General features: G+C 39.4%; 1 pseudogene; it reads left to right on the plus strand.

Annotated features, from left to right (window-relative positions):
* Positions 1 to 17,261: 17,261 nt before the first annotated feature.
* Positions 17,262 to 34,810, plus strand: LOC128584373 (purine nucleoside phosphorylase-like; annotated as a pseudogene).
* The last annotated feature ends 37,279 nt before the right edge of the window (positions 34,811 to 72,089 follow it).

Here is a 72,089-nt window from a genome sequence, read left to right on the forward strand (position 1 = left end):
CAGCAGTCCTGTGAAAAACAGGAAGCATAACGGGCAGAGATGTGACATCTAACATAGTAAGCATGGGCTGGGCGTGGTGGCTCCCGCCTATAATCCTAGCCCTCTGGAAGGCCGATAGGGTGGATTGCTGGAGTTCAGGAGTTCAAGACTAACCTGAGCGAGAGCAAGACCTCCCCTCCCTCTCTATTAAAAACAGAAAAACTACCTGGGCATAGTGGCTCATGCCTGTAATCCTAGCACTCTGGGAGGCTGAGGCAGGTAGATTGCTTGAGCTCAGGAGTTCCAGACCAGCCTGAGCAAGAGCAAGACCCTGTCTCTACTAAAAATAGAAAAACTAGCCAGGCATTGTGGTGATTGCCTGTAGTCCCCACTGCTGGGGAGGCTGAGGCAAGAGGTTAACGTCAGCCCAAGAGTTTTAGGTTGCTGTGAGCTATGATGCCACAGCACTCTACTCAGGGTGACACAGTGAGACTCTGTCTAAAAAAAAAGAAGTTAGCATGGCTCAAGTGATATCAAAAGATAGCCCCTAGATGTGCAACAGTGCCCTAATTAAGGGTGAAAATGATGAAGAGTTATCTTTTAAAATGCAGGCTTGATGATTATTACCTCTTCTTAAAACTCCATTCTCTGCAGTAAATATTACGACCAAACATGTTAACTAAAATGCTATTGAATGTTATTTTTTAATCTCCAACTCCTTAATGTTGCCTTAGATGTGTTAGGAGATGTGACACTTACAAAAGCTGTCCTTTTCCAACACCACCCTTTGCTTCTTGGATGGTGCAATGCCCACTTGTTTTCTTAGACCCTGTTTTCATTCCGCACAATGCTTACTTTAAAAATCAAACGTTATGGGCATAAGTAAAATGTAAAGCGCTCATTATCTTTCCCACACGGACAATTGTTAATAATTTATTGTGTATTTTTCTTGACTTCTATGTATATATTAAACAATTCTATTATTATACTTAAATACAATGATATTATATATGGTTATGCATGTATAAATGCATAATATGTATATATCTTAGCAATTTTCTGTTTTATTCTACCTAATATGATATTAATATGTAAAGCTTTTTCTCATTTATTTAAAAAACTGTTATAGTGATATACTATGCATTATTTAAACAATCCCTTTTAATATTCCTTAGATATTCTGAATGTATTTCAATTATAAACAAAATATACTTGAATGTGTCTGTTGTACAAATATGGGCATACCTTTCTTACTGAGTTTTTGTTAATCACTCATTCAACAACCGTTAATTAAGCACTTATTACTCATTAGAATCTGCTCAAATCTCACATGTGCTGTGAAGCCTAAAACTCCCAACTCTCTAGACTAGGACAAAATTACTGCCATCTATCTACCTCTCACCTCCCTGTCTGTACATTTTTATTTGTGTCTCTGCATTCTTTTGGATTGTGAGCCTTATAGAGGCTATACCAGTTGTCTCAAATTTCAAAAACTACAATAAAGGCACATCTTTAGATTATAAATTAGAAGATTGAATACTGTTTCCCAGCAAACTCTATAACATAGTTAGAACATTTCAGAGAAAGACAAAGTCTTGATGAGTCAGAATGGATTGCAGAAAACCAGGCCAGGCCAGATTATCCACATTTTCTTAGAAGGTTTTTTAATATATACAAAGATACATCAGGGAATGTTGTAGAGAAAAACTGTCTAGATTTTTCTCATAGAGGAAAAAGGTTTTCAACAATAGTGCCACTAGGTAAATTTACAATTGGTTTTAACAATTGTGGTTAAAGAGTAGAGATTGATACATCAAAATCAACCTAGGGGAACATAGAGCCTTTATAGAAAGCCATATAGAGATAAACCCCAGGATCTGGGTTTTTTCTATCCAGTGTAAGTAGAAAAGTTTTTCTAAATGCTAATAAGCAAGTCAACAACAGAATAATAAAGCTGCTGGGTTCTTTGCTTTTTGTAGAGTAGAGCTTCATTTACTAGCTGTGTCCCTGGGACATGCTGGTAGGCTATGACAAGAAGGGGTGGATTATATAGCTGCTTCATTTTAGGCGACTTTTAATTTTCTCCTTTCCTCTGAATTGATTAGACAAAGCTAAGAAATTCAGATACTTCAATATAGAAAAAATTCACCTGTAATAGCCTGGGGTTATCTCCTATGTCGGCTGCATTATTTTTAAAACTTTGACTGTTAAGATCATTGTAAACTCACATGCAGTTGTAAGGAATAATACAGAGATGGACGGTATCTTTGTCACACAATTTCCTCCAATGCTAACATATTGCATAGCTATAGTACAACATCAAAATCAGGAAATTAATATTGATAGGATCAATTAACCTTATTAATTATCAGTTTTCTATGAACTAATTAGTATATGTAATAGTTCTAGTAATTCGTTCTGTGCAATTTGATCACATCTGTAGATTCATGCGGTCACTGTAACAGTCAACACACAAAATGTTTCCATCACAAGGACCACTGGCTCATCCTTTGACAGCCATATGCACCCCTCTACCCTCTCTTCCCATCCCTTGCATAACCCCTGGCAACCCATTAATCTGTTTTTCATCTCTATAATTCTATCATTTTAAGAACGCTATATGAATGGAAACATACAATAATATGTAAACTTAAATTTCTTTTACAATTCTTTTGAGCTCCCTCCAGGTTATGTAAATCAATAGTTCATTCTTTTTCATAGTTAATTGTACTCCATTGTATGCAGGTAGCATAGTTTGTTTTACCAGTGAAAGATACTTGAGTTGTGAATATCTGTCTCTCAGTGAAAGATACTTGAGTTGTGTCTAGTTTTCGGCAATTACTAACAGTTGGGTGTGGGGTTTTGCATGAACCTAGGTTTTCATAGCTTTGGGCTAAATGCCTAGAATAATAATCACTGATTGGTTCATATGGTAAGTGCATGTTTATTTCATTTAAAGAACTATCCTTTTTTCCAGAGTGTTTTTAATAGATTCCATGTCTCCATATTTCCACTAGCACTTGGTTCTGTCATTTCTTTTTGGATGTGAAATGATAGCTCATTGTGGTTTTACTTTGCATTTCCTTAGTGGATATTGACATTAAGCTTTTTTTCTCACATGTTTTTTAGCTTATCTGCACATCCCCTTTCATGAGATGTCTCGTCATGTCTTTTGCCCATTTTCAAAGTTGGATTTTTTTATTGGTGGTGGTGTTGAGTTTTGAGAGCTCTTTATATATTGTAGATATGAGTCCTTTGTCATATTTGTGGTTCATGAATATTTTATCCCAGTTCATGACTTTTCTTTCATCTTCTTTACAGGGATTTTCACTGAGCAAAATATTTAAAATTTGATAAGGTCCCATTCATCAGTTTTTCCTTTTAACTTTTTATCCTGTTTTCAACATGTATGTCTTACTTTTCTTTTAAAACATAAAGTTATTATTTTAGAATAGTTTTAGATTTAAATAACAGTTTCAGGATGGAGAGTTTCTGTGTATTATTTATCCAGTTTCTCATATTACCATCTTACATTACGATGCAGATTAGTCACTGCTAAAACAACAATATTGGTACATTACTATGAACCAAACATCACACTCTATTTTTTTCACTCTTTTTCTTAATTTCCTTTTTCTGTTCCAGAACCTAAATTAGGAAACCATATAGGGTTTAATTATTGGGTTTTCTTCACCTTGCCTGTTTCTGACAATCTTGCCAATTTTGAGGTGAGTAGTCAGATATTTTGTGGGCTGTCCTTCAAGTTGCCTTTGTTTTATGTGTTTCCCCTGATAAAAATGGGTTATGGGTGTTAAGACAAAGACCACAGAGGCAAAGTGTCATTCTCATTACATTGTAACTAAGTTTCCTGCTGTCAATCTCACTTGACCACCTGGACAAGGGAGCATCTGCCACTTTCTTCCTTGCAAAGCCCTCATCGTCCTTTTTCCATGCTCTGCTTTTTGGAAGCAAGTCACTAAACTTACCTTTTTAGGGCAATTCTTTTGTCTAGAAGATTTGTCTCTTTCCCTCCATCTATTTATTCGATCATTCATTTATTCCAGTGGTTCTCAACCTTCCTAATGCCGTGGCCCTTTAATACAGTTCCTGTGGGTCACAACCCACAGGTTGAGAACCATTGATTTATTCCTATCCATATGCATTTATGGATATTTATAACTTTGCATCACAGTCTAATGTTATGTTGTTTTGTTGCTCAAAATGTTCCAGCTTTGGCCAGTAGGAACTCTTTCAGATTGATTCTTGGGGCCCTTTGACTGACTTCTATCATTGTTTTTTGGGCACATCTTTCCTTTAGGATGCTTTGAGTCACTCCAGGCTCATCTCGCATATTCCATGCTATGGTGCTAGAGTCAGTCAGCCATTTCTCCAAAGGAGACCTGTTTCCTTTTATTGGAGGATGGCATTAGAAATCAATCTCTGTGTTAATAGGAGTTTACCTTTTGAATAAGATCCACAACATTTTTCAGACTCATAGATAACATGGTGTTATGTGAAATAAGAGCAAAGAAGTAGGTCCTTTCCCATAAATACCACCTTGTTAGGTTCCGAAGACTTGTGCATCAAAACTTGCCTTTTGTCTTGAGTTTGCTGTAGAGTGACTGACCTTCCTGTTTCATGGTGACTGAGGAGGTTCCTATTTCAAGGGACTTGCAGCATAATGCCAAGAATGATGTGATGTCTGATGTGATGGTTAGAACTGGGCAGCTATTTTGAAACCATGAAGTATGCCATTATAACAGGGAAGGAAAAGGAACATGTGGTAAGGAGCAGACAAATGGAGGTATCGGAGGTAACATTGGGTCTTTTATGACTTCAGGGAGCCAGTTCTCAAGTTGTGCTACTTTGGAACATTTTGTCATGTGAAATAATTATTTGTCATTGTGTAAGTCATTTTGTGTTTCTGTTGCTTACAATATAAGGCATTCTGACTGTCACTAATGATATGTAGGCTCAGGATAAGTATGCCCTTTTGAGATTCAGCATTCATGCAATATTGATATTAAAACTATTAATATCAATACTTGTGGTTTCAAAGTCTTTTTGTGACATAGCTTCTCTTTGAAGAAGAGGACTTTGGATCAATGTTTGTAAAAATTAATTCGTTGATTTGTTTAGTCTCCTATCTCTTCATTTATTTTTTAACAACTACTGTGCATTAACCCCTATGTTAGGCTCTAGGAGCACAGGTATGATTTATTGGCAATCTCCTGCCTGGAGGCTCACACTTCAGTGAAGGAGACAAGGATGCAAAAACTAGAGTGACACTTGTGATAGGACAAACAAAGTGACATAGGCTTCCAGAGAAAAAAGTAAACAAGGCCTAAGGGTTGGAAAGGAAAAATAATTGTGAAGGGATTAGAATTGGTAAAAGGAAAGAGAAAAAATGAAAAAAACAAAAACAAAAACAAAAAACAAGCTGACAAGGGCATTCTAGGCTGAAGGAAATACAGGAGCAAAGTGTGAAGATATAAAGTCAATCTTTGTTGGAGAAGGGCACCTAGCAAGGGGCAGCTGGAGTACAGTGTGGGGTGAGCACAGTAGCAGAGGTGGCTGGCACTATTAGAGGGAGTCTGGATTGTGGGTAGCTTTGAATGCCAGGATTAGGATTTTGGATGCTAATCATGCTATTGACCTCTTAACAAATAAACATTATGGGACTTTTAAAAGAGTTTATCTTGTTCTTCCAAAATGTTTACATTTGGCTATTTAAACGTGGAACACCATGCATATTTTATTGACTCAGAAAAAGCATTGTTTAAGCATATGAGATTAGAAAATATTTTCTCTTTTTTAGGACAATAATTTGCCATCCAAACTCACAATTAGTTTACACAACCATTGATTCTTTAGATTTGAGGTACAATTTCTTCTTTTTTTTAGACAGAATCTTTTTCATCCAGAGTACCATGGCATCACAGCTCACAGCAACCTCAAACTCTTGTGCTCAAGTGATCCTCTTGCCTCGGTTTTTCATTTTTAGTAAAGACAGGGTCTCACTCTTGTTCATGCTGGTCTGGAACTCCTGAGCTCAAGTAATCCACATGCATTGGCCTCCTAGAGTGCTAGGTTTACAGGCTTGAGCCACTGTGCCTGGCCTAAGGTACAATTTCTTATCTAAATTCTATTTAGTGATGATATCATTACCTTTAAGAAATGATACATGAGATTACATTAATTATAAAGCTCTTCAAACAGAACATCTGGGGATACTTTCAAACCAGATGGAGAACACATTTCTTTCTTTTTTTTTTTTTTTTTGTGGTTTTTGGCCAGGGCTGGGTTTGAACCCGCCACCTATGGCATATGGGACCGGCACCCTACTCCTTGAGCCACAGGCGCCGCCCTGGAGAACACATTTCTTAATAGATATGGTACCTAGGGCAAAACTTTGAAAGCTTCATAGAAATTGTTTTGTTCTATGAATCTTTATCCTCTTGTAACACCACTGTTGGTTTAACTTCTTTTTTATTGGGTAATAAAACCAAAAGGAATGGTTCAGTTGGATTTTAAACAAAAATAGCATATGCTTTGACTAACAGGGAGCAATTTGTGACATTTTCTTTTCTAGTTAGTGGGTTAGGGAGGTCCAAATGATCATAAATTCAGTGTGTGGAAATGCTTTTGGACTGAGTAGGAGTCAAATAATGTGTGTCAATGTCCACAGCATACAGTACAGTGACACACATGCTGTGATCCTAGTTTCTACATCTTTGTAACTAAGGACATGTATCCTCTCTGTCACTGAAATCCCAGTCACCTGCTGCACTCTTCTTTGGTATATGAAGTCTCCAGCACATACAATAACGTTAGATGTTGAGTTGGTGTCAACTTGTGTGAAAGGCAATGCCAATGAGTACTTGCACATAATTATACAATCAAACAGATTTGAGAATATTTGAAACAGGCTATTTTAAATTTGGTTTCTCCAGAAACCAAATTATTTCTCTGGCAATTAGATTTAATCACTCAGATTCACATCAGACAAATACATTTTAGAAATAGGAATCCCAAAGCACCTTGGCCCTCATCTCTGAGCTTGGTAACCATTCCCGTGTTTGGTCAGGGACTAAAACTATGTAGCTTGGAGATCAGAGTCAATGCTTGTAATTGGGCTCAGATGCCTTTTGGAAACCACATTCAATTTCAGAATTTAAAGCCAATGACAAGCTCTGGGCAGTACAAATAAAATTCAGGGCCAGAGAGTAAAGTTGGTATCATAGAATTAGAAAGAAGACATGGCAAACACTAAATTTGTTAGAAAACACAAGTTTGGGGAGGTAATGACAAAGGAAGGGATCAAAAATTCTGTCTTATATAGCAATTCAAACCCAGGCAGAATACAAGCCAATCACAGATTTATTTTTCTGAATATGATTTTTAATACTAATCCAAGCACTGGCAGATGAAATGACTCAAGGAGGCTGAAATCTATCTCTGTTCCATAACTGGAGCAGAATCAGAAACATTTTCTTTTTTTACTACTTTCCTGCTATGGACAATTTCAGAGGGAACTGAGGGAACATGGGAGAATGTTGGGTTTTTGAGGACAGATCAGGTTTGAACAAGGGTTCTGTGATCTCAGCTGCCATCCTCTTTTAGTGAAAATGAGACTAATAGTAGCTTTAATAAAGAAATTAGCAAAGCTGTGAAAATGAAATGAACTAATGTTTGTAGAATTTCTGGTATAGGACATAACATAATAAAATGACAACTAAAGCTACTAATAAGTGCAGCATTCTGTAACTTTATAATTACAAGGAGGTCGAGGAAGCAGCAAAGACCTATCAGAAGAGATTGAGCAAATGTTTGTCCGCCTAGTGTTGGGATATTTGGAGCACTTTTTCAGGGGCGCAGTAAATGTCCCTCCTCAAAATCTCTACCTGGAATTGAAAAAATTGTGGACATTTCTTTACATAGAGTCTCGAGCCTCTGGAAAGAAATCCTTTTCTTACATGTGTTCAACTGAGAATGGTAATCAAAGAGACTGGGTCTGCAGAAGATAGACACGAAGGAATGATCTGGAATGTGGCAGACCATGGAGTAGTGGGCAAAGAGTTGGGGAAACGTGGAAAAGCAGGGGGCTGATCAGATGAGCACAGATGGGCGCCAAAAGCACTCTTCCAAGAAGAAGCAAGGATTGACAGCCATCACTTATTCACATTGGAAGAAACAGGAAAGCAAGTACAGTGACCTATCTGTTGTTTATCTCATTTCAGGTGATAGGGAACAAGTGGTTCTATGTACAAGGATTCATGTGGAAGTACTGTTGGTCCACAGTACCCCACAGATCGAAATATCTGAGGAAGGAAGACTTTGGCCAGTCTCTCTCTTGATACTTCATGGTGTTTGCTAATTCAAAGGGAAAGTTCTGCCTGAATTCCTACAGGATTGCAAAACAAGTTTCATGTTCTGGCCTTGCTCACTCATCATTCCCAACATTTTTAACAGCCTCACTTTAACTACAGGAATCTTACAGAGAAAGATCTGCATAAAGAGGATCTGTGTTTCTACCCTTTCCTCCACCAAAGGGACTTATAATTAAGAGCAGATTGCTGAGATAAGATGACTGAACCCCATGCTCAAAGACTTCTCCCCCTCTGCTGATAGGTGTGCTTCCTCCTTTAACTCCAACCATCCTCTATGCTTTGTCCTTGTTGATCTCTGAGATCTGCTATCTTCATAATAATCAAAAGTAGGAGAATAGCAGTTTTATTTTCAGCTGAATTATACTAGAGCTGTAGGTTTTCAATTTGCTGGTTGGAGATATGAAGACAAAATTGATTTAAGGCATCTATTTTCCATTTGAATTCAGATTTTTATCCATAGTTTTGCAAGGCAGCATCACAGTCCAAAATACTTGAACTGTATTGAACATGTATGTTTGAGAAATTCATAGCAAGCATACAACTTTTGTCAACAGAAAATAACCCAAACTCTGTGAATAATTTAAGGAGGTTTATTCTGAGGCAACTCTGTGTGACTAGGGCCAGAGAGCCATACCCAAGGAGGCTTTTGCAAGTTCTCTTACTGTGGCTGGGTTACAGTTTGGTTTTATACATTTCAGGGAGACGGAAATTATAGGTAAAGTCATAAATTGATACATGCAAGGTCTACATTGGTTTGGCAAAAAGACAGGACATCTCAAAGTGGGGCATTATGGGTTATAGGTGGGTTAAAGATTCTTTCATTTGTAATTGGTTAAAGAGATGAAGCTTTATCTAAAGGCTTGGAATGTTTTAAGTTAAGGTAAGAAAGTCTGTTAATCAGAGATAAGCCATTAACCATATATTGGACATATACCCAGACTCAAGTGATCTTTTAAATAAATTGATGACCCGCAGGTGTAGTTTCAACTTTGACCTTGCATAGCCTTAGGCCTGTTAATGAGTCACAAATGATATCCCCAAGAAGAGAGGGGAGCATGAAGAGGCATGTCTAACCTCCCTTCTCATGGCCAGCAACTCAGCTTTAGGGTGTTTCTGGGGTCCCCTGGGCTAAGAGGGTGCTTAAAATTTTATTTCAGTTAACATTCTTTTGTTTGATTACATGTTTTGTTTTTCAGAGGACTCAGTGGATTCACACTATAGGAAGTATGAACACCATTAATTTTTCTTTTTTCATTTACTGCAAAGTAGTAGGAGGTGGTTAACTCCCACCTTAGAATTCAGAAACAGGATCAGTATGACAAAGTCATTTGCAATTTCTCAAAGAGAGTAGATATTTATTACAAGTATTTGTTTTTCCTTTTTTTTAAATTTTTTATTGTTGGGGATTCATTGAGGGTACAATAAGCCAGGTTACACTGATTGCATTTGTTAGGTAAAGTCCCTCTTGCAATCATGTCTTGCCCCCAGAAGGTGTGGCACACACCAAGGCCCCACCCCTTATGCAGCTAAAAAAGGATTTCTTTCTTGGTAGAAATTAATACAGACATCTCAAAACTGTCATAAACACCAGCAGCACTTTTTATTTGAGTTTATAATAATCTCAAATTATGATGATGTTAATTTTCTTTGAAACTGACATGATTTGACACTTGTGCAACTGCTGACTTCAGCAAATTGGTAACCATTTCCAATATTAAAAATAGATATTTAAAATCACCAATTAAGGCATTAAAAGTTACATGAAGTAAAACTTTCTGAGGGTTCTTCTGAAATCCTTTAAAAATTAAATTTTTATAGGCACCTAATTTTTAACACTTGACTAAAGCAATTTAGAAAATTATAAATAAAATTCTTTTCCAGCTGTAGCTATGAACAAGATTGGTTCTGAGAGTCAAAAACTGATGGAGATATAAATCTTTGCAAAGTGGAGGTTGGAATAAGAACCATAGTATCTCAGTGTTAGCAGCCCAGTCATAAACAAGACCCCTCCCTGTGTAACAGGCTCTCTTGTGCTATAGCTCTGTTGGTACATCTGGGTGGAGGATTTTGAACATTGTGAAGGGTATCCTATTCCTGTTTCCAGCCTCAACGTTCAATTTACAACTTTTGTGTTAAACATATGCCCCTGCCCTGGGACATTAACCATTACCCTCTTCCCTAGTAACAGCAATGTTCTCCAAAATTTATGTTGGGGCCACATATTGGTGGTTATCTTCTTAGGATCTCACTGCATAGATGTGTTAGTTAACTTGTTTTAGACATTGAAGGCTAAATGGTACCATTTCCATTATGCCATTTTAAGTTATTGACTGAGCCACAGTTCCTAGTTTGCAGACATGGAGTGCAATTTACAGGCCAATTAATACCTTAGGAAGTTGTACCCATTGTCATCACACCAGCAATTGCCTATTATGCTCTTCCTTTGTGACAGTATTAGAGTCAAAACTCATCCAGACACTAATCATGCCTGCCAAATGGATGGTTAGATAGGAGGTCAGACTGAATCAATTTGTTCAGTTTCCCATCTGGTGTCTGATTCAGTCTGTGGAGCTGTTGGGAACAGAGGAGGTCTACAGATGATTGATACTAAAACATGACCATAAGTATGTGTTTTCTAGCAGAAGATGTCAATGTGAACAGTGACATTGCCTGTGGCTCCTCTCCATGTTTGTGAAGAGGCCTGATGTAAATGCCTGTAGTCTAACAATCCCTGACAGCAATGATTATCAAACATTGACACGTGTTGGTAAAGGAGATGGTAGCTTTAAGACTAGACACACATAATTATGAAAGGGTTTACAAACTGTCCTGACTGGAGATAGAGATTCTGGAATAAGCTAGAAGGCTCTCTAGTGATCTTTAAACTGAAATTGTCAAAATTAAGAGATGGCAAATGCTCCTTCCATTGAAACACACCCCGTCATGGCAGAACCATGGATATAGCGACTGTCTCTGGCCCTGAATTACGCTGTCTGCAGCCCAGAGACACCTTGAAACCTCTATAAATATTAGAACTGTGCTTCTGCTGATTGAAGCCCACTCACCATTCTGCAGGAGATTCCTTTACTGTCTGACCCACTGGGAATTTACCTATGCTTATTTTATTGAGTGAGGAGATGAATGGATTCATAAGTGAAGGTTTTCATAAAAGCATCAATGTAATTAACTGGGTAATTTTGGTAAAGAGGCTTTGAGGTCAATAAGAACGAGAAAAAATGCTCAATATCATTACTCATTAAGGAGATGCAGATTTGAACATAACATGATACCATCTCACACCTGTTAGGATGGCCTTCATCAAAACAAAACAAAGAAAACAACAGGTGGTAGCAAGGATATGGAGAAATTAGAACTCTTGTGCTTTGTGGTGGGAATGCAACATGGTACAATCATTGTGGAAAATAGTGTGGTAGTTACTTAAACAATTAAGCACAGAATTACCATATTATTTAGAAATTGCACTTCTGGGTATTTACCCCAAAGAATTGAAACCAGAAACTGGAAGAGGTCATTGTATACTCATGTCGAGAGCAATATGATCTACAGTAGCCAAAAGGTGAAAGCACTCCAATGCCCACTGATGGAGGGGTGAACAAAATGTGATATAGACATATGAGGGAATGTTGCTCAGCCTTAATAAGGAATGAAATCTTGGTACATGCAACAACTCAGATGAACCTTGAAAACATTGTTATGTGAAATAATCCAGACAGAAAAGGCAAAAGATTGTATGATTCATAGAGACAGAAAGTAGAATACCATACAGAGGTGGCCGGGGCTGAAAGGAGTGGGGAGCTCGTAGTTGCTGTTTACTGAATATAGAGTTTCTGTTGGAAAAGAAGAAAACATCCAGAGACAGATGTTGTAACGGTTGTCTTACACTATAAATATACTTGATGCCATGGAGTTGTGCTTTCAAAAAATGGTTAAAATGGTAAATTCTTTAAAAGTAGCTTTGGGGCTCATTCAGAACCTTAGAATGAACCTTTAAGTTAATGAATCTAGATTTGGCTTTGATTCTTTGATTGACTTTGTCTTTGGGGCCTCTTTCTTGGACAGGTCACTTCCAAGGTACTAGGGAAAGGCTCTAGTTATGTATTCACCAAGTCACGTATTTTTCAAAGTTTGCAAAAACAAGCTATTGCATCTCAGATGATAAGGCCATTATCAACTGGCTTACGGACTTGGCTTTCTCTCATGTCAAATGCCACTGGCGGTAAGGCAGCAGGCTATTTGGGGGTGCATATAAGGAGAAGCTGCGTAAGTAATATATATATATATATTTATATTTATATTTTAATTTTTATCTTTTATTAGAGATAGGGTCTTGCTCTGTCCCCCTGGAGTGCAGTGGCATCATCCTAGTTCAAGGCAGCCTTGAACTGCTGGCCTTAAGCAATTTTCCCACCTCCTGTTGGGAAAACTTAGCCTCTTGAATAGCTGTACTACTGGCTATGACACCATGCTTGGCTAATTTTTTAATTTTTTGTAGACACAGGGTCTTGCTATGTTGGCTAGACTGGTCTTGAACTCCTATTCTTAAGCAATCTCCCTGCTTTGGCCTCCCAAAATGCTAAGATTTCAGGTGTGAGCCACTGTGCCTGTATTTAATTTAGTTCTAGGGAGATATGTGTATGTGTTTTTGCAGTCAGTTTTGTGTATTGTTCAACTTTCGCTAGCCCAGGCACTTTGAGGAACACTCCCTGGCTGACTCACCTCACCAGGTGTAGCAACAAAGAGGTTCTCAGCCAGAGGTTGTGTGGCAAAAGGATCCCATGGTGTCTGGCATGAAAAGCATCTGAGAGGAGGAGAAACACCAGCCATTTACAATTCAAAGGGAATCTGAGATGACTCACTGAATGAGAACACTGGAAAAGCCCTGAAAGCTTAGCCCTCACATTAAAAAGAAATTAGAGAGACAGTTTCCTAAATTTGAAAACAATTCTAGAAATTTACATGACATGAAGATGAAAGAAATTTTTCTGAACTATCGCTGATAAAAATAAATTTGATTAATCAAGCTAAGAAAAATATATAGAATTTAGTTCTCATAGAAAATACCATAAATCTATGCTGATAGAAAGCAGAAGTCAGGAAATATTCAAATAAAAAATTGAGGGGGAAAGTATTACCTAAGTTGACTGGCAGTTAACACATGACAACTTGTTGTTTTACTGGATTTGGTGATGTCTTGGTGTTTACTTTTAAAAGTTGTAATTTATTTTCTTATTTATTTAGTTAGTTAGTTAATTATTTTTTGAGACATAGACTCACTCTGTCACCCTGGGTAAAATGCTGTGGGTTCATACTTCACAACTACCTGGAACTCTTGGACTCAAAAGATTCTCTTGCCTCTGCTTCCCAAGCACCTGGAACTACAGGCGCCCACCACGATGCTCCACTAATTTTTCTGTTTTAGTAGAGACTGGGTCTCACTCTTGCTCAGGCTGGTCTCAAACTCCTGAGCTCAAGGGATCCTCCTGACTGGGCCTCCCAGAATACTAGGATTACAGATGTGAGCCACTACGCACGTCCTGTATTTTTCTATTTTAAATAAATATTCACTTTAATATCTACTTTTGTGTTTATGACTTTGTATTACAGAGTAGGAAAAAAATGTAAAAAGACTTTAGGCCTATGAAACCTGGATATACTCTAGTTTGAGACTTAGGGTAATTCTCTGGGCTTTAGTTTCCAGAGGGTTAGAAGTAGGTAATTGCACTATCAAAAAGGCTTACTATGAGTATAGAATTAGGTAGCATAAATGAGTTTCTGGCACATAGTAGGGTTCGAGAAATGCTCATGTCTCTCCTCTCATTGGAATGCTGCTAGTATAAATTCATGATCTTAACTTTGACCTTAATATTTCTTTACCTGGTTACTTATCTTTTATCTCTGCAAGTGTGCTCTGAGTTCATTACACTCCCACCTCGCTCCTGCCTCTGGCCTTTCTGTCCTCTAATTCATCTTTGTCTGCTGCTACAGTGATTTTTCAGAAAGTCAGACCAGATCTAAGTTAAAAATCTGACTTGCTTAAAAATCTTTAATGGCTCCCTTTAACCAAAGATAAAGTTGATATGTCTCAACTGGAAGTCCTTAATTTAGGACTCAGCTGAGGAACTGGGGAGGCTTCCCAGAGGACAGGGCTCTCAAGGCACAAGTCAGTGAGAACTGTCAAGGCTGTTAGGGGGCTGGGGCCAGGGAAGGAAGGTGCTTCCAGCTGGTGTGAAGACACAGATCCCTTTAGGGGAGCCACTTGTAGTTGGCTCTGGCAGGTGTAGGAATCTAACACCAAGGAGTGGGAAATGTGTGGCTGGGAGAGATAGCCAAGGAGCTTTCCATGACAGGCCTTAATCACCTTGCTAAGGACTTTGAAGGTCATCTTGAAGACTGGGAGGGGCTGGAAAGGATTACTTTTGCCTCTATCTTTGATGATTAAGATTATGTCAGCTTGGCTGGGCCATGGTACCTAGACATTTACTCAAGCACTATTCTAGATGTTTCTGTGAAGGTGTTTTGGGGGAGCTGGAACTAAGACTTAAAGTAGTAGACTTTGAGTAAAGCAGGTGACCCTCATGAGTTGGGCGGGTCAGTTCAAGGCCTTGAGAAGTAGACTGAGGTCTCCCGAACATGCAGGAATTCTGCCATCAGACCCCGGTGAAGCTCTTCTCTGGGCCTCTAGCCTGGGGATTGCCCTGCAAATTTTGGACATGTCACCCCCACAATAGAGTGAGTGAGTTACTTAAAATACATCTCTCTCATCTCTCTCTCTCTCTACACACACACACACACACACACACACACACACATGCATGCATGCACATACACACATTCTGCTGGCTCTGTTTCTCTGGAGCACCCCAACTAATATACTACCATGGCCCAATTCAAATATTGCACTGTTTGTAAAATCCTCCAGCTCTAAGTTAGCCATTCTCTACCCAGCCACTCCTGCAACATTCTCTGCATAACAATGCTCAAGACTCAGCCTAGGACTCATGTTTATTTACATCAGTATCTCCTGCAACATGGTGAGTAACTTGGGGACCAAGTCTCATCCATCACTGCAGACCCTGTGACAAACAGTAGCTGGTACTGAAAAAGATGCACGCTCAATAAATATTAATTGATGAATGAAAACAAAAAGAATGGATGAAGGCTCATGTGCAGTGGTAATTTCCATGGAGACTATAATGTTTGGCACTTTGCCGGCAATCAAAGAATGGCCGTGATAACAATGCCAGTACCGTAGGCAACTACTTACCATAACACTATGTGCCAGATGCTATTCTGGGCTCTAAAAATAAGATACAACCCAAAGAGCTCACAAATTTATTTTTATTAAATTAAGGGGCTCTGTGGAAGATTTCTAGAACCATCCTGGCTGGAGTTCCCTCCTCCACTATGAAACCACTACAGTAAAACCTCAAGTTCTCTTTAGAACCACGTCAGAGCCAGACAGGTCACTAGCTGGAGGAGAAAGGGAATATGGTCCAAGGAGCAGAGATCGTAGAGCCATCTCGGGGTCTGGAAGGTCAACATGTCAACTCTGGTTTGTAGGCATCCTCACCCAAAGGGGCTTGTGACCCTTGAGCTCTTGTTTGCGAGACCCCGAGTTTCCTGGGAACTGTGCTTGGTGTGCTCCGCTTTGAAAGGATCAGGTGGCTAATCAAGCCCCAAGCAGGCCTTGGGGACAGGCTCAGAGAAATATAATAGGCTGAGAGAAAACAGGGTAATAAATCACACATTTTTGACACTGTACCCATGAGAGAGACAACTAAAGCGTGTTTGTAATTTATTTTCCTCTTGGAAAAAAAGTTACTTCTTGCAGTGTGAACACCAGATCTCTAAAAATAAGTTACTAGCTTATTTGTCACTGCAGATACAGGCACATCAACATCAAGAGAAAATCCGAGTCTCCCGGGATGGTAGCTTCAAATGGAAGACAATGGAAGTCAGAACCAAGACTAATGGCTCTTTATTGGGCTTTTGGCTGAGCAGATCCAAAGACAGACAAAGTCAGAAGAAAGTAATTTTAGGTTTCTGGCTCCTACTCCTCTCAAAGCCCTTCTGCACATCCTAAGTCCACCTATAACCCCTGCGCCAATGGCTGGAAGCCATTCTGCATAATTTCCCTCCTTGACTTTCTTCACCTGTCCTTGGTCAGATTTCTTCCTACCCAGAGCAATTTTTTCTGATACTGCTAGCTAGTCAGAGATTAATAGGAGAGAGGAGGATCCCACAGGACACACAAATCAACCAGCCCAGCCCATGCTGCCTTCAAGAAAGCCTGGCTGTCAGAAGCTTCCCCTGCGGGTGGCTGCTGAAACCCACTGGAAGCGTTTCCACCTGATAAAGTTGACCCCCAAGGGCAACCATGGAAGCAGCAGGGTTCGTGTCCACAGTAGTCCTGCACATGCCCCTCCACTCCTAAAGTAGGTGAGAAACTGGAAAAATGTGGAAAGTGGAGCTATTAAGCTATTCAGGCCACTGATGAGCTGCTGCTGGCTGCTTAACCCCTTCAGTACCTGCCCACAGCTGTCAGCACAGTTATCAGCCCCGAGAAATATAGGGCACTTATTTTTGGATACATGCTCTGTATCTGAAAGCACTCGTGATGAAGAGATTCAGCCAGATGGCAGAAATGCGGTCACCTGCCCCCGTGCAGAACATCCTGGCACATAGCAGTGGCTCTGGGTGCTATTCATTATTATTAAACTGGGGCTTCACTTCCCTCACCTCCCCCAAGCTCCAAAAAGGATCTAGATTTGCTTGAAAGAATTTTGAAAAATCCTTCAAAATGTTCAATCAGTGTAGTGGAAGGGAAGCATAACAAGACAAAGCCACTTCATTGAGAGCACTGTTTTCTCCATGCGTGGGGACAGCCCTGGCACCTGCTCCTCTCCCTACCGACCCAGGATTGCCAGGCCCTGTGTGCCACTAGAAGGTCCCTCCTTTGTCCACACCAGGTGAGCCAGCCTCCTGGCCTTGATTTTCTCTTCTGATGCCCTGCTTTGGGAGCCATAATGGATAGAGCATTTTCAGTTTGGGTTCAACGTGTGCTCTAGAAGTAAGAGACAGAGAAATCTCTAAAAGTCCATGATCTTGCCTTATGTTTTACAGTCACAGCAATACTGACCTTGAAGAATTTTATTAATGATTGAGACAGCAATACAAAAGTGGCTTACCCGCTGCATATTTGTGTGTCTATATATATCCCAGTGTCTTGCTGAAGAGCACAGGAGGGGAATTAATCCAGCTCAGAGCTGCGTAGTCAATATATTTCATTACCACAAAAGCACAGGGCTGGATATGCAGCCACCCTGAGATGAAGTTTGGTTCGGCAGTGTCAGTAGATGAAGCAAAGACTCACTGAGGCACACTGTAGGTAGGCAAAGGCCTTGGCTTGCAGTCCTTGCCCTCGAGTCGTTCCGAGTCGAGTAGCAGAGAACAAACTCAGGCATGGCATGGTGGTCAGAGTGGCAGCTGTGCTGGCTGTGGGGGACAGGTGGGGGATGTAGGAGGGACATGAAATCCACTGCAGGGACTGGACCCTGGAAAGCTGAGAGAGGAAGATGCGTCTGGACTCAACTGTAGGCCTGAGAGAACTGAGAAAGTCTTCTGAAGAGGGCGGTGACGTGACCGTATTTCTGGAGTGTTTTAGAAAGGTCACTGGGGCAGCTGTGTGGGAGAGGTGGCTGGAAGACAGAGAGTCACTGAGCATCTGTAGCACTGGCTGTGAGGTGGGAGGTGGGGGCAGGCTCTAGGAGGGTCTTCATTAGTCTGGCCATTTGTCATTTTCTAGACAAGGAAGAGGAGGATTCTAGGAAGGCTCCCGTGCCTGACTCTGCCTGAAGGAGGATGATGGGACACTCACTGAGCAGGGGTGTGTAGATTCAGACGTGGAGTTCAAGGTGCTCATGGACTGCAGGGCAGCATTCTGCAGGATATAGCTGGAAATGGGGAGTGCCTAGAAACTGCAAGGTAGGAACAGTAATTACACAAATGACATTTAAACCCAGTGGTAGCCCACAGAGAGTGTGCAGAAGGAGGGTGAGGATGGGTGGGATGATTTAGAGTGATTTAGAGAATGAATTCTGGAGATGGGGGGGTGGGGCTGGGCAGGGCCAGCAGCAATGAGGTGCTGGGCATTGGTTGGGGAGGCCGACAGAAAAGCCCGACACATGTGGGGCAGCTAGGTGCCAACTTTAGCTTCTGTCTTTGCCTAGAACCAATCCCGACCAAGGACATCAAATAGCCAGTGTACTATCTGAGCTTTCAAACTGCTCCCCTGTGAAATCTCACCCAATTACATGTAAATTCAAACTCTGAAGGCGGCCATGCAGTTCTGTAGTGGGGCAGAGCTAGGATTTCACTGTAACAGATATCCCACTCCCATGCTGGGCACCCGGGCCTTGTCACTGCACCCCTCAGCCTGGGCCTTATCACTGCGCCTCTCAGCCTGGGGCTTATCACTGCACCCCTCAGCCTGGGACTTGTCACTGCACCCCTCAGCCTGGGGCTTAAACTGTTTCTGTACACAAAGCTTCTCACTTAATCTCAGTAGTGTCAGAGCAAGGCACTAAAATTGTCTCATTTTACCGGTGAGGAAACTAAGAAGCATAGAGATCCAGTGTTTTGCCTGAAGTCATACAGCCAGTAACTAAATACTGAGAGGCAAATCCTAGCTTTGCTATATTTTTCCTTAACAGCAGTGTGACTTTGAGCAATTCTCATATTTACATCTTTTTATCTTAATAAGAAGAGAAACATGGTGAGAAGAATTACCTGACCCAGTGGATTCCCTTTCTCAGGATGATCTGTAATAAAATTTTGTAAAATGTAACTTGTTCTGCATTTGCCAAACCGTAATGTCTAGTTTCTGTGATTATTATAGCCGTCACTGTCCTTCTGGTGGCATGGCCTATTTTAGTAGGACTGAGGAAGAGGAAATACATTTCTTAGAGGTCTGGACTAGTGGTTCCCATCCCTGGCTACACAGTACAATCACCTGAGAGCTTTAAAAGTACCCGGGTGCTCAAGTGGCATCCCAGACCATCACATTAATGTCTCTGGTGTGAGGCACAGGGTCAAAACGCACCCAGATAATTCTAAGGAACCACTGGTCCTAGCTCAAGATAGAACCTGTCCCCATGTGTTACCAGTGCTGCCTTTATGTACTTGGAATGTAAGAGCTCAAGCTTTTAGGAGACGTAGACTCTATGGTGCAGTACGGTCCTCAGTGGCTCCCCGCTCCCCCATGCCACCTCCCACTTGTGTAGAACCTTCATATCATCCCCTACCCAGAGTATATCACTGACGTCCTTCCTTGGATTAGGTTACTTATATAGCAAAAGTGAAGGGATTTTGTAGATGTAACAAAGGTCCCAAATCAATTGATTTTGAGTTCATTAAAATGGAGATTCTCTTGGGCAGACCTGACCTAATCAGGCCCTTTAAAAGACTGTCTCTCTTATTGGCTTGGAAGTTGTAATGAATTTTATGGCTGCAAGGAAATAAATTTGACCAATGACCACAAGCCTTTGGAAGAAAACCGCAAGCTTCAGATGGGACCTCAGTGTGATCCAGCTGTCACCTTGATAGTAGCCTCAGGAGACCCTGAGCAGAGGGCTCAGATAAGCCATTCCCAGACTGTTAACACCTGGGTACTGTGGGATAATAAATGTTTGTTGTCTTTAGCTGCTAAATGTGTGGTAATTTGTTAGGTAGTGCTTTCCTGACCTGGGGCCCTAAACAGCCTTTCACCACCTGAGAGAGGGAGCCTGGGAGCAGGCCACTCTCCTTCTTTCGGTGGTGTGGACAGAGTGGCAGCAGCTCCAGAATGAGCAGAGAGCTAGGGAGGGACAGCTCCAGCTGGCCTTCGATCACTGAGAAATGACAACTGTATGACAACATTGAGAGATGACAAAGTATGTATGTATCATACTTTCATAATGAAAAGTCAACATACAATCTAAATTGATATACAATTCCAAAATTCTGGAAATTCCAATAATGGGGAACACAAAAATTTAAAAATCTTAATTTTTGCAAATAGTATGAGCATAATAGGGTATATTGTTGATCTAGGATTGGATGTAGGTGGGTTTTTTGGTTAATAGAGGCCAACGAGAGAGGGCATAAGGTAAGAAATCACTGGGCCATCAATGTTGACCAACTGTTCCACCCAGGAAAATGTTGACACAGTGTTCACCTTTTTATTTTTGTATAGGAAACAAACGTTGAATGGTTCCTGAATTCTGCCCCTGCTATGCTTTACTTGAGCAAAGGGAAAATGAGTATGGCCTGATCTTGCAATTAACACGGGCTCCTCCAATGTGGGAGTTCATATTAAGGTTGGGCTGGCAGCTGTGATTTTCTACGTCCAAGAAGGAGGATTTAGTCAGTCTGAGCCAAACCATTTGGGACAGCTAATCACTCCTGAAGAGAAATCCTACATTTTGCTATTTTTAAGAGCAAGTGAAACTGGAACATGTGTATCAAATTTTGCTCAGAAGGTCTGTGAAAGTTTAAGTACTGGAGGGAAAAGATGATCTGAACATCTGATAAAATAATTTATTTTTGCATCAAGGAAATTTACCCACTTTATGGAGCACCAAGATTATAACATTTTAACTCTTTAGTGTAGAAATTTCAAACATGCAACAGAGTAGAGACTCCATTTTAATTAACTCCTATAACAAATGTGTTAACTCATCTCCCAGTTTCAACAATCATCAGCGTTTAACTCAAGCTGTTTCAACCCCATTTCCTTCCCATTTTCCTACCCATCCTAGGTTAAAGATTCCAGTTTTGTAACATAAAATGATAGTGAAGACAAGACCTTGGGTTTTCTACTTTTTCTGCTGATTTTAACAATGACCTTAAAGCATCAGGCGGGTGATTGGCCAGTGGACACTGAACAGACTAGAGAAGAGGCCATCTTTCTGGACCCCCAAAATTACCTCCCTCATTCCAGCCCCTCCTTGTTTTCTGAGTCATCACAGGCACTTGTTCTAAAACAGGAGGAGAATGTTCCCAGCCAGGATTAAATATACCCAGCAGGGATATTATAAGGGAAACAGAAGAACAGCCTCACTTTTCCCCCTACAAGCAGTGTCCTGTGCTCTTTGTACCGCCTCTTCCCTCCAATCTTTGGGCTGTCAGAATTTTGTTCAGGACCCACCTAAAGGAAAGAACCAACCTCATTCCTCATTATTGGAGTCACGGTTTGGAATGTGCAGGAAAGAAGTACCTGTTCCATCTCTCTGCCTTCGGGTAAGTTCTCGAGATAAGAAACCCTCCTCACTCTAAAAGAAGCCCTGAAGTAAGTCCAGGACTTATTTCAACATTTAGTTACTTTCAGGAAATTCTATCCCTTAGAGCTAAGTCTCCTTTCTCTTCCTATTTCATTGATTTCATTTTTATTTGGTCTTTATGTTTTTAGGGACAAGCCATATACTTGCAGAAGCACTTTTTATACCCTTGATAAATATCACCCCCTGTTTAGGCTTTCTGCCTTGCTGCTCCCAATCTATATTCATTATGGGATTGTTGGTTTTATGAATCCACTCTCCAGCCATCCTGAGAAATCTCTGAATCTTCTGTAAGCATCCATGTCCCTCAAGCCCTAACCTGGAAAAGATGCTCCAGGAGGAAGTGAGAATGGAACATGGCACAGAGTTCATGTTCTTCCTTATAGAACTCAGAAGGGTCATCATTGTCTGTGAAGATCAGTCTATTTTTAAAAAGTCAGACAATGTGAGGGAAAGGAGGATGAAGGTGGTTTCTGTCAAGGTGTAAAGTGATGATCTTGGTTCCTTGGAGAGCAATTTGAAAATTAAGTCTGCTTAGCATCTTACGGGTTCCCAATATATATATAGCGGCATGAACTGAGAGGCAGCATGAGCTCTCCCAGAACTCTCCTCACGGGTGCTTAGAGGCATCAGCATAGGGGCACAGCTTTTTCTGGCAAGGGCCAGCTAGTAATCCGTCAGGCTTCGTGAGCTACATGGTCTCTATTGGAACCATTCACCTCTGCTGTTGTAGCGGGAAGTGGCCATAGACAGTAATGCAAATGAATGTGCCTGGCTGCATTCCAAAGAAACTTTATTTATGGACCCTGGAATTAGAATTTTTGAGCTTTATGTGTTATGAAATTCTTGCTTAGACTTTTCCAAGCATTTAAAATTGTAAAAATTGTTTTTATCCCATAAGATGTATAAAAAACAAGGTGACTGGCTTGGACTTGGCCTGCAGGCTGTACCCTGCCTGTCCCTGATCCAGCATCCTCCAGTGTGTCCAAGTGAAAAGGAAGGGCGGCATAATTAGAGAAATAAGCTGTTCCACTTTAAGTTTTTTTTTTTTTTTCTTCATTACTACAACATTTTAAAACAGAAACAGAAAGTTGCTATTCTTTGCTTTGAGGAGATAACACCCTAAAAGTTACACAAGGATTTAAGCAGGAAAGAGCCTGGTGGGACCACTCTATAGCACCTTTGCTTTTTCAGGGATCCCATCCCATGAAGTCTAAGGACCTTATGAATGCTGATTAGATTTTTAGGAACTAAAATTGAGACTCATAGTTTGATAAAAATTTATCTTTTAGATTTATAAATTTATTTACCGGAAATATCATAAAATTATAAACATTAAATGGCATGTAATTACATAATTAATTACTTTATTAAATAGTATTGAAACTGCTTTGGAGACTTAGAACTTAGGATATTTATGGTTCATTACAATGTCACGTAGGAAGAGGTCTTTCCCCAGGTATGTGTGAGTGGAGACCTACTCTGTGCCACTGCCCTGAACCTGGCCTTGGCTGTCTGAAGTTAAATGCTGTACTCTTCCTCTGTGGATGAGGAATTAGGAATCTGGTTGGCAGTTGGATGTATTACTTCCTGCCTAGCTCACAATAATTTACCGAGGACCGTTTACAGCTTTGAAACCAGACTGAGAACAATAATACATACATAACATGCTTTAAATAAGCTTGTATCATTTAATCTCTCAATTTGCAGTTTAGGACAGGCCATAAAACTACTGTGCTTTTTGGAAAAGTGATTCGACTTTCCCGACTGGAGCCAGGTGACACTGCACACTAATTTTGCAAATGTTGAAACTGAATAGTGAATTCCCAGGTAGGTCTTTGAAAAGATATAGAATTACAATAGGGACTTTCATCACAATTAATAATAGTCCAAGAATAATATGTTTATGTTAGACAAAATCCACACAGACATTAATTGTGAGGTGGTTGGGATAGAATGAATAATTTTATAATCTTCCGATTATGAGATCGGTCTACACCATCTTATAGTTACAAGCCACCAAGTCAACAGCTTTGCTTTGGCGTAACATTTCCAGGTTGAAAAGTTGAACTTATTTAAGCTTCTTGTTTTTCTTGCTGTACTTTCACTTCTCCAACATGTCAAGTTTGGGGAAGAAATTGTTTGCTAAAATTAGACCTCTAGGAGTCTATTTATCCATCAGGATTCTCCCTGTCCTCTAATAGCATAAGTAATTGAAAACTGTCAATATTATTATTTTTAATCTACAGCCTTCCTCTCTCTTTCCTTCCCTTCCTTTCTACCTTTTTTCCATCCCTAACAATGCACATGGTCATCTTTAATAATTTGATGCTTAAAAGCAGGGTGCTAGAGTCGTAATAAGCTTTCTGACTTTGTCAGGGAATCTGAGAACTATGAGATATTAGCCAGCATTTTGACTTGATCTTTCTCTCTGCCCTGTTTCTTATGCTATCCCTGTTTATTTGCAGTGGCTAGTAGGTTGCTCAAAATAGGTTCTTAAGTATAAATGAAAAATTAAAAAAAAGACAGATATAAAGAAAATGATAGCAGCAATATTGTGTGGATGTGTATGTACAGCTAAGGTTTGGTGGGAATGGAAGAGGCAGCAACTCCTGATGTCCAATGGCCTGAGAAGAAGACTCCTTAGGAAGGGGAACCTGAACTTAACCTGGAAGGGAAGAATGGGGTTTAGGCGAATGGTACTTGTGACTGAGAGGTGGAAGTGGGGGAGGGGATGATCTTCTAGGCTAGCAAATTTCAAAATTTTTGGCCCCAGTTTATCTTTTACATCCTTAAAAATTTTGTTCTTATGTGTTCTATCTACTGACATTTACTATATTAGAAATTAAAACTGAAAAATGTTAATGTTTTAGTACAGTAGAACCTCTGTACGTTGACCACCCAACGGACTGTAACAAAGCAGTCAGCATACGGAGGTGGTCACCATAAGGAACTAGGCCTGCTGTACCGATACGTACATGTGGTTTGTGTCCAGTCTGTGAAAATTAGGTCACCTTAAAAGAAATGGCCAATGTAAGAAGGTAGTCAACTTCGGAGTTTCTACTGCATTTTAAAAATACAAAATTTATTCATTTAAAAATAATAAATGCACTACAGGTTGTCATAAATAATATTTTCTGAACAATAAATATATGTTCCAAAGCAAGTAATTCAGTGAGAAAAGTGGCACTTTTTTACACTGTGGCAAATCTCCCTCATGTGTTGTCTCAAAGCAAACATCAGGAGACTGCCTCTGCACTCAACTGATTTCAGTGTCACATGTGAGGAAGCCTGTGCAAACCTCCACTGTGTATTCATGAAAGAGCGAGGGTGAAAGAGCATAGGACAGCCTGGCATTATGATCAGAATAGCTTTGACAGTTTCAGCCACCCGAAAGGTTCTCAGAGGCACTCAAAGGGATGGACGTTCTGTCCTCACACCGTGCAGACAGCTCTCCCGCGCCCTCCTCTGTGCTGCCATTCACACTGGGAACATCCCATGGGCACCTCAATGTGTCCAAGGCTGACGCACATCTCATTTTTCTACAGTCCATGTCCTGCCTAACCCAGAAAACGAACATTCCCTTAGCATTCCCACCCCCTCCTGAGCTTTAGTCTGCTGGTCCTGTGCATTCTGGCTCCTTAATATCACACCATTTCCAAATCAGCTCCCTTAACTTAGGTGCTCAGGCTGAATTACAAATTCACTAATTAGTAATTACTAATAGTAATTGTAATTACTTTTTATTTTTTATTTTATTTTATGTGTTTATTTATTTATTTTTGAGATAGAGTCTCACTTTGTCACCCTGGGTAGAGTGCCATGGCATCTTCATAACTCACAGCAACCTCCAACTCTTGAACTTGAGCAATCCTCTTGCCTCAGCCTCCTAAGTAGCTGGGACTATAGGTGCTGGCCACTATGCCCAGCTAGTTTTTGTATTTTTCATAGAGGTGAGGTCTTGCTCTCCCTTGGGCTGGTTTGAAATTCCTGAGCTTAAGCAATTCATCCACCTTGGCCTCCCAGAGTGCTAGGATTACAGGCATGAGGCACTGTGCCTGGCCAGTAGTAGTAATTACTAATTAATAAATGGCCTTGGAGCTGACTTCCAAATTCTAAGTGTGGACTCCTCTACTCTGCCCTCACTGTTACCATAGGAATTTCTATAAAATGTAAGCCTGGGCATGTCTCCAGGCACCTAAGACGCCATCAATAGTTTTCTGGTGCCCTGAAGATAAAATGAAAACTTTCTAATATATCTTAGAATTGTATTCTTCAGAATGTTATAAGGAACAGTGATGTCACCACCATGACAAACTGGAACAGAAGTGCCAGAACTCACTGTGAGCAAGTCTGAGCGGACATCCCAGCACAGGAAACTTGTATGTGGTTTATGGATCCATGTCTCAATGCAAAATGCGTTTCTTACTGTGGGTCACAGTTCAAAAAGACTGCGAAGCACTTTCCCGGAAGCCCTTGCCTACTTGTCTGTCCTCCAAGGCAGCTTCTCTCATCTGGGACCCACCAATCCCCAATCAGGGCAAGTTACCTCTGGCTCTTTTGAAGCTTCAGGACATGCTTCTCTCCTCTGGGCTCTCCTTCTTTCTGCTTGTGCAGAGAACAGACTTTTCTCTGCTTTGCTCAGATAATTAGGACTCATCATTTAAGATTCAGCACATACTTTGCCTTCCAGAAAGTTTCTCTGTCTCACCACCTGCCGCCCCCTACTTCAGCCTCCCTAGGGTTACTCCAGCTCCCTGGTGGGGGCTGGTGCAGAATTCAAAGAATTAAATTATTCACTGTTCTCCTGTTTGATTCCCTCCTTGACTCTTGGCTCTTTGAGAACCAGGACAGTGCCTCACCCTGTGGCCCCAGCACGGTCGTGACCTGGAATAAAAGCTCAGTGAGCTCTGGTAACTAACTGACATCATCACTCAGGCCCTCACAAACTCTGGAAGGCATTCTCTGCGCCTCCTTGCTTCTCACCCCCATATTCAATTGTGAATTGCGAGCAGTGCCGCTCCAGGGATGAAGGGAGGACTTGCGCACGCCTTAAAGGTGGCTGCTAGAATTATTTTCTAAACATTATCACATGATACATTGACGTGATGCAGAGAGGCCTCCGTGAGAAAATTAGACAGGGAGGCTCAATCCAGCACTCTCAGGCCTCTGACCTTGCACCATCAAGCACCTCTCTCCCCGCCAGCCTTCCCCCACTTCCCCGGTGGGGGCAGGTTTCTGTGTCACTACCCCTAGTTCTCTGTCCTTCCAGGGAGGAGCAGCTATTGCTCTTGCAATTTTGCATTCATTTTTGTGTTTATGTGATTAATGTTTCTCTAGACACCTTTGAGATTCTCACCAGAATATATGTTTCATGAAGTCAGGAACTGATTTTATTTTTGTTTTACTGTATACAAAATAAATGTGGGAAAATGAGTGATAATGAAAGGTTCTTGCATGCCAAAATTCTGGCAGCTAGAGTGGCGGGAGGAGACTCAATCCAAAAGGTACAGGCACTGTAGTGCTGGTGGGTGAGTTTATGTGTCCACTTGGCTGAACCATGGTGCCCACATAGTGGGTCAGGCATCCTGGGTTTATGTGCGTGTGTGTGAATAATATTTAAATTGGTGGACTTTGTGTAAAGCAGATTGCCTTCCATAATGTGAGTGGGCCTCATCAGATTAGTGGAAGACTTGAATAGAACAAAAAAGCTGATCTCCCCCAAGCAACATGGAATTCTGCCTTTGAACTTGAATGACACCTTGGCTCTCTCAGGTCTCCAGCCTGACACCCTATTCTGCAGATTCTGTACTCATGAGACTCGATAATCCTGTGTGCTAATTCCTTAAAATATATTTCTCTGCATATATACACTTTCCATTGGTTCTGTTCCTCTGGACAGCTGTGAGGAGTGTGTGTTGGCCTGAGGCACTGGCTTCCTCCTTCAAGGGGCTTGGTGTCCACTCCCAGGGCTGTGAGACATAGCCATGCCAGCATGACTTCTATGCTTGGAGATACACATTTATTCAATGCTTTGGGGGAAAAACCCTACTTATATATAGAAATAAGCACAGGTATAATATAAACTGGGATTAAAAACATATATATATATATATGATAAACAGGAAGGGGACTTCAGAGACCCATTGCAGAGAGGCAGCTGATAGATACTGTTGGGGGTGTGGATTTCCCCTCTTTAGTCTCAGAATTCCTTGGTATAATATGCTGAGAAGTAGTCATGAGCAGAAGGAAGTGGAAGGAAAATCTTCAGGCCTGTTTCAGTAAGATCACTCCATGATGGGGTGGAGGCTCCGCTGGGAGAGGTTGGTGGGAAGAATGGAAGAGAATGAGGGCTGTGGTCCAGGAGAGGCAAGGCGAGGTCAAGTCCTTGTTGAAGTCCGGGCTTGGGGTTGCCACTCCGGGAGGCCTGTCCTGACTTTCCTAAGGGGCTTTGTCTACCTCCTTGTGCTCCCCAAATACCCGTAACCTCTATCACAGAGCCCTCCTCCCCAGCATCTTACAGTCAGTTGTCCAAAAGTGCCTGACACCAGGCTGGGAGCTCTTTGAGCACACATCCTGAGTCTCATTCACCTGCCATTTCCCCAGCGCCTGGCACCAGGTAGGCCCTTGGTGACTACGGCAGGGAAGACTGCGTGACTGGTGTCAATGACTGCCACTGAGCAGAGAATGAGGCAGGAAATGCAAGAAATGGAAGGAGCTTGTGACAAAAGTTACTGAATTCACACCTATCCCCCATTGCTTTATTATTGTTGTGACTTCTTATTATTTCTGTCAAATGATTATTTTTGATAGATATCAAAAAGGCAATGTGGCCGAAATACACACAGTCTAAATTGCCTGTAATTTCAAGTTAGTGAATCTTTAAATAATGAGAATTTACTTTAAATTTAATTAGTTCTTATACATTTGATATCAGTTTTTAAAAATAATATTTTAGAATGCAAAAAATCAATGTCGTAGATTGATGGTATGTCTTTTGGGATAATCTGCTTAAAATATTGTGGCCACTAAATTGAAATATTCAGTTGCTTCATTTTCAATTGAGGCAGTCTACAAAACTCAAGCCTAACATTACAAAACAAGGCCTTGGTTGGCTCAGAAGAGAGTCTTACATTCCAAGTTCAAAGCAGATGGACGTATCATCTCTAGAATACAGCTTATTGCCACACATAACGTTTTCAAAGTTCACATATACTAAGTGTTTGGGGAATAGCATTTCTTTTCCTAAATCCTTATTTTATTGTTTCAGTCTTAGGCATTTAATTCATCTAGATTTTTAAATATGGATGGGAAATGCTGTGCTTATCATTTACAGATATTCCAAAAACTATAAAAACCATTGTCCAAGGACAAATGGCCTTTTGATAACAATCCTGGATGGTTCCCCGTCCCAACCTTGACTCACTAGTTTCAGAGTCTTGTTTCCTTATCTGGGAACCTTCTTGAAGATATGCGGAGGGGTGTGGAGAGCAGAAAATGTGTGGTGCTTTTTAAGAGGCTTTTAAAAATGTTGTTCTCAGATTTGCAAATGTCCCTCAGCAACTCTGACAGAAAGAAAAACTGAATCGCTTTTCCTGCCTTTCTCTCTCTTTCTCGAGGTGGCCCTGTAAAACATAATGTGATCATGCTAATCTCCCCTCCATTTTTATATAGTAAAATATAGCCTGGATTGAATTGTAAAATATATATTTAACGTACTTTTTGACTACAAAAAAAGGCTTTTTTATTTTAAAAGGAAAAGTGAAGCTTCCATCGTCTTGTGCATCAGCCATTCCCACTTAGGCTTTGCTTGTTCACGCACGTTCAATTTCTGGCTTTTCAAGTTCATGGTGTGCATATAATTTTTGGATTTGATTTCTTAAATCCACCCAAAACATTGGGTGGATATGAAAAAGGGAGGAATTAAGAACATTTTATGGCCGGGTGGGGCTGGGCAGGGTACCCAGGCCAAGAGAGGGGAGACGGAGTTTGAGGCGCCAGAGGATGCCTGAGACAGAAAAGTTACTCACAGATGGAAAAGCCACAGATAAAAGCTGTGCTGCTCTTGGGTGCATTTCCCAGGGCCTTAGCCTCCGAGGTCAACTTCAGGGTGTGTGGTGGGCAGTCTGGTTTGGGAGAAGCCAGGCCCCAATACGGCCACTCCCTACAGGGTTGGGGGACCATAGCTATGAAAGCTGCTGTTCAATGAGCTCCTGTGCTGATCTCTTAAAAGCCAGTTTTCCATCATTAAGACCCAACATTGAACATCAGTTTATAAAAGGAAAATGGATAATAATATAAAAGGGCGTACCACCCCTCCAATCCTCTGATAACTGAGGCATGTGACATTACAGGCCAAAGGAAATGTTTCACCATATTTGGAATCTTCCTTTGGGTTCTAGACCCCCACATGCATGTGGGCACCACGAAGACACACATATATATCTTCCCCCCACACATTTACCCTCCACACGCGTGCAGGTACCCCATACAGATACACACTAGTCTTGCTTTATTAAAAAAAGGAGAATTACATTCTATACCCCTTTCCTGATCTAACCAGGTTGTCTCACTATTATGTGCTTCTTTTTTTATATAAATGCAAATTTTTAAATAATATGTTTCTCCCAATTACAAGTTATGTTGTCAAACCAAACTGGGGTCTGCTTGCCCAGCACAGCCAAGGTGAACGATGAAGCCTGTGGGATAAAAGACATTTATTTGCAGGGTGCCTTGCAAGGAAGATGAGATGCTCACTCTTCAAAGTCCAGTCAGGGTTTTTAAAGGCCAGGGTACATTTCAGGCAGCAGAATCGTGACTCAGTGCATGGATGTTATACATTGGTTTGGCCCCCAAAGGCTGCAAGTCCTGAAGGGGCAGGTAGCACAGATGGAGTGAGAGAGTCTGGGATTAGCAGAAAGGAATGTGATAATGAGCATGAGAGGGTGATAGGCCCCTTAGGAGGAATGTAGAGCTAAGAATGGAGGTCAGAGGTCAATGCCTCAGCCCCCCCCATTCCCACCTGCTTTTCCTGTAGGTGGGAGTTTCTGAAGAACAACTCAAGAACACATGTTGAGATGACATCTGTTAGTTTCCACAGGGGACCAAAACACCTCCTGATTCTGGCTTGCTTGGAGGGTTCTTGTTGTCATCAGGTTGTCCTCTTATTTTTCAAGCTGGCTAGGTGTCTGGGACTTCCCCTGAAGGAACTCAATTTTTTCCTTTTTTCCATGCTGGTTGGGGAGCAGTAGGCCCCCTCAAATCCCCTGGGTCCTTGCTTGGGCTCAGTGGTGTGTACAAAAAACATCCTGCTGGCCAGGCTCAGTGGCTTTTGCCTAAAATCTCAGCACTCTGGGAGACTGAAGCAGGTGGATCACTTGAGCCCAAGCTTTGAGCTATGAGCTATGATGCAGCAGCACTCTATCTAGGGTGACAGAGTGAGACTCTGTCTCCAAAAGCAAAAACAAAAGCAAGAACAAAAAGATCCTGCTCTTCCTTCCTCCCTTTTATCTTCTTCCTTCCTTCGCTTTCTCCCCTCTTGCCTCCCTTTCTTCTTCTTCTTATTTTTTTACTTCAGACTATCATAGGGATATAAATATTTGGGTTACACGAATTGCTTTTGTACAGTTTGAGTCAAAGGTACAGGTGTGCCTCTCACCCAGATAGCGTGCATGGTACCTGTAGGTGTGACTTTGCCCCCTCACCTGCTCGTCTTCCGTTGAGTTTTATTTCCCTCTGTGCACACGAGGGCTGACCCATCACTTTCAGTTCAGTAGTGAGCACCTGTGCCGTTTGTTTTTCCGTACTTGTTACATTTCACTCGGGAGAATCGTTTCCAGTTTTATTCAGAATTAATGTAAAAAATTCATCAGTTGGTTTTTATGGCTGAGTAGCATAGTGAGGTAGCAACAGCTATGGGGAGAATGGCTTTTATCAAAAAGTTTCCAAACAACAGATGCTGATGAAGTTGAGGAGAGGAAGGAACACTTACACACTGTCGGTGGGACCGCAAACTAGAGCAACCTCTATGGAAAAGGGTACAGAGATTTCTTCTTTCTCTCCTTTCTTCCTCCCCCTCCCTCCTCTTTCCCTCTCCCCTTCTTCACCCCTCCCCCTCCCACATTCTCCCCCAGCACTTGGCACATTCCTTACACATATGCTGACCTCAAACCCTGGCAAAGAGGAAACTGTATACCTACCTGTGTGCGTGTTGAATTTTCCTACATTACAGAGAGGAGCTCAGGTCTTTAAAATCATTCTTCCTTCGGTCTTGATAGTTAACACGACCCCAGCATCCGCAGATTTCCTCGGCTTGGGGTGAGCCAGCTAGTGGAGGTCTGCTGTTGTGAGGGAGATTTGGAGATAGAACACGTTGTTTCTGGGTGGCAGGTGGCAGGCACACAGCCAAGTGCGTGGTCACGAGTACGGCGCATGTGTAGAGTGAAGACCGCGTGACAAGCGCCCCATCATCATTACGATCGCTGTTGACTAGCTTTGCCACCCTTCTGTGTTTAGCTTTCAGTCAGCAGAAGCCAGGCCTCATAAATCAAGCTGCATATGACAAGACAGAAAGGACAGGGACAGGATTTGCATTATCTGCTGGCAGGGATGATAGAAAAGAGCTTAATTAGAAATCAGGAGTGACAGGTGGAGAACACAGGTTTTTGTTGTTTGGTTATTGTTGTACTCAGTTCCCTTCCCTCTGTGGCACACAGGACAAGTGCCTTCAAACTGCACAAAGCCACATAATCACTGCTCACATGGGGCGGGCAGAGGACACCAAGGACTAGATCACTGGCTGTCTCTTTGGCAAATAACTGCAGGATGGCCTTGTGTACGTCATATTTATAGGTGTCCTCCAGAGCTGGACAAGGGGGGTGGGGGTCACAGAATGTCAGGCTGTGAATGGGCAAGACAGGGGTGGATTTGGATGCAAACACAAAGTGGAAGTCAGTTGAGAGCTGACCACCCCACATAAGACAAAACGACAAAAATACATCATCCCATGTAAAATGGAATATTCTTTAATGAGGAGGAATAACAAGTTTCCATTGTGGAAATAACCTTCAAAAGTCCAGATTGTTGTAAAAACGGTTTTTCACCTGTGCCAAAAAGGAGAACACACACGTGTTTGCAGGAGAGGGGCTTAGAGGGAATTACAAAGACTGCTGGAATTTACAGTCTTGGGGGCCCTTTCTCTGGGCAGCTTTTGGGCAGTGCAGCCAGCATTAGGGTGGTTAGATCAGCACACACACAAAGCAAGACTTAAAGGAGCTCCCAGTAAACGGGGCTATTTCATTTAAGACACATGCAGAAATCAGCATATGTGATACTTGTAGCTTCAAAAATAAATGCAGTAACTTCAGTTGATAATAAATCAACATATGTTAACAATCTTGCTGGATGTGATAAAAAGGCAATACTGCACCTTTAGTGGGGAAGAAAATCTGCCTGGACAAATGGCACAATATGGGAACTGTTGGTTTACGCTGAGGGCACCTTCAATTACTAGAGGCTTGGACAGTCATTGCCCTGGTGGCTTTGAACTTTCAGGCTTTAAAATCTGATGCCTTGAAATGTGAAGCAAGAGAGACAAAAGGATTCAGAGATAACAGCAAGGCCAAGAATGTGCTGGTTTTCCTCCTTTGTTTTTTGGTTGTTTGCTTGGAGTAAAACGGCAACCACTTGCAACCTGACACTAAAGGGGCTCATTCTGAGGTCCCGGGGGAACGTGTTAATGAACACGGTAGATCTAATCCAACCAGCCATAAACACAAACCTCCACTAATTCACATGGGGCTTGCCAAGCGAAGTTGGTGGGCTCTTTGTTTAGGAGATGAGAACAGCTGAAATTTCCATTCTTTACATAAGTTGCCAAATATTTACACAGACACACACATTCACACATTATGTGAGTTTATGTGTGTGAAGATGCAAGCCAAGAGGATTAGATGATTCAGAATCAGAAGGAATGATAGAAACTGGGTATGTGACCTTTTAAAACAAAAGTGTGTGTGTGTGCACATGTACAAAAACTGGACTTTTCATCTTAGAATACTTAGGTTTTAATCTCTGTTTGATGAGTTATTTAAATGCTCTCATTTCAATTTTCTTTTTCTTTTGTGAATAGGATTTAATAGCAATGCCCAGTTCACATATTTTTAAATAATTAAATGTCCCAGAGCTGATCAGCCCTGACTACAGCTCAGTTGGCCATGGCATTGGAGCAGCAGGGGGCAGGTGGGTCAGAGGGTGTCAACTGGACCATGGAGAACCAACCGAGGATTACCAGAACATTGTGGAATGGCTTCTGTGCTGCATCAAATACCAACCTTAAGAGGCAGTGATCTATAGTTCTGGATTTGGAGGTCTCGCTGATAAATTAACTCAGCCCCAGGTCTTTGACTACAGTGAGATACCCAATTTTCCCCAAAGTATACCGCCAGGTCATGCTGGTCGGCTGTGTTTGGGATCCTGAATGGCAGAGCCTGTGTGATGACGCAGGTTCCATGATGGTACCTGCACTGGAAGGTGACATTCCCGGTGAGGGTTTTCCAGCTTATAGGTGTGGACACCCTGGTGGTTACCAATGCAGCTGGAGGGCTCAGCCCCAAGTTTGAGGTTAGAGATATGCTGATCCATGATCACATCAACCTACCTGGTTTCTGTGGTCAGAACCCACTCACAGGATCGAATGGTGAAAGGTTTGGAGTTCATTTCCCTTCCATGATCCCCACGACTAGACCATGAGGCAGAAGGCTCTCAGCGCCTGGAAACAAATGGGGAGGAGCGAGCACTGCAAGAAGGCACCTGTGTGATGTTGACCAGCCCCAACTTTGAGACTGGCAGAGTGCCGTCTGCTGCAAAAGCTGGGGGCGGACGCTGTTGGCATGAGCACCGTACCGGAAGTGATAGCTGCACGGCCCTGTGTACTTCGAGTCTTTAGCTTTTCACTCATCACTAACAAGGCTGTCATGGATTACGACAGCCTGGAGAAGGCCAATCACGGGGAGGTATTAGAGGCTGGGAAACAGGCTGCACAGAAATTGGAAGTTTGTCACCACTCTTGTCACCAGCATTCCCCTCCCTGGCAGTACCCATTGACCAGTTCTGAGTCTTCTGGCATCTTCCATATTATATCCAAGTAGCTGCTAATATTTTGTCCCCCTCCTGGGGTCACTTGCCTCTGCCTTCAAGCAGTATCAGAAAGGAGCTAGTGATTCCTATTTTCTACCTTCCCTACTTTTTCCTACTATACCCTTCTGGTGCCAGGTCTTTTGCTCAGTTGCCTTCTCAAAGCAGTTTCTACCCCTTTTCTTCCGCAGTAGCTGGAGCTCACGCCCTACCACACATCTGTGGATAAGCCGGGGATTTGACCTGGGCTTTCAGGCTCCGCACAGTAGTGACTACTTAGGTTCTCACATAATGCTTTTCACATTCCTGAGGGCTACGTTCTGCCTCCCCTAAAACGCTAGCAACCAAACAGGGACCAGCCCCATGCTTTTTGTCCTTCATTAAACACCAGGATGTTTTGAGAATAAAGAGAAAGATTAAATAAAAAAAATAGAATTAAATGTCCCTAGGTGAATGCCTGTCCCTAAAAGGTACATAGTCAAATTCAGCTACTGTCTTTAGTAATTTTGTCTGTTTGTAGGCAGATATTTTAATATTCTACTACTTTACAGAATTATTTACAATATTCACAGGGGAAAAACACAGGTTGCAAAGATTTACTTCATTATAATCAAAGAGCCTCTGTAGCTCAGTGGGTAAGGCTAGCGGGTTCCAACTTGGCCCAGGCCAGCTAAACAACAATGACAACAACAAAAAAATAGCTGGGCGTTGTGGCAGATTCCTGTAGTTCCAGCTACTTGGGAGGCTGAGGCAAAGAGAATTACTTAAGCCCATGAGTTTGAGGTGGCTATGAGCTGTGATGCCACTACACTCTACCCAGGGCAACAGCTTGAGACTCTGTCTCCAAAAAAAAAAAAAAAAGTGTAACATCTTTCCTCTCCATTATTTTCTTTTTCTTTCTTAAACATAATTGAAGATTTCTTTCACTGTTTTACAATTTAGGGATAAAGAACTTCTACCCCATAATTTAGCCCTTTAATTAATTTCCTGGAGCCCACATAGCTAAAGGGTAAACCAAAGAGTTTATACTTCGTGTTCAACATTTTAAGGTAAGCTCTTTAAACTGTTTTATTTTATTTAAGTAATTATTTTAGAAATTGCGGTAAAACCTACATAACATAAGCTTTACCATTTTAACCATTTTAAGTGGACAATTCATTAAGTACACCAACAATCAATATTTCCAGAACTTTATTATTATCCCAAACATAGACCTATGTCCAATAAATAATGACTTCCTGTTACACACTCCCTTCAGCTCTGGACATGATGATTTGAATTCAGTTGTCTTCACTTAACAAATTAGTTAAGGGTTCTTAGCCAAGGCATTTAACTTTCAGAGCTTCAGTTTTCTCATCCATAGTTTGGGACTAAGCTATCTGCTCTGCTTGTCTCAGTGATCTGTGAATGCTCTTGCTTTAGAAATCTAAGTTTCGGAAGAGACACCTTAGTGAAAAGAATGCCTGTTTCAGTCCTACGACCTGGGCTCAAGAACTAGCTGTGTGGCCTCTCAGAAGGAAATTAGAGCCTGATTGTTAAATAAAATCATGATAGCTATGAACAGCTAATATCTGTTGTGGTGATGTCAAATTAAATAACTGATAAGACCGTGATTTAAAAACTGTAATTTGAGATTACTATTATTGCCATCCTTATGATTATAAATCTGAGTTATTTTTACATGGCCAAAAGAAATGATAAGATATCCACAATCTTTTATTCAGTCCCTCCTTATACTGTTACCTCACTTTATGAGTCAGATGGTCTGGACCGGGGATGTGGTCTTCTATCTAGTAAAATTTTCTTTGATGCTAAAGGAGGCTCCTAGGGCCAAACCCACAGAGAGATATAGTTTTTTCTCTATCCATGTTGTTTTCTAATGGAATAAGTTATATTAGACATTGTATTGTATAATACATACATATAAATGGTACAGTATTTATAAAAGAGACAGATATTCCAGATTAAATTCCAGGTTGGAGGTGTTTGCTTCTGTTTGCTTGTTAAGTTCGAAATATATAGATCTGAAATCTTGGTGAAGTTAATTGACGCGAGATTGTCATGGTATACCAACAGACACATTTATTTGAATATATCGTTCCTGAGAAGTACTTTTTGGTTTGATTCTCCTTCAACTGGCAGAAGTTTTACTGCTTGTTTTTTTAGCTTTTTTCTTACATTTCTCTTCCCACTATTCAATTACACAGGGGGTTTCATCTTGTGTGAGGTATTTGGAATGAAATGTTGGAGGCCTTGCTCTCTCCCTTGATGAGTAGTGTCTGCCCGACAATTAATCAGAACATGGTGGTCTATTTACAACCAACAGCATTTAATCATGTGTGCTACAGAGGGAAGAAGAGGTGTTGGAGTTCCACACTTTTGTCTTTGTGTTTCCTTCCTCTCCTGCTCTGTGGAGCCCACCAAGCCCTTCTCACCCTTCTCATTATTTTGCTAAAATTTATATCTGTGCTGGTGGGACTGCAAACTAATACAACCTTTTCAGAAGGAAGTATGGAAAATCCTCAAAGAACTCAAATTAGACCTCGAAGTCTAGATGGCTTAGACTTAGATGGCTCTTTCTCTCTTTCTCATTGATCCTGCAATCCCATTACTGGGCATCTACCCAGGAAGAAAACAATCGTTTTATCATAAGGACACTTGCACTAGACTGTTTATTGCAGCTCAAGTTACAATCGCCAAAATGTGGGAACAGCCTAAATGCCCACCAACCCAGGAATGGATTAACAAGCTGCAGTATATATATACCATGGAATATTATTCAGTCATTAAAAGAAACAGGGACTTTACATCAGTTGTATTAACCTGGATCAAGATGGAACACATTGTGCTTAGTAAGGCATCATAAGAACGGAGAAGCAAGAATGCAACGTACTCAATTCTAATATGAAGGTAGTAGATGATCTAATACAAGGTGGGGGTAGGAAAATACGGGATGGGGAGAGGGGAAGAGGGAGGGAAATGGGGGGGTCATAGTGTACGGCACACCTCTTGGGAGTGGGACACAATTATAAGAGGGACTTTACCTAACAAACACAATCAAGGTAACCTAAGTCTTTGTAGCTTCAATGAATCCCAAACAAAACAACAATGACAAAAATTCACACACAAATGAAAATGGGAAAAAAAACATTTACATTGGAAGGTGTGTATGTGTGCGTGCGCATGCTTGTATCTGTTCTCTTACTGCTTAAAGTTGTAATAATGCTCTTGTAGTCACAATATTAATTATCATGTTATTAGAGATGCAGTTCAAGATCATGAACTGTCCCATGTCTAATGCTTACTAGCTACATGACCTGAGCAAACATTTTACTTGGTTGGCACAAACATCAGTGTTTGCACAGGCTCCAGCAGCCTTGAAATAAAGGCTTTGTAAGCCTCTCTTAGGCATAAGATATCAGTTAAAGTAAGTGCTAGCTGCTACAACACATAAGCCCCTAAATCTTAGTAGGTTAACATTGTAAACTTATATCTCACTCATAAAAAGTCCAACTGCTGACTTATACTGTGCTTCAGGCAGTCACTCAGGGACCCAGAGTGATGTGAAATCTGCCGTTTACAACCTATGTCTTTCTGGGTGTCAGCATCCCATCAGAAGACAACAGGAAAGAGAAAGGATGATAATTTGGGACATTCTCCTGGGGCAGGCCTGGAGATGTTGTACTTGATTTCTATCCATTTTTTTTCCTTGGCCTCTGTCTAATGAACAGCTGGACAGACTGCAAAGGAGATTAGGGCTCACTGTGTGACCAAGGGGAAAGAGAGACAGATTTGGTGACTATCTCCCCAGTCCTTTTCACAGTGGATGATATGAGAGAATGAGACTTATGGCACCTGCTGAGTTATAATTAGTGGAAGAGGCAAGAATAACACCTATGTAGCCATCCAGGAATCATTATGTGCTCAGTGACAAAGCACCCACTCTAGGCACTAGATGGATATGAGCTAAGAAATTAAAGTGGAAAGCTCTTTCTGGAGGAGGTGATTTTTTGACATCTGTTGTGAAAACTTCAGTTACCTTTAAAGACTAGTAAGATTTGGATATGTAGAGAGGAGGGGGAGGGTATTTGTATTCACTTGCCAGGGTGTCTGATGATTTCATTCATTTTGCTATAGGTGTATTTCCCATAGATAAGGAGAGGAAAACCAACAAAGAACTGGAGGGCTGATTATATATATATATATGTGTGTATATATATATATTATATTACATTTGATCTGAGTTCTTAGCCTCTACTTTCTACACAGGCCCACAGGAAAAAAATTGCTTTATGATCTTAGCTCATGTGTCCAGAAAATGCAGACACTAAGAAATCATGTGTTATGTGAAGGATCTGCAAAGATCCTGTGAATGTGGCCCCACGAGTACACCCCACCACTTACTTGATAGCTGTACTTGGATGTCTGAAAGGCATCATGGATCTTAACACATTCAAACATAGAGTTCTCCAATTAGCTAACACCCACACCTGTCCCCATCTCTGATGGTTCTCCCAGGCGGTCAGCAGCTCAGGCCCAAACCCAAGAGTCCCCCTGGATGGCTCTTTCTCTCATGCTTCACATTCAGTCCACCCTTAAGTTCTGCCATATCTTCAAGGTATGTTGGGGATCCAATTATATCTCACTTTCTTCACAACTGAAACTCTGGCCCAAGGGCCACCGATGGCTCTGTCTCTTCTACAGCCCAGAGTGGAGCTTTGTAAAAGGTAAATTAGATTGCTCTCTTCTGTTCATTACTCTTCGATGATTTTCTATAAAACATTCAAAGTCAAATCTAAGGCTCTGACCTGAGAAAGATAATCTGCCCTTCTCTCTCAGCATGGAACCGGTCATTGCCTGTAAGGTTTTTCTCCTGTGTGGTTTTCAACCTGTGTGGTTCTCTCTGTGGCTCTGTCTTCTCCCAGAAATCCTCAGTGCCGACTTCCTCATTGCCTTGGGTGCTATGCAAATGCCACCTCCCAAAACAGGCCTTCCTCACCTTAGCACCTGGGATACCTTCTGTACCCTCCCACCACTGTTATTTTTCTATAGGTAAATGATCTCTATGAATATAAAATATATCTTTTTACATGTCTATTTTTATCTTCCTCAAGAGTCCACAAGGGCAGGAATTTTATTTATAGCTCTTGTCTGTATCCTCATGCTCCCCACACATAGGACCGTGTCAGCACACAGCAGGTGCTCAGCAAACATTTCTTCAGTGAATAAATAAATGAGCAATGTATTTTGGGAGAGAGATTGCATATTTCTAGTCCACACTTTGAGGACCACATTGCCCCCCTAATCTCCCTCTAGATCTGGACTGAATGCTTGGGAATCACCAATGGCCTCACAAGTGCTTGAATGCTTGTAAAGTAGCCAAGTGTTTTTACATAATGTTAGAATATGTTCTACCAAACTCTGAATTTTCCCCATGGGTGGTCTTCTGTGGTAGCACACAGGACTGGGAGTGAGACCTCCTGTGTCCTGGCCTCTGCTTTCGCTCCCAGTGTGTCCTCACTACCCAATCTTCAGTTTCTTCATACTTAAAACGAGGAGGTTGATTTTCATGACCTCTTTCTAAGGGTTCTACCAATCTGTCAATAATGTGTACAGTGTCTTAAAAGGGAGCAGATAATATTCTACTTAAAAATTATTTAAAGAATTGTATATTGGTCAGCATTCAATAGGAGCAGAACCACTGGGAGGTTTAGATATCAACTTGAACTTCAGGGGTTGTGGGAACTGGTTAAGCAGCCTCTGTAAGCCTTCAGCTTTTGTAGCCTTTGAGGACATTAGGGCAGGCAGATTGGAGGGAAGAGTGACATGGGGCAGAGGTGAACAAGGACAAGGAAGAACCCACCAGAATACACTGAGCTCTATCATCACCTCTGACCTCAGCAGTCTGAGTCTCCTGGGAGAAGTGGGGCCCTTTGTTGCGGAGATAAACACACACTAGTCCCAGGAGTTGGAGCAACTGAAGGAGGATCCAGGGGGAGATGGCACAGCTTCGGTCCCACATGTTGCCCCACTCCCACCAAATGAGCCAGCAGGTAAAGTGTCGTGTGTGTGATGAGCCACCGAGTGGCTGTAGCTTTGCTCCTCCCTGTTGCTGCCAGATCTCAGACAGGAAGTTCTCTTAGGACCCACCTAGACAGGAAACAGAAAGAAGGGAGTTCTGCAAACTAGTCCAGCAGACAGAGGGGGATGAGCGAGCTCCCACCTAATGGGCACAATGTAAGGATAATGGCACACCTCCTGGGAGTGGGACACCACTCCACAGGGACCTCACCTAACAAATGCAAACATTATAACCTAAGCATTTGTACCCTCATAATAATCTGAAATTAAAAAAAAAAGACTAATCCAGAATAGTTCAGTGACATGTGACAAAGCCTCCATGAAATAGATTTGTGATCTTATGAAATGATAGTTTTCAAACATACACAGGAAGGAAAAATCTCCCTTTTGCAGGGTCTTTGAACCTGTCAGTATTTTGATAATGAAATCCATGCATGGGTAGTGAGAACCAGGTGCAATTTCACTTTCTCTTGGTTGTTTGGAAAGATGCTGGTGGATCATGGCATTTGAATCCAGAGGCTTAGGCAAGGGTCATCTAGTTCATCCCCTGTGTTATACTGATTAAAAATCTGAGGCCTGGTAAAGTTCCATATGTTGTGCAAGGTAACACTCCTAGAGAGTCTCCCCTTTGAGATTAGAATCTAGAAGTCTTGGGTGCTAGTCCTGAGTTCTGTCTATCACCTCATCCCTACCCTGTGGGAGCCCAGCATGGGTTGTGTCCTCTGACAGATGAAGCTGGGCATGCCTCACATGGCCGAGGACATACTAACTAGGAGGGCCTGCTGCAAATGGAAATATGGCTTTGGGAGGCAGCTAATAGCAATTCCCTTGCAAGTCTTTCTCTGAGCCTGGTGCCTGCAGAGCTTCACAGACTGATGGGAAAGAGGAGCCAGAATCATCCATTTGTGTACAGGAGGTGCAGAGGGGGAGCCTGTACACAAACAGGGTTGTGGGCTGGCTGGGGCCTAAACTCAGGCTGGTATGAAGTGGGAGAATGGTCAGCAACAGCTTTTAGAAAACAAAATCATCCTGAATGTGCCAGAACAAGTCAAGGCTACTTGAATAAATGTGTCACCAGTAGCTAACATAGAAAAGTTTCTTACTGTAATTCACAGGGGGAATCTCCAGCGTACTCATTGATTCATTTTTCCCAGGTTGATATTTTAGTTTTATCGATGTTTACCAAGATTATTGACTTGACTTTTATAAGTATGGTCTTTTGTAACTCCCTCAGTACCTAAGCACAAAAGTTAAAACATTAACTGAAATTCATAGACTATAAATGGCATAGGATAGGCAGAAACTATTTGAGTTAGGTTGACTTCAGAGGTGAGGCCACCCACGCCACACTGACACTCTTAATGTCTTTTCAGCTTAGGAAACCAGGTGTGCCTGGCAGGAGTCATCAAGTTACACATGAGTCACTGTGTCCACTGCCTCAGGCATGGGATTTGGGTGTTATGAGCTGAAAGTATTTACCATCTTAACTGCCATAAAGAATTGTAAAAATTGGGGGTCCTTAAGTTAGCCTGGAAAGTATGCAGTCAGCCAGGAATCTCAGCAAAGAAGGGACACCAGCATTCCTCTTTATAAAGAAAGTCTTGTACACAAAGGAACTAGTTCAATGAATTAACGAAGAAATAATCACCTTAAATTGATGAGGACAAGACATATTTATTAATTGTTTGCACTAAGTGCTTTTCTGGAGTCTTATGTAAAAAGTCTTATATATACCCCCCCCCAAAAAAAAAAAGCTGTCCACAGCTCATTTTTTTTTTTTTTTCATTTTTTAGTTAGTTTGTTTTTTGAGACAGAGTCTCACTCTGTTGCCTAGGCTAGAGTGAGGTGCAGTGCCATCAGCATAGCTCACAGCAACCTCAAACGCTTGGGTCTAAGTGATCCTCCTGCAGGCACCCAACAAGATGTCCAGCTAATTTCTTTTTCTATTTTTTAGTAGAGATGGGGTCTTACTCTTACTCAGGCTGGTCTTAAACTCTTGAGCTCCAGTGATCCTCTCGCCTCGGCCTCCCAGAGTGCTAGGATTATAGGCATGAGCCACTGTGCCCGGCCCCACAGCTCAGTGTTAATTTGTGCTGCATTCCCAGGTGGGGTGTTGGACATCTTTAGAGAAATCCACATTCAACCAGTCCCAGTCATGACCAAGAATATATCTGGTGAGATGTTTGTTAAATTTTAGGCTATAATTGTGGCCACAGATACATTTCCTTCATGTAAAGTTAAGGAGCCTAAAAGGAATATCTGCATAAGATCTGACATGTTAAAAAAGAACAGCTGAAGAAACAGGAGAGATGTAAACAAATTTGTGCAGAGTGAGCACAGAACCAATCTTTAAAAATGTAGAAATCTATTACATGGGAAAAGGATTCAATTTGGTTAATAGCCTTAGGAAACAGAGTTAGGACTCTGGCTTAGAAGCTTCTGGAAGACAAATACCAGTTCAGTATGATGGAGCCATATTTTATAGCCAGAATTCCTCAAAAAAAAAAAAAAAAAAACAAACAAGCTTCATGGAGAAATGGAGAGTTCCCATCATGGGGCAGAAACTAGTCAGCCATAGTTCTTAGAGTCCCAGTAACAGAAACTATCTTCAAATAATTAAAATATACATTTTTGGCAGGAGTTCAAATAGTCCACAAAGTATAGAAAAAGCTGAAGAGCTAGGTCTCAAATCAGAAATGATGACACCTCCTGGGACTTAGCTAGAAGAACGGAATGGGCTTTCTTTAGGGCACCATCTTTGGGTTGAACATGTTACTCAAGACACTTTATAGTTGCAGTTTAAGCAGAGCCATCTGATTGGCCTAGTTCGGGTCACATGGCATGCCCTCTTGCAGAGCATGGTTCATCTTGATTGTCTCATGCAAAGCAAGAGAGAGCCACATGTGTAGTTGTATAGGTTGTATACTACACAGCTCTAGAAATTGCTATTTCCCTTTGCTGAAAGAGCTGGATGCCAAAATAAAAAAAAATGCTGGGTGGTAAAATGAACAGATAGAAGGCAAGTCATTTTGTCATGAAAACTGCAGAAGGCATCCAACAGGGGTGGTTATATACAGGGCCTTTCCACCCTGAAAAGTTCTTCCAGGTGTTAGCTTCTTTGGTCTTCTGCTAGTGCTGAACATGGCATAAATTAGTAAACCCAGAATCAGGTTTCTGTTGTTGTTTCATTTTCCAATTAAGTTGAAGGTGGAAGCATAAATCTTGGGGGGGCGCCTGTGGCTCAAAGGAGTAGGGCACTGGCTCCATATGCCAGAGGTGGTGGGTTCAAGCCCGGCCCCGGCCAAAAACTGAAGCATAAATCTTTGTGTGTAAGACCAGTTTTAGTCATCAGCAATTCTTTTTTTTTTACTTTGCCATTACAGTTGTCTTTTTAAATTCCCACCTTTGTTTCCACCCTTTGCCTCCTGTGAGGATTTGATATTTTTCTATTGGCTTAGGGATGACTTTGTTCTTTTGTGCAATTAAAGGGCTTAACTGCCCAGGCAATACTCAATTTACTATTCTGATGATTTTTGTACAAATATACATAATTTTTTATATATTTAATATACCTGCAATTATTTTTCAATGCTTTAAGCTGTGTTGTTTGATAGTTTTAACTGCATTTTAGTCATTTTACATCTTCAGGTTGAGATTCCATTTTAGCACCTTAAAATTACTGCTGAGTAGGACTTGAAAGAAGCAAAGGAATTGTACTGAGTTGGAGAAACTGACAGTGGCCTCCAGTCGCATACAGTAGTTGAGTAGTAATTCCCCAAATAGCTCTTAGCAAACCCATGCTGCTGGTTATATGCTAAAATCAGGCCTAATTTTCACCGTGAACTGCACCACTAAACATACTATTCCAGTGTAACATTGGTGAGATGTTGAAACATGTTATATGTAGAGAAATATGATGACTTTTGTTCTCTGAGAGTTTTATTGAGATATAATTTACATATCATAAAATCCATAAAGTTAATTCAACAGCTTTATGTAGGTTTACAGGGTTAGGCAACCATGATGGCAATCTTTATCTGCCCCCTCTCCAAAAAGGGAACACAACTAAATAAAAAAAAATTTTAATTCCTGCCAATTGATTTCAGCCTTGCAAATGAATGACTTGGAGAACCTTCCTTTGGCCATATGAAAGCAAACACACATTGAAATAAATTAAATTACATAGCTCTCTTCTTCAATTAAATTCTGTCCTAAGGATCAAATAATTTTCTTTTATAGTGTTCTGGCAAGACATGGCTTCCAGAGCACTTAGAGATTAATTAGTAATTCTCTAGATTTGTGTCTAATTCTTGTAAGTATGTTATTTGTTTTTTATTTTTTTGGCCACTTCAGCTTAGTCTTCCTCTGAATGGAACATCTGTAGTGATTTTTAAATATCCTGGAACAATATTCTCTCTAAGCTGACACATGTAGAGCTCATATAATGTCTATAAAACTTCCTGGGGTTTATTTTAAAGACCTTTGCCCAGGGTATATGGATAAAAGAATTGGCAGGGAGCCAAAGTTTTGCCTCTTGTCACACACAAGGCTAGAGCCAATTCACAGATCAAAGAGAGAGAGAGAAGAAAGAAAACTGCCTAAGGTTTCATTTTGAACTACCCACCTTTGAATAATAAATAGCAACTTCCTTCATGAAAGATCATTGGCTTTCTAGGAAAGGATTTAAAAGAGATAATTAAAACTAAGTAAGTATGTCTGACCACTGAACAGATTCTCCTTGGTCCTGTGTATTCTGCCCTCATGATGCTCAAAGACCTTCATCCTTGATAAACTGGGTCCTACAAAACCAGATTGGAGAATCTGAAATCTTCCTTCAGGGTCTGTTTGTTTGTACTGAGTGTAAAGAGTGTTCTCTATGAGAGAGAGAGAGACTATTAACAAACAAAAAAGGTGTGGTAATTATAAAATTTAGGACAGTGGGAGGAGTCAAGGGCATGAGAGAAACCCAAAGTTAGATGCTGCAATGGTGTTAGTTCTTAAGAGATGGATTTTTAAAATTATTTTATTATAATGTTTCACAATCTAAGTGTATGACACATATCTATCATCTGTACATATACACCCACTGACTACTACTGGGGCATTTTAAAAAAGGAATACTTCGTGAGTAACCGTCACCCATCCATGGAATTCATGAATGGCTTAACATTAGGACACCTGTTTATGTGTATCACTACATTATTTATTAAGGGATTAAAGAAAAACATGATGGCAGCACCTGTGGCTCAGAAGAATAGGGCACCAGCCCCATATACCAGAGGTGGTGTATTCAAACCCAGCCCCAGCCAAAAACTGCAAAAAAAAAAAAAAAGAAAGAAAGAAAGAAAAACATGATAATCTCAACTGATACCCCAAAAGCAATTAATCAAGCACTATTATTTCTGATAAAATGCTTACTAAACTTTACAGAGGAAATTTTCTTAACTTCTTAAAGACTATCTACTGGAAAAATATAGAAATCATCATTTTTAAGAGTAGAACATAAAAGTCATTCCTGTGAGGACCTGGAATAAGAACAGTTGTGCCCTGCCACCATTTTAATGGAAGCTGCAATAAAAAAGAACAATAAACAAGAAATAACAATGTTAGAAAAATGAAATTGATAAGGGAATTAATTAATTTTTTTAGGAAGATGGCCAAATCAAAAATCTATATTCAAAAACCAATAGCTTTTTTCTGCCCTATTAATAACCAATTTAAATTATGGTTGAAAACACATCACCTTCATATAGAAGCATGTGATCATATACAAAAACCTTTAAAACTTTGCAGAAAGACCAAAATGACTATATTTAGAGACACAGTATGTTTTTAAATGTAAATACTCAATATTTGTTTATTCAACAAATATTTATTGAGCTCATGTTATATGCTAGACTGTTTACTAGATACTGAAGACAACACAAGAAAAAATAATTCCTGCCGTGGGGGAGTGGCAGGCATTAAACAATGAAATAAAAATAAACAGCATGTCATATGGTTATAGGTATTGTGGAAGAAAAGCCAGCAGTGAAGATGGATTGATGGGGCTATATGGGCAGGGTGGGGCTGCTACGTAAGTAGAATGCTCATCAAAGTCCTCATCTAGAAGCTTACCTTGTAGCAAGAACATCAGCTGTCTGGAGGGAGTTTACAGGGCATGGAGGTGCCTGTTGATGAGTGAGCTGGAGCTCAGTGAGAGGGGAGGGCAGAGGCCCAGCCCAGAGGCGGGTGTAGAGCCTGGAGGAGGCTCTTTGTGAGTAGAGGAGTGAGAAGCTCAAACTTGCACTCTAAAAGAGCCACTTTGACAACTATTTTGACTCAACAAATGTCATTAGCCGTGGAAGCAGGGAATCTCATTGGGATCCAGGGTGACATTGGGCTTGATGAAATGCAAACAGATTCCGGATGTATTTTTAAAGAGGGCTGATGGTTTGTATTGGTACATGCAAAAACCCCAAACCAAACCAAACCAAATAAACAAACAAAAAGGACCACTCAGGCATGAACTTGATAACTTGATGATATTTATCCCTAGAAAACAGAAGATGAAGCGGTCGTTTACCCAGGGAAGACTATGGTGTTGTGGGAGTGGGTGATGGGGCCGGAGCAGGCTGGATAAATGGTGTAAGGACAGCAATTCTAACATAATCACTCAACACAATGCAATACTGACCCTAATCTTAACAGAATCCTTTTATGGAATCTAAAAAGCTGACCTTAAATTCATCTGGAAAACAAAACTGAAGTAGCTTTTTGTCTCACAACATTCACATACACAAAATCTAGTTAAAGACGTAATCATAAACTCAAAAGTGGGACCACACTTATGATGCGTATTGCAAGAGTACACGTAGGATCTATTAAGTATAGAGAATAAATGTCTTAACACAATAATTAAGTAAATGAGGTGAGGAATATATCAACTAGTGTGATGTAAGCATTCCAACTTGTATATGAAATCAGCACATTGTACCCCATAAATGCATTAATGTATACATAATCTATGTATTTATGATTTAATAAAAAAAGGTAGAACAAATATAAATATAAAATGTTTTTATAACCCTACCCTCGGGGCAGCATTATTATGTGAGATTAAGAAATTAATGAAACTGAAATTTTAGTTTAAGTTTGAAACCATATAACAAAGTGTAAGACATTTTTTACAATATGGAAAGTAACAGATTCATATCCACAATGTATAAATAATGCCTATACATTAATATAAACAACACAATAGACTCATATAAACATAGTTTAAGAATACTGGCTCGGCTCCTATAGCTCAGTGGCTTGGGTGCCAGCCACATACACTGGAGCTGGCAGGTTCGAACCCAGCCCAGGCCTGCCAAACAACAATGACAATTACAACAACAGCAACAACAAAATGGCCGAGCATTGTGGTGGGCGCCTGTAGTCTCAGCTACTTAGGAGGCTGAGGCAAGAGAATCTCTTAAATCCAAGAGTTTGAGGTTGCTGTGAACTGTGACGCCATGGCACTCTACTGAGGGCAATGTAGTGAGACTGTCTCCAAAAACAAAAAAAGAATACAAAGACATAATTCACCAAAGGAGACATTCTAATAGCAAGGAAAGTTATGAAAAACTGGTTTCGCTTTTAATGGAATTTCTCTTTCAAAGGAGAAATGCAAATAAAAGGCAGTTTCATTTTTAACAGAGAAGTGCAAATGAAGTGGTATACAGATATTTTTGATGGCAGTCATGGAAGGGGAGAGAGGTAATTGGCAAAGTAAGGATAAAAAGTAGATACTCGGTGTTGGCAAGAGCATGGGAAAATAGATCATTTTCTAAGTATTTTGTGAATTGATTAAACTGGAACAGACTTTTTTCTGTGTGTGGCAGAACGGATATTTGAAATATGCTTATCATTTACCTAGAAATTTCATAGATAAAAAAACATCCTTGAGAAATACTCAGGCATATTCATTAATATTCCTGTATAAGGATTCTCTCTGCCACAAATGTTTAGATGAAAGTCTTTCAACACTAGAGTTATGGTAAGAGTTACGACTTAGAGAGGGCAAAGACCCTTCCTGGAGTGGCAGGATCCCTGGAGGGAGTTTGAAGGTGCTTTTCTTTTAACACTCGTTATCTTACTGTTTTAGTTGTTGTTGGTGATAAAGGGAAAATTATAGTTAAAATTATAATTAAAAGTGCCAGTAGTTAAGGAGATATGTATGGTAAGTTTAATTGCCACACTAAAATAAACCAATAGTGAATGACCAAGGTGCGTAAACTATAGTAGAATAATCAGGTATATTATGGTTTATCTCCATCATGTTATGTTAATAAAATGTTTTTAAAAGGGACTTGATACTAAGTAAGTTATTTATGATAATTTACTATGTAAATTAGGAAGTTGCGTATGTTGTATGCTTTTTTTTTTGCAGTTTTTGGCTGGGGCTGGGTTTGAACCCACCAGCTGAGGTATATGGGGCCAGCGCCCTATTCCTTTGAGCCACAGGCACCTCCTGTTGTATGCTTTTTTACATTTAAGATCTATATGAATAATTTATAAAAGCAACTTAATGACAAATCTGCAAAATTTTGTTTCCTTACATCATGCTTTAATATTGAATACACTTGTCATTTGATGGTTATTTAGTATATATTAATGTTATTATCTTAATAAGATCATTTCATCTTAGTTTACGCAAACTTTATTTTTTTATTACAAATTTGTGCTCTGCCAGTTATCCACACGTTAGGAAATCCAGGGAAATACCTGTAGCATGACCGGAAGCATCGTGATTTGGCTGATGGAAGCTTCCTAAATTGTAAGGGTAGAGCTTACAATAAAATAAACACAGTCAATATAAGATTAGCCCTGACAACCCAATATCATGGGCAATTGGCTAAACAAAGCAAGAATGTGGATAGCAGATATTATAATGACATCAATAAAATTGGTTTTATTTAGTTTAAAAAGGGCTTTTGTAATGCAAAGGCTGAGCATCAGCGACCTGATAATTTATTCCTTTCTCTGGCAATATGTTATTGTTTTACATGGCTTAGATTTATTTTGTGGAGAAAAACCTGTATCAGAAGGAGAACTAATCACACTGGTTTTAACAGAGGAAGAATGAAATTTAACAATTTTAGAAAATAAATTTGGCTATACAATTTTATAATAATTGACTCAGTATGTTGATGGTCATGAACATGTTTTATTTGCAACACTGAGCACACAAATGAGTGAGGGGAAAGGAAAATAAAAATCTGTATGTGAATTGTCACCTTCTCATTTTTAAGTTTGCCGAAAAAATCGTGTTGTTTTCAAGTATCATACATGTTTGAAAGTTACACACTTGATACTGCGACTCCCTATAAAACAGAAATCATTTGAAGATGCTGTGATAGATTTTTAAAGGAATCTCTCTGATTGACGTCAACAAAATAAGTGTATATTAAAGCCTGCCATGTGTAAGTAAATTACATGAATTCAACTTTGTGTGTCAGAGAGGAAATTTTTAAAAAGTGTTTTGTTCTTTTCTTTTTTTTTTGCAGTTTTTGGCTGGGGCTGGGTTTGAACCTGCCACCTCCAGCATATGGGGCCAGCACCCTACTCCTTTGAGCCACAGGCATTGCCTGTGTTTTGTTCTTTTCAACAAGTTTGTAAAGGGAACATGATGCACAGATGTTGAATCTTCTTTTACCTCAGTTTGCATTCTCGAGTGTCTTCAGACTGTCTCCTTGATAGGAATTTGATTCTACTGTTCCAATATTCATTTAGGGGGTCAGAACAAGGTTCCTTGATGCAAACCAGTGTGAATCACACTGATGTGGATAGAAATCCTGGCAATGTCAGATTCTTCAGATGCTTGGGGTGGTCTCTAAAATGGTGTTTTCCTAAGGAATTTTCATGCAAAATTTTGACTCTTGAATTTTTTCACCTTACATATTCATGTTAGAGTTTACCCCTTCCTCCATCACATCAATCTGATTGCCAGCATTGATATATACACAGCATCCATAAATTTAAATTAAAATTTAAAAATTTTTTTAACTGCATAGAAATTTTACCTTCAGAAACATAAAAAGCAACAAAATTTGCATTAACAATAACAGCAATATCTTGTGTTCATGGATTGAATAAATATTATTAAAATGAGTATGCCATTCAATCCCTATTAAAGTATCAATGCCATTCTTTACAGAAATAGGAGAAATAATCCTAACCTTCACAAGGAACTCCAAAAAAGACCCTGGATAGCCAAAGTGATATTGAGTAAAATAAACAATAATATCTGACCTGAAAATATTCTACAAAGCCATAGTGACCCAAAACAGCATGGTATGGCATAAAATGTAGAGCAACAGAACAGAATAGAGAGCTCCAGAATGAATTTGTACACCTACAGCCAACTGATTTTTGACAAATTTATGAGAACACACATTGAGCAAAAGACAGCTGTTTAATAAATGATGTTGGGAAACTTGGATATCTCCATGCAGAAGAATGAGAATACTCCCTATGTGAAAAAGTCAACTAAAAATAAATTAAAGATGTAAATATAAAATTATGAAACTACTAAAATAAAACATAGGAAAAATTCTACGTAACACTGAACTGGGAAGGATTTTCTAAGTAGGAACTTAAAAGCATAGATAACAAAAGCAAAAATAAGTAAGTGAGGTTGCAATAAACTGTGAAACTTCTGTGCAGCAAAGGGAACAATTAACAGAATGAAGAGAACACCCACAGAGTGGGAGAAAATATTTGCAAACTGTACATCTGATAAGGGATTGATATCAATATTATGTCAATAACTTACTTCCACAGCTAAAAAATTAATAATAATATCATTAAAAACCAAGCAATAGGGCTGAACAGACATTTCTCAAGAGAAGATATACAAATGACCAACAGATGAAAAATACTAAATATCACTGGTGATCAGGGAAGTGCAGATCAAAAATACAAAGGTATAAGTACCTCACTCCAGTTGGAATGGCTATTTATCAAAAAGACAAGAGAAAAAAACGTTGTTTGTAACACACTGCTGGTGGAATTGTAAATTAGTGCAGTGATTATGGGAAACACTATGGAGTCTTCCTAAAAAGTTAAAGAACTACCATGTGATTCAGCAATCCCACTGATGGGAATATTGCCAATGGAATTCATATGTGTACGTAGAAAAGATAGCTGTACTCCCATGTTTCCTCCTCCCCTACTCACAATAGTCAAGATATGGAGTCAACTTAAGTGTTCAATAACAAATGAATGGAAAAGAAACTGTGATATGCATACAGATAGACACAACGGAATACTACTCAACCATAAAATTTAAAACATGTCATTTGTGACACGTGGCTGAGTCTGGGGGACATCATGTTAAGTGAAATAAGCCATACACACAGAGAGAAATGCCATATGGCCTCTTTTATGTATGGAATTGGAAAAGAATTTTTTAAAAAACCACAAGAAATTGAAGTCATGGAAACAGAAATTAGAACAGTGGTTACTGGAAACCTAGGGCAGGGAGGAAAGAAGTCGGTCAATGGATACAAAGTTATAATTAAATAAGAGGAATGATTCTGGTGTTCTCTTGTGAAGTAATGTGACCATGGTAAATTGTAAGGTATTGTATATTACAAAATAGGTAGGAGAGAGACATTTGAATGGTCTCACCACAAAGAAACAGCAAATGTGTAGGATGATGGATACACTAAGTACATTGATTTGATCAATGTACAACGTGTATATGTATGGAAACATCAAAGTGTACCCCATAAATATGTACAACTATATAATATGTCAGTTGAAAGGTAAAAATGTTATGCTAATATTAAAATAATATCTAATAATTACTGAGGATTTGCTGTGTGACAGATGCTGTTTTAAGAGACTTAATATGTGTTAACTGACCCAACTCCTTCATTCACATTACCCAAACAATTTTTTCTGATCCTAGATATTTGAAACACATTTTAATATGTAAAACCTACAGGAAGTTACTGGAACAACTGTTAGACACCAGTGGAAAAATGCCGAGGGGACATGAATGGAAAATTCGCAGAAGAAAAACAATATGAAAATGTAATATGAAAAGAGATTCCTTCAGGAAATAATGAAAGACAGGCAAATCAGTATAACTATCAAGCACCATGCTTCAATTATAAAATGAGCAAAATTTGGAGATCATATTAGTACTGGTGAAGATGCAATTGACTCAAGCATTAGTGATGGAATTACAAGTTGGTTTAATTTTTCTCAAAGTGACAATAAGTGTATAGAGATTAAAAAAAAGTTTTCATCAATGAAGCCAGTGATTTTATTTTATCCCATACATTTATCTTAAAGAAACAATGTAAAATATGAATTAAAAAACATTGGAAAGAAGTTAAAACATAAAAGTAAGAAATGGTTAACTAAATTATGGACCATTCAGGTTCCTGGATGTTACAACGAATAAAAAACGATGCATTTGAAGTCTGTGCAATGCCAAGGGGAAATGTTAATATGTAAAACAATCCGTTTAAAGATAAAGATAGGGGTATAAAATACACAGACTGTAAATATAGCCAAAAAACTATTGGGAGGCCAAAAGATTGCAAACGCGAAATCAATGATTTTACACATGAATTTATTTTTTGGTTTCTCCTTTACTGCCTTCTTTGTGCATGGAGATGCTTTAAATTTATATCTCATAGATAAGATGTACAGATATGAAAACAGTATGAGAGAGAATATTCATAACGCTGAAGTGAATAAAGCAGTCCAATATGAATAAATTACACTACTTAATAATAAAAATGTACTCCTTGACACAGAAGAAAAACTTATTAAATATAACAAAATGTCAGATTCTCACAGGGTGAGTTAGTGAGTGGAACTATACGGGTGAGGAATTTGCATTATAAGCATCTGGAAAAAAAATAAAAAGATAAAAGTATGTTTAAGACGTGAGCAGGCATGGAGGCATATTGAAAGGCTTCGGCATGTACCTAAATATACCGAATAGAGGAAATAGAGATGTGTGAAGAGCTAATGGCTAAGATTTCCCAACAATTTTTTATAAAGTAAAGATGATTCAGTTCAAATGTATCTTGAAATCAGTTCAAATACATCCTGACAAACTGACACTAAATCTTTACCTAGATATCTCACAAAGGAGCTAAAAAAACCTGAAGCTTTAAACTCAAATATTAAAAGACATGAGAAAGAGACAGCAGAAACACAGTAAAATGGAAATAAAGATAACAGGAACCTTAAACTATAAAGTACACAGGAAACAGTATTTTTAAACATAACTATCATATCTTTATGGAGCAAATTACAAAATAATATCAAAAAACATAAAATAACATCTAAATAAATGGCAACATCTATGTTGTTCATGAAAGGGACGCTTCAGTATTACAATACAGAATGTTTCCAACATCACCCCTAAAGTTGCCATACTTAGGGAAGATGGGAAATTGTAGCTAAATTTACCTTTATTACAAAATTTTATGAGGTGATCAATACCTAGAGAATATTTTATAAATGCTTTGTAAAATTTGTAATGAATATTTTGTAAATAAAGGTACATTTAGCTATAATTTCCCATTTTCCCTATGTATGGTGATTTAGGGGGAAATTTTGGGATGCCCTTATGTTATTGATTCTTATTAAGTTAATCTATATATTCAAAGCTAGTTTAAAGAAATCCCAAGAGGATTATTTCTAGAACTTAAGCAGTATTTCCTAAAATTATATATTAGAACAGATCGGAAAAATAATTCCTAAAGACAAAAGGAGGATTTACTTTAAAACACATCAAGACATGTTAGAAGACTATTATTATTAGACTAGTAAGGTATAAATTTGCAGGGTAGTTAAACATAGAACAGAATGACAAGTCAGGAAGCAGACCCAAATAAGTGACTTTGGTATACATTAGAGGAAACGTTACAAATATTTGAAAGTGAAATCATCTGTTTAATAAATGGTTTTGTAAATTGAATACAAATTAAACCAGGCCCTTGTTCAACACTGGGTTATCCAGAAGTTGGGGAATACTTGGATCAGTGAGAGCTCCCAATTATAGGCCATCTCATCCATTTACCCATTGTGCCATATAAACATCATTTCCATGTATAAACATACTATGTAAGAAAATTAGAAAGTACTGCTTTAATAGATTCCAAAAAGTTGAACTTTGATAGATCACATTGTCTGACCATAAGACTAGAAATCAATGATAAATATGTATATAGTGAAAGTTCCAAGAAAAACAAAAACAAAGGAAAAAATGAAAACAAAACAAAGCGATATTCCTCCTTTGAAAAAAAATCCAACACTAATAAGAATAAAACTTAACTGTATGGGAATTCAGAAATATCTGACTACATAACCCCTGCATTAAAGAAGTGGTAGGAAGAACCGAAAAGAGACTACTTCATATAAACACGTAGGGAATACAGTCTATGCTGAACTCAAGGAATAGATGTAGTCTTAGAAGCTTTTATTAAATAGAAGCTTTTCTCCTGATTTTGAAGGACGGGTTGTTAGTTGATCAATTTTAGAGGAAACTAGGAGACAGGGCTGAGACAGTAGCTTGTAGATTGGCTGCAGGTGTTAAAGTAAACAACCCTCAGGCAGAAGTTGGGGGGCTGATAACCACAGGCGAGAACTAGCTTGGCTTGGGCTTGTCACCTATCTCTGACACCTTCTGTGAACTTTGGCTAATTATAATATCACTTACATTGTGGTTTTTAAATCTCTCTGTCCTTAACATTGCCATGACAGTTTCAAAATGATCATATAAAGTATGAAAATGGAGGGAACCCAATATTAGGAATTACTACTCAAATTCATAGTAAAACCAACACCTTACCTTTAAACCTTGAACATTTCTTCTCTCAATTAGTAAGATATCAAAGGATTAAAACAACTTCTTCCTGGTGCAGCTGACCTTTTAGAGCTTGCCTTCAATCTCTCTCTCTTTTACACTTTCACTTTCAATTAAAAAAAAAAAAGGGAAAGAAATCCCGTGCTTGGTTTCTGTGGTGCATCCTGAAATTCTTTTCCTGATGATCATTAGGAACTTGGAAAAACCTCCACTTGAAGGCTGCTAATAGAATCACTATGTGCCAAGTATAGTGACAGAAAAAATAAGAGTGGAAAAAAAATAATGCTCATCATCATAACATTTCAAATGACCAGGAATACAAATGTTCTAAAAATCTTTAGCAATTAAAGGTAAAAGGATAGGAATACTCCCTATATTAGCACTAAATTGAAGAATATCTTTACATGTTGAGAAATAAAGATCCCCCACCAGAATTTGATACCTAGCTTATCAATCAACTGAAAAGACAGATTAATGATTTTTTTTTAAATATAAAAAACTTGATCTTTACCTTTCTATATCCTTTCTTAGGAAGCTATTGGAAGATTTTTTTTTTTGAGCTAAACAAATGTTTAATAGTAATTGTAAAATGTAGAAAACAAAGGATCCAGAAAGCTATTCCAGAAAGCTATTCAACAGGATCCAGAAATTACTGAGCTGCAGCAGATCTGGATAGCAACTAGTCTAGCCTCCAACCGGAGAGAAGACTACAAGAGAAGGACTTTTGGATAATTTAGTTTTTATAGATTAGATGAAATAGATGGTGGAAAAAATACGTGTATTAATGGAGGCATGCAAATGAAAAAGAGGCAATTATGAACTCAAGTAAAAACAAAAAGCTGTATGTAACTAGGTTCTATAGAGAACAGTTCTTACACAGTAATAAATTATAGGAAATTGCTTATTGATTTAACTAAAATGGTGGATAACTATTGAAGAAATAAAAGAGGGTATTTTGAGGGTCCAAATAATTTACCACTTTTAAAAAACATCTAAAAATCAATAAACCTAAAAGAGCATAACAAACTTAACACTTAAAAACATTGATGCAATGACCAGAATAAATAGCTACATACTGTAGTTAAAACTGATTGACAATGGCAATTAGTTTTGGAAAGATACTTGGAGAACACTTATCTAAAAATAGACCTGCCATTCAATCCTATAATTCCTCTACTAGGCATATACCCAGAAAACCAAAAATCACATCATAACAAAGATATTTGTACCAGAATGTTTATTGCAGCCCAATTCATAATTGCTAAGTCATGGAAAAAGCCCAAGTGCCCATTGATCCACAAATGGATTAATAAATTGTGGTATATGTACACCATGGAATATTATGCAGCCTTAAATAAAGATGGAGACTTTACCTCTTTCATGTTTACATGGATGGAGCTGGAACATATTCTTCTTAGTAAAGTATCTCAAGAATGGAAGAAAAAGTATCCAATGTACTCAGCCCTATGAAACTAATTTAAGGCTTTTACATGAAAGCTATAACCCAGTTATAACCCAAGAATATGGGGAAGGGAGAAAGGGAGGGGAGGAAGGGGGGAGGTGAGCGGAGGGAGGGTGATTGGTGGAATTACACCTGTGGTGCATCTTACAAGGGTATATGTGAAACTTAGTAAATGTAGAATGTAAATGTCTTAACACAATAGCCAGGAAGTCTGGTTATTGTGTTAAATGTGTGAAATGCCAGGAAGGCTATGTTAACCAGTGTGATGAAAATGTGTCAAACGGTGTATAAAACCAGTGTATGGTGCCCCATGATCACATTAATGTACACAGCTATGATTTAATAAAAAATAAATATAAAAAAAAGAAAATACATGGGCAAAATGCTAGTTTTACTAGTGTGTGTGTGTGTGTTTTGGTTTTCTATAGTTTAATGGTTTATTTAATGACTTTTTTTAATTATAAAAAAGTTTTAAATACTTTGTTTTGTTTATCCTCAAAACTAATTGAAATTAAAATTTAACTAGCATTTTTAAAGCACATAAACAGGATACTTAAGGCAAGTAGTCCTCAACCAGTTTATTATTGTTCAAACTTCTTCCTTACTCTAGATGTCAATTTTTAATTTCCAGGAGTATTTTTAATTTTTACAAAGATTGACAGAATATCATGGAATACCATGGACATTTAGTGTATGGGGTGGGGTGGGGGATGACAGTAGACATGATAGACATTCAGCCAACTTCAATTTCTTCTAAATGTTCCACCAGACTTAATTTACTTGAACTCTACCTACCATGCACATTAAGAGCAGTTAATACATTCTGTTTACTATTTTAGAAAAGTTTACACTCACTAATAGCAGTAACTCTCATGGTAGAAGAATTGCAAATATAAACAGTATAGGGACAGTGCCTGACTACCATATTTTATGTTGTCTAGTATAGTTTTCTGGAAGAATGTGTATTTTGGAATATCAGTTATTTATTGTAAAGGGATTTAAGAGTCGGACTCTAATCCTTCCTCCAGCCTCAGGGATGCTTGAGAACAACTTGATCCTTAGCCAGTCTTTAATCATATCAAGTCAAAAAGTACATCCATTGAAGGTAAATGAGAGTCTTGCTGGGTTTCTAATTACTGATGGCTCATCTGACAATGCTCCCAAGCATGCCATTCCTGGTTGTCAAGGTTGCTTATTTTGCCCCCTTTAATTTACTGTCAGCTGCATTAAGTAACGGAGGTTGTATACTCACCAATTCAAGTGCTACATAACTATGGACTTATTTAAGCTGCAAACCCAGTTCTGGAAGTTACTTGCACTGATGTGACTGGCATGCATGTCAGTGTGCTCATTTCTCAAGACTGATATGGATCTTGTATCTTGGACATCGGTGGTTGCATCTGGCTGTCTGAAGCCTTTCTAATGCTCTTTTTGGAGCTCTGCTATGCTTTCTGTTCTGTATTCTTCTCGAATGATGAGTTTAGTCAGCACTAAATACAGCAACTGTGTCATTTAATCTGAAATCCACTAATGCTGTCTTTTAGGATGTTATATCAATTCTAGAGCCATGTAATAGTCTCAGGACATTACAGGGTGGATAACAAACTCTTTGTCATAACAGGACAAGGCTCTGTAAGGTTGAAATCCACAAGGAAGGGTCATTAGGTACTAAGTTCCATGGAATTTTTTTTCTATAAATTAAAATATAAAAGGAAATAATTTACACACAGTGACTGGACACTTACTTTGCAGGTGTGAAAAATGCCGTAGTTTTAATTCTCACGTTAAGGATTTGGTTCCTAAAGAATATTCTGTGACCAACAAATTGCATACAGCAGTGATTTTCAACTGGTGTGCCATGAGAGGATCTTAGGTACACCATGAAAAATGTTAAATTAATTAAATTATTGAATACTTAATTAAATTATTCTCAAAAGAAGTTCAAAGCACAGTAAGTAAATTCATTTTTTTACTCTTTATTTTGATTAACATAATTTAAATGTGCCATTGAAGTTTGACTATAAATTCAAATGTGCTGTGAGATAAAAAAGGATGAAAACCACTGATATAGAGACTTAAGATCCTGAATAAATACTCAAAAACTTTCTTGGTTTACACATATAGAATCTTAAAGTGATAAAATTTTAAGATGATAGTGGGAATAGCTAAAATTTAGCTGGCTAGAAGAAAGAACGTTAATAGAAATATAAGCCAATGGTAGGCAAGCAGATGGAAATAGAAAGAAAATCTATTTAGTCCCATAGGTCTATTCTGTTGCTTGGTCTAATTGTGCTCACACTAGCACTCTGCCTTTTATTTATTTTATACCTAATTATACCAATTATTAGTGTGTGTTTGTTGCATGTCTGAGTATCTGGAAACACAAAAGCCACTTATTTGATTTTCTTTTCCCAAATTAAATTAGCTATTTTGCCATAAGAACTTACAAATAATTTCATTGAGTTATGCAAACATTCCAGTTGTGAGTTTTTATTAAGTTTGCTTGATTTTATAGATTAATCTGATGAAAACAGACATTGTCACCCCATCTAAGAATGGAAGAGCATGAAATAGATTTTCCTTTATGAAATATAGAGTTTAAAATTTTTCTTTATGACATCTTAAAATTTCATTCCTAGGTAATTTATAGTTTTTCAGCTACTGTTAATAAGATCTTATTTGTTTATTTATTCATTTTTTGAGGCAGTCTCAGTCAACTTCGGCAGAATGCTGTGGTGTCAAAGCTCACAGCAACCTCAAACTCCTGGGCTCAAGGGATCTTCTTGCCTCATCCTCCCAAGTAGGGACTACAGGTGCCTGGCAAACTACCCAGCAAACTAAAATCTTATTTCTAATCATGTTTTCTAATTTGTTATTGTTTTTACAGAATAGTACTATTGATTTCATAAGGTGATATTTTATCTTACAACTTGTTACAATCTCTTATTCTATTAATTTAACTTCATTCTATTTCATGAGATGGCAATTTTTCTCTTCTTCTTTCCATTTCTTTTTTCTTTACAAAGATAGCTAGGCCTACTTGTTTTAAATATTAATGGCAATGGTATGATATATGTCTGCACGGTTTCTTTGTTAAGTTTGATGATTATTATAGGTGTTGGTATAGAATATTTATTGATTTAAGGAAATTCATCTTATTCCCAATGAGTAAGATTTCTAGTTTTAAATCATAAGTGTTGAATTTTTCCAGCCTCTTTATAGTCTGTATTGCCTCTGCTACAACATAAAATTATGAAAATATCAGCCCTTCAATACTCTTTACTATTCCCGCTCTCTTTCTAACTTAGTCATCTTCAGATTACTCTTTTTTCTTTTTTTTTAGTAGTTTTTGGCCAGGGCTGGGTTTGAACCCACCACCTCTGGCATATGGGGCTGGCACCCTATTCCTCTGAGCCACAGGCACAACCCAAGATTACACTTTTTTAAGACAGAATTTGGCTCTCTTAACTATTGCTAGAATGCAGTGGTATCATACTCACTGCAACCTCAAACTCTTGGACTCAAGCAATCCTCCTGCCATAGCCCCCTGAATAGCTGGGGGCTATGGGCATCCCAGCACAATGCCCCAAATAATTTTTAAATTTTTGTAGAGAGGATATCTCTCTCTTGTTCAGGCTGGTCTTGAACTCCTGGCCTCAAGCAATCCACCTGCCTCAGCCTCCCAGAGTGCATTTAAAAATTTTTATTTTGACAGACAGAGACACATAACATTCTGAACAAATATTTTCCACATATTAATTATCTGTTAGTGGGATTTATATTTTTTCCTTGAAAATATTTTCTACATTTTCAACACAAAAAATGATTAATATGCACACATATGAGGTAATGAACATGTTAGTTAGATCAATTTAGTCATTTCACAATATGTTCCAAAATACGTTGTATGTGATAAATATATACAATTTTTATCTGTGAACTTAAAAATACATTTAAAAAGAAAAATAAACTTACTCTCCAAAAATATGCACTTTTTTTTCTTAAAACTCTTCAGTACTAATTTGGAAAGATTACTATCTTTACCTACCAGTTAGTTGTCATTCTGATACATTTGATCTTACACTCACATATCTTGTATTCTGGAAGTTGCTTTTCTTAGATTACCTTTTCGTTTTAATGGGATGTATCTTAAATGAAATTCACTGGTAAAACTTATCTTATTTCTTGCATATCTGAATATGTCTTTGTTTTGTTGTTATAATCTTACTGATAGTTTGATTCTGCTTGGATGTCTAGATTTGAATTAATTTGTTTTCAAGTCTTGAGAGGTATTACTCCAAATTTTCCAGAATTAAGGATTGCTAAACAAAAGTCTGATGGTATTCTCATTGTAATCCTAGATTCCAGTGTTATTTAGTATTCATATTATTTTTATAAGCTAGTATGAGACTCACACCAAAATGAAACCCCCATTGATATTCTATTAGGAAAAACATCACATGAGGTTTAGAATTGATCAAAATGAGAGGTTGTATGTGTGTTTTATTATACTTTATTTTATAGGGAAGCTTTAGGTTCAAGGTAAAATTGGCTGGAAAATACAGAGAGTATGCAACATCATGCACCAGCGTGGCACATTTTTTATGATCAATGAACCTGCATTCATATGTCCTTATCACCCAAAGTCCATAGTTTACATTAGGGTTGTACAGTCTGTGGGTTTCACAAATATATAATGATGTGTATCCATCATCGTAGTATCCTACAGAGTAATTTCACCACTTTATAAATTCTCTGTGCTCTCCCTGTTATCCCTCACTCTCAACTCCCTGGAAATCACTGATCTTTTGACTATCTCCATTTTTTGCTTTTTCCAGTATATCATAAAATTAGAATCATCTGGGTTTGAAATTATTGAAACATCATCATGGGCCCCATGAATAGTACAATTATTATATGTCAATTAAAAACATCAAATTCAAACCAAATATAAAGAGATATGGTAAAAAAGGAGCCATCAAGCCATTAAAAGACATGGAGGAAACTTAAGTGCATATTACTACTGTCTAATAATTAAAAGAGGTTAGTAATGATGGGTCTTGGAGGGCAGAGTTAGCTAATGAAGCACTAAAAGTATGTTTATAATATAGGTCCTTGACTGGGACAAGACTGTAATCTTTTGACAGCCCTTATCTGGCATTTATTAGTGCCTGGTGTTTTACATGCACTAGCTCCTTTTTAATGCTCACAACTATCTTAGGAAGTGCGTGATTATCTCCATTTCACAGTAGGGAAAATCTAGGCCTAGAAAGGTTTAATAAGTCACTTAGCTAGTAAGTAAAGGATGGAGCCAGGAACCAAGCCAACAGTGTCGGCATCGGAGAGCATACTGCTTACCAGCACACTGCTGGGCCTCTCTGGAAATGGATTGTGCCAGGACTGAGGGGAATACAGAGGAGATATTTCCTCCTCTGCTTCTGTTCAGGGAAGGAATTTCAATAGATTCTTCATCCTTACTCATTTTTTCTTTCTTTGCTGAGTGACCAGTGTTTCTCTGCTCTGTATCAAGCACTTGTTGCCACAGTGGTATGACCTAACTCCTTTTGGGCTTTTTGGATTTTACACACACACACACACACACACACACACACACACACACACACACACACAGTATAAAAGCTGATTAGATTGATACTATTTCAAAATAGGTAGCTTGCAACATAAAGGAGGCTATCAAAAAAAATAGAAAACTGAGATGAGTGGGGGGCGGAGACAGGATGGCTGACTGAAGCTAGCTTTCCACAGAGGCTCCCGTCCACAAGGAGAGTTAAAGGACAGAAATTTAGCAAATAACCTGGTGGATTAGAGCTGTGCCAAGAGAGAAGGTTGAAGAACGCACATCAACCCTGCTGAGGTGAGCTGAGACCCCAAGGATACAATCAAAAGGTACAAAATCCATCACCAAGTGAACAGGAGTCCCCTCCCCCATGAGAATGGCTCAGAATACCCCATAAACAAGTGAGCAGAGTTCAAAAGTCCTCCCATTATATCCCACAGGAGAGACCCTCTAAAAACTGGACCTACTTCCCCTACTAGGGTGCCATGGCACTCTCCTGCCAGGCATAAAACTGTACATGTTCTTTACATGCAATTCTGAACTCCCAGTAATCCCCTCCACTCTCACTCTGAGGTCTGGAAGCCTGTGTCCCCCAGGAGTCTAGATTCTTGGGTATTTACTTGAGAGGTATGGACAGGGCATGGACTGCTGCTGGTCAGTGCTGATTATGTGGCATGGGAGTGAGGAGAGAACGGTCCACTGAGAGGGAACCACACAGTAGTGGCAGTGCCCCAAGGCATAGAGCAGGAGCCATTTTTGGCAATAATAGGGCTCACCCCTGGATATTCCGGACACACCTCCTGTCTCTCTGGGCAACCAGAGGAGGCCAGGCATCTTCTCAGGTGGCAGCCATTGGTGGAACAGATCTGGGATAGAAACTCAGGCCCCATGAGTAATGGGTTTGCCTGAGGTGGTACGGGCCTGGGTGGAGCACAGGGACTTGAAAACGCACGTGCAGAGCTGGCAGATTCCCAGGGAAGGGCTGACACAGAGGCCCACTTTACTGAGTCTAACATTCACCCAGCCCTCAGGGGATCATCGGCCTAGACAAAGGAGGGCAGGCAGAGGCTGGAACTGACAGGTAACCATGCTGTGAATACAAACTACAGCTGAGACTGTGCAGCAGCACAGACAGGGCTTGAGGCACAGGTTCCATGAACTCAAAACAGCTTCTCTTCTGCAGGGGAATTTAGCTGGGACAAAAACAAATTCCACAAAGTTGTTCCGTTCTGTCAGTAACATCAATCAGGGGCGGGACTGGAACTGAGTGAACAGCCCCAGCCTCCATTAAGCACCAGAGGTTGTCAGGCCTCACCTCCCCATGCTGGATAGTTGAGAGCAGCAGCCTGACTGAGGAGACATAGATCTCCTTGTGATTCAGGCAGGTGCAAAGCCCTGGAGGATCTGCTCATTGGAGGCAACTGGGTCACAGCGCTGTGGAGTTATCAGTGACTGGGTGTGACAGAGGTGCAAGGTAGGGAAGGAGGCATCAACCTTCCAAGACTAATCTATTTGCTGGGTGGGTGAGTCCTCTGGACCTCACAAAGCACCAGAGCAAGTCTTATTTCAGTTGAGTTGTCAGCAGACCCCTGTGATCTGGTTGCCAGAGACCTTCTAAACTCTCATGCTTGAGACAGGTGCTGACTGAGACAATTGATTTGGACCTCTTGAACTGAGCCAACACATGAGGACTATCCAAGTGGTACACTGGGCATGTGGTTGTAGGAAGGTTTAATTTTCCTTTTCCAATTGTTACCTGTGGGGGGTGGGGTGACTTCATTGCTGATATTTCTCCACAGCTGAGACTTCAACCCAGAGTAACTGTTTCACTAGGGTTGGACAGAGACCAGCTGAAAACAAGACAGAGCCACTTAACCCCACCACACCAAGCAGATCCCCAGTTTCTCAGGCAGTATCACTGTACAGGTCCTTGGCAAAGCTCCAGGGGAAAAGATTCAGACTCCAGTCCCAGCTTTTGGGCAAAGGGCTTGTTAATGACTACTCCTAGAGCCCCAAACACAACTTTTCTTTACCCACTCATCTAGTCAAACAGTGTAAAATAATCATGGGGCAGAATCAGCAGAAAAACTCTGGTAACATGAATAACTAGAGTAGATCAACCCCCCCCAACACCAAGGAAAGATATGGCAGATATAACTGAAGATCCCATTCATAAACAGAAGGCCGAGATGTCATAAATCGAATTCAGAATTTGGATTGCAAACAGGAGTAATAGAATGGAGGAAAAGTTGGAATTAGAAAATCGAGGAGCAATTCAAAAGTTGTCTCAAGAATTCAATGAATTTAAAAATAAAAACACTAAAGATTTTGACACATTGAAGCAAGAATGTGAAGCCCTCAAAGATCTGAAAAATACAGTAGAATCCCTCAGTAACAGAGTGGAGCAAGCAGAAGAAAGAATTTCTGACATTGAAGACAAAACTTTTGAACACTCTCAAACTCTCAAAGAGGAAGAGAAATGGAGAGCAAAAACGAATCATTCTCTCAGAGAGCTCTGGGATAATTCAAAGAAGGCTAATGTCTGCCTCATTGGAATCCCCAAAAGTGATGAAGTGGCTGTGCAAGGCACAGAGGCCCTTCTCCATGAAATTATGAAAGAGAATTTTCCAGACATGGCTAGAGATTCTGAAATTTAGATAGCAGACAGTTTCAGAACCCCAGCACAACTCAACTGGAATAAGACATCCCCCAGGCACATCATAATTAACTTCACTACAGTTAATATGAAGGAGAAAATTCTGAAAGCAGCCAGACGTAAGAAAACTATAACCTACAAAGGGAAGAATATTAGAACGACTGCAGATCTCTCTGCTGAAACCTTTCAAGCCAGAAGAGGGTGGTCATAAACTTTTAATCTCCTAAAACAAAATAACTTTCAACCCTGGATCCTGTATCAAGCTAAACTGAGTTTCATTTATGAAGGAGACATTAAATACATTAATGAAATTCACATGTTGAAGAAATTTGCCATAACCAAACCAACTCTTCAGGAAATTCGCAGACCTATTCTCCATAATGACCAGCCCAATCCTCTACCACAAAAGTAAACTCACTGAGAAACTTTTGATCAAACTCCAACTTCCATAGTGGCAAAAGGATTAAAAATGTCCACTGGACTTTCAAAAAACTCGATACCCAAAATTTTACCAGACTTATCAATATTCTCCATTAATGTGAATGGCTTAAACTGCACAGGTTGGCTGAATGAATACAAAAACTCAGGCCAGATATTTGCTGCATACAAGAATGTTATCTTACCTTGAAAGATAAATATAGACTCGGGGTGAAAGGATGTTCGTCCATATTTCAGGCAAATGGAAATCAGAAAAAAAGCAGGTGGTACAATTCTATTTGCAGATACAATAGGCTTTAAACCAACAAAAGTAAGGAAGGATAAGAATGGTCACTTCATATTTGTTAAGGGTAATACTCAATATGATGAGATTTCAACTATGATATTTATGCAGCCAACAAGAACGTGTGCCATTTTACAAGAAAAACTATAACAGACATGAGCACCTTGGTTTCCTCCAGCTCCACAATAGTCGGAGATTTAACACTCCTTTGGCAGTGTTGGATAGATCCTCCAAGAAGAAGCTGAGCATAGAAATTTTAGATTTAAACCTAACCATCCAACATTTGGATTTAACTGACATCTACAGAACATTTTATCCCAAGAAAACTGAATACACATACTTCTCATCAGCTCACGGAACATATTCTAAAATCGATCACATCTTAGATCACAAGTCTAACCTCAGTAAATTTAAAGGAATAGAAACTATTCCTTACATTTCTTGGACCACCATGGAATAAAAGTTGAACTCAGTAACAACAGGAATCTGCATACTCACATAAAAACATGGAAGTTAAATAACCTTATGCTGAATGATAAGAGATGGGTCAGAGATGAGATTAAGAAGGAAATTGCCAAATTTTTGGAACAAAATGACAATGAAGACACTAATTATCAGAACCTCTGGGATACCGCAAAGGCAGTCCTAAGAGGGAAATTTATAGCACTGCAAGCCTTCCTCAAGAGAATGGAAAGAGAGGAAGTTAACAACTTAATGGGACATCTCAAGCAACTAGAAAAGGAAGAAAATTCCAACCCTAAACCCAGTAGAAGAAAAGAAATAACCAAAACTAGAGCAGAATTAAATGAAATTGAAAACGAAAGGATTATACAACAGATCAATAAATCAAAAAGTTGGTTTTTTGAAAAGGTCAATAAAATAGATAAACCTTTGGCTAACCTAACCAGGAAAAAAAAGAGTAAAATCTCTAATTTCATTAATCAGAAATGACAAAGATGAAATAACAACAGACTCCTCAGAAATTCAAAAAATCCTTAATGAATATTAGAAGAAACTTTATTCTCAGAAATATGAAAATTTGAAGGAAATTGACCAATACTTGGAAGCACGTCACCTTGCAACATTTCAAGTGGAAATGTTTAATAGGCCTATATCAAATTCTGAAATAGCATCAACCATACAAAATCTCCCTAAAAAGCAAAGTCCAGGACCAGATGGCTTCACATCAGAATTCTACCAAACCTTTAAAAAGGAACTAGTATCTATATTTCTCAACCTGTTCCAAAATGTAGAAAAAGAATGAACACTACCTAACATGTTCTATGAAGAAAACATCACCCTGATCCCCAAACCAGGAAAAGAACCAACAAGAAAAGAAAATTATAGACCAATATCACTAATGAATATAGATGCAAAAATATTCAACAAGATCCTAACAAACAGAATCCAGCAACACATCAAACAAATTATACATCATGACCAAGTTGGTTTTATCCCAGGGTCTCAAGGCTGGTTCAATATATGTAAATCTATAAGTCTAATTCAGCACATAAACAAATTAAAAAACCAAGACCATATGCTTCTCTCAATTGATGCAGAAAAAGCTTTTGATAATACCAGTATCCCTTCATGATCAGAACACTTAAGAAAATTGGTATAGAAGGGACATTTCTTAAACTGATAGAGGCCCTCTACAGCAAACCCACAGCCAATATTGTATTGAATGGAGTTACATTGGAATCATTTCCACTCAGATCAGGAACCAGGCAAGGTTTGCCCATTGTCTCCATTGTTTTTTAATATTGTAAAGGAAGTTTTAGCCATCACAATTAGGGAAGAAAAGGCGGTCAAGGGTATCCATATAGGGTCAGAAGAGATCAAACTTTCACTCTTTGGAGATGTTATGATTGTATATCTGGAAAACACCAGGGATTCTACTACAAAACTCTTAGAACTCTTCAAGGAATACAGCAGCGTCTCAGGTTACAAAATCAACATTAATAAATTGGTAGCCTTACATATACCAATGACAGTCAAGCTGAAAAAACAGTTAAGGACTCTATTCTGTTCACAGTAGTGCCAAAGAAGATGAAGTATTTAGGAGTTTATCTAACAAAGGATGTGAAAGATCTCTCTAAAGAGAACTATGAAACTCTAAGAAAAGAAATAGATGAAAATGTTAACAAATGGAAAAACGTACCATGCTCATGGCTGGGAAGAATCAACATTGTTAAAATGTCCATACTACCCAAAGCAATATACAATTTTATGCAATACTTATTAAAGCTCCATTGTCATACATTAACGATCTTGAAAAAATAGTACTTCATTTTATATGGAATCAGAAAAAAACTCAAATACCTAAGACATTACTCAGAAATAAAAACAAAGCAGGAGGAATCATGCTACCAGACATCAGACTACACTATAAATCGATAGTTATCAAAACAGCATGGTACTGGCACAAAAACAGAGAGGTAGATGTATGGAACAGAATAGAGAACCAAGAGATGAACCCAGCTACTCACCGTTATTTGATCTTTGACAAGCCAATTAAAAACTTTCAGTGGGGAAAAAGATTCCATATTTAAGAAATGGTGCTGGGTGAACTGGCTGGCAACCTGTAGAAGACTGAAACTGGACCCACACCTTTCACCATTAACTAAGATAGACTCTCACTTGATTAAAGATTTAAACTTAAGACATGAAACTATAAAAATACTAGAAGAAAGCACTGGGAAAACTCTTGAAGAAATCGATCTGGGTGAATATTTTATGAGGAGGACCCCCTGGGCAATTGAAGCAGCTTCAAAAATACAATACTGGGACCTGATAAAACTAAAAAGCTTCTGCACAGCCAAGAACACAGTACGTAAAGCAAGCAAACAGCCCTCAGAATGGGAGAAGATATTTGCAGGTTATGTCTCTGACAAAGGTTTAATAACCAGAATCCACAGAGAACTCAAACGCATTAGCAAGAAAAGAACAAGTGATCCCATCGCAGGCTGGGCAAGGGACTTGAAGAGAAACTTCTATGAAGAAGACAGGCACACGGCCTACAGACATATGAAAAAATGCTCATCATCCTTAATCATCAGAGAAATGCAAATCAAAACCACTTTGAGATATCATCTAACTCCAGTAAGATTAGCCGATATCACAAAATCCCAAGACCAGAGATGTTGGCATGGATTTGGAGAAAAGGGAACACTTCTACACTGCTGGTGGGAATGCAAATTAATACATTCCTTTTGGAAAGATGTTTGGAGAACACTTACAGATTTAAAAACAGACCTGCCGTTCAATCCTATAACTCCTCTACTAGGTATATACCCAGAAGACCAAAAATCACTTTATAACAAAGGTATTTGTACCGGAATGTTTATTGCCACCCTATTCATAATTGCTAAGTCATGGAAAAAGTTCAAGTGCCCATTGATCCATGAATGGATTAATAAATTGTGGTGTATGTACACCATGGAATATTATGCAGCCTTAAAGAAAGATGGAGACTTTACCTCTTTCATGTTTACATAGATGGAGCTGGAACATATTCTTCTTAGTAAAATATCTCAAGAATGGAAGAAAAAGTATCCAATGTACTCAGCCCTACTATAAAACTAATTTATGGCTTTTACATGAAAGCTATAACTCAGTTACAACCTAAGAATATGGGGTATGGGGAGAGTGAAGGGAGGGGTGGTGGGAGGATGAGTGGAGGGAGGGTGTTTGTTGGGATCACACCAAGGATGCATCTTAAAAGGGTCCATGTGAAATTTACTAAATGTAAAATATAAATGTCTTAACACAACAATAAGAAAACACCAAGAAGGCTATGTTAACCAGTGTGATGAAAATATGTCAGATGGTCTATAAAACCAGTGTATGGTGCCCCATGATCGCATTAATGTACACAGCTATGATTTAATAATAAATACAAAAAAAATAGAAAACTAGATCATTAACTTATTTCTCCTGTCATACTCACCCAAGGAAAGGTAAACTAAAGCATAAACTAACCTTGGCCCCCTTTCTATCACTAGAAGAGGGGAAAATATTTTGTGCATTTTAAAATGGTAATTTGATGAGTTCAGCTGTTCTAAGTGTATGTAACTATGTCTGAGGTCTTTGAATTGGATCATTTGGCTATTCTCTTGCAGAAGGTGGAAATAATTATGTTTATGAGACTCCCGAATGCTATCTCTCTAATTTATGAAGGAATGAGACATAGCCAGTGATTCTGTGCAGGAATACTTACTTATGCCTCTGTTCAATGCCCTGTGGTCTACATGAAAGAGCATGGGGCAGGAGTCAAGGTCTCTGGATCTGGGGCCTAGGGCCACTGCACTTGCTGGTACACCTCGTTTGACGTTTCTGGGACTTGGTTTATGAATCAGTGGTACTTGACCTCATTTTAAGTCTTGACACCTTTGAAGATACAGTGAAATCTATGGATTGTCTGCCTAGAAAATTTCAAATATATACATACAGAAATACTACGTAGTATTTCTGAAAATTACACAACCTCTGAAGCAATCCATGGGTCCCTAATGACCCTTTCAGATATCCTAGGTTCTAGGAACAAACCTCTCAAGTTGTGGCTCTTGGATCAGAACCATCAGCACTGGGAGCTTATGGAAATGCAGGATCCCAGGATTCCCCCTAAGCCTACTGAGTCAGAATTGCAGGGACTGCAGCCTAAGAATCCATGATTCTGGTGCTTATGAAAGGCTAAAAGACACTAATTTAAATGGCTCCCACCATCCCTTTGGCTTTGAGAGTTTTATACTGTCATGATATTTTTGCCAAAGATCCAAGAAAAACTCTTGGTGGTATAAAGAAATACACAACGGACATGCTTCCTGCTCTGATCTAACTTAAAATTTAGTTATGACAACAGACTTGGAAGTTAAACATAACAAAGGTGGCGTGTAATAATAAAATACAAGGGGATGTCGTGATTAAACCGTATGTGGCTTCCACTACCACATCTCCTGTGACAGGATAGCACCATCAAGTCACAAAGCAGGTGGCATGAGAGGCCAGTGGGATGTGTGGGAGGTGGAGAGGCACCAGTGTGGAAATGCACCATGTCCAGGAGGGCAGGGACCTCCCAGGTCAGTACTGAGAACTGGTGGAGGAGTGAGAAAGATGTGCACTCAGCCAGACAGGGAGGAGCCTGGAATATGGAATTTTTTTGTACTCAAAAGAATTTTTATTCAAAAACTAATTGTATATCTGACTATAAATATGTATCTTTATCTTTGTGTATGGAACACAGGCTTACTGGAAAACAAAAATCATTCAAGACGAAAACCTCTAATAACCCTGAAGGCGGCTGCATGTTGGCATGGTTCATACGTCATAGGAAGACTGGGGAATCTGGAGGAGTCTTTTGGAGGCATTTTTAGAATGTGCTCTCAGAACCCTCAGGAATTCTCTGACTCAGACATTTACTGAGGAAAGAAAGATGAACTCTTCAGCTATATGCCTTCCTTTGCCCTGCTAGCCAGGCAGGCACTGCCTGTTCCTGCTTAGATTGCATTGGGCTTCCCTGAAATACTTGGTTCCTACAACCTTTATCCCATGTCCGTCCTTATCCTGTGATCTGTCTTCTGCAGAGCCATATGTTCTGAACTGCTCCAAGTCATCTCTGCTCTTAGAGTAAGAGCTCACACCCTTCTAACATGCATGAAGCCCCTCATAGCCCTACCCACCCCCTTCATCCTCTCTCTGCCCCTTCCCTCTCATCCCTTCCCCACTCTGTGTCCCATCCCTTCCCTACCATTCCTTCCTCCTGTCCCCCATTCCTGCAACTTATAATAGAACCTGGCGAAACATATAAATATTTGCCCACCAAATGATTCAAATGGGTTAAAAGATTAATAAAAAATGAAAAACCCCTGCTATAGTCAATGGGGCACCATTAA

The sequence above is a fragment of the Nycticebus coucang genome, chromosome 4 (assembly GCF_027406575.1).
Source record: "Nycticebus coucang isolate mNycCou1 chromosome 4, mNycCou1.pri, whole genome shotgun sequence".
Taxonomy (NCBI): Eukaryota; Metazoa; Chordata; class Mammalia; order Primates; family Lorisidae; genus Nycticebus; species Nycticebus coucang.